This window comes from Carcharhinus amblyrhynchos, chromosome 9 (assembly GCF_965287045.1).
Source record: "Carcharhinus amblyrhynchos chromosome 9, sCarAmb.v2.hapA, whole genome shotgun sequence".
NCBI classification, from domain to species: Eukaryota; Metazoa; Chordata; class Chondrichthyes; order Carcharhiniformes; family Carcharhinidae; genus Carcharhinus; species Carcharhinus amblyrhynchos.
This window is the reverse complement of record NC_137332.1, coordinates 102,332,109-102,403,078: the sequence shown is the minus strand read 5'-3', so window position 1 is coordinate 102,403,078 and position 70,970 is coordinate 102,332,109. Positions and strand designations below refer to the sequence as shown.

Genomic DNA, 70,970 nt, shown 5'->3' with positions numbered 1-70,970 from the left:
TGAGAATTCCCATTGATGTTACCCCACAGTGGCAGAGAACCGGGGTTGCCGGGGGGAGTGTACTGTCAGCAGGACTGGAGATTCCCACTGGCATGAACGGCAGGAGAATCCCAGCCCACATTTCTGAACTGGGGGAGGAAACCCATGCAGACACGAGGAGGATGTGCAAACTCTGCACAGACAGTGATCCAAGGTTGTAATTGGAGCCAGGTCTCAGGCGCTATGAGGCTGCAGTGCTAACCACTGTGCCAATGTACCACCCCACGTTACTGGGGATTCTCTTATATTTATGGTCCTTGGTTTCAGACACCTTTGCAGTGGAAACATTGGGACATTATTTTGCTGGCCCGTCCACCCAAGTTTCGTACAATCCTGCCCGAGGCCAATGGAGAATGTTGTTCTCTGAGCGTCGCCTGCCTCTGGAATCAGGGCGGGTGTGCTGGTAAAATACAAGCCATTGCCTTGACAGCTATCCTATTGCACCCAGGCCTTTTGAAACACAAAATCATCAGCAACAATCTTATCAAATGGGGGGAGCAGGCTCTAAGATCCAAACGCCCTGATTCTTCTCCCACTTCATATGCTTGTATGAATCCCTTCATAACTTTAAAGAACATTACCAGGTCACTATGCAACCTCCTCTTTTCGAGGGAAAGGAATGCCAGACTGTTCAGTTTTTGGCAGGGTGGCACGATGGCACAGTGATTAGCACTGCTGTCTCGCAATGCCAGGGACCCGGGTTCGATTCCTGGCTTAGGTCACTGTCTGTGCGAAGTCTGCACGTTCTCTTCATGTCTGCATGGATTTCCTTCAGGTTCCCCAGTTTCCTCCCACAGTCTGAAAGACATGCTGGTTAGGTGCATTGGGGCGAACAGGTGCAGGAATATGGTGACTTGGGGATTTTAACAGTATTAATTGCAGTGTTAATGTAAGCCTAATTGTGACATTAAAGTTTTGTTTATTAATGTCACAAGTAGGTTTGCATGAACATTGCAATGAAGTTACTGTGAAAATCCCTAATAGCCACACTCAGGCGACTGTTCGGGAAATCTGAGGGAGAACTTAGCATGGCTAACGCACCTAACCAGCACGTCTTTCAGACTGTGGGAGGAAACTGGAGCACCCGGAGGAAACCCATACAGACGTGGGGAAAATGTGCAAACTCTGCACAGACAGTGACCCAAACCGGGACTCGAACCTGGGCGCCCAGCTGCTGTGCCACCGTACCACACTAATAACTAAAATAACCTCCCAATTCTGACATCATTGCAGAAAATCCAGCGAGTTTCCACACCGGTTTTATTGTCTTGATGGATTTTCTCTGATCGGGAAACCAGCAGTGTACAAGGGTATTAATACTCGAAGAGTGGAAGGAAAGCGAGACTGGGGTGCATTATATTAAAACAACATACTAACTGCACCTCCAGACAAAGTTTCAAGAATTTGAGTCTGTGAAAGTTGACAAAGCTCCCAGAGCTTGGATTTCTGGGGAAAAGTGTGTTGCAACTTGTTGGAGAAGAGGGTTTTTTTTACAGGCAGATAGGATCAGTTGATCTTCATTCAGATCAGGATCTGTAACTTGAGAGAGAGAATGGAAAAAAATAACTTGCTGATTAAAGCTGTTTATTATTTAAAAAGTGAAGGGAAAGAAGGAACAGTCTTTTTCAGACTTGCTGCGCTCCTTAAGCACAGTCTCTGCTTGACTCGGAGGGGGGAGGGCCAGTGCTGTCACTTTCTTCGAATTGTGGAAAATGCAATTCATTCCGCCCACCGGAGTGCGGCAGGGACCGGGCATACGGTAGTCAGAGGCGTGGTGGGCAGTCACAGCCGCGGGTGTGCCACATGTATAAATACAGCTGCATTCACGGTGCCTTCTGCAGAGACGAATGCCTTCGACAGCTTCTTTGCTTTGTCAGACAAATAACAAACCCAAAACACCATGTGTCAGGGCTGCTACCACCATCAGATGGTCACCAGCTCCCAAGCCCCCTCACTGAAGCACTACTACGGGGGCAGCGGCCTCACCAAGCAGAGGAGCACCGACCCCGAGATCTTCAGCTTTGACACCGCGCCGATGGTCAAATCCAGCCCGGCTGCCAATCCCCGCCTCCGGAGCAAACGGCGGGCTGTTAAAGTCCTCTACCCAGCGCAGGTGAGAGCCTCCCCGGAGGAAGCAAACGATCCTTGGGTGGGTGATAGGCAGCAGAGGTCAGTAAGAGGCAGAGAAGGGCACTTGGCCCTGAGGCCAGAGGTGAGACTTCCGTCCACAACGAAAACAGAGAAATGCCGGAAAATCTCAGCAGGTCTGATAGTACCTGTGGAGATAGAGTCACAGTCTGTTCATCCAGACTCGAAACGTTATCTCTGTTCTCCCTCCACAGGTACTGTCAGACCTGCTGCGGTTTTCCAGCATTTTTCTGTTCTTGTTTCAGATTCCAGCATCCACAGTATTTTCCGTGAGGCTTCTCTTGGATGCTGCTCTTTCTAAATCGATCCAATAGTACTTTTATATTGCGTAGGAAAAATAATGCAGCGTTGTTGTATTTTAAGATTGAGTTTGCAGCCAGTTTCAGATCAATGTTTTTTTTTTAACTGGGTACCAGAAGCAGGGTCAGGGTGCAGAGATTATGCCAATATATTTTCAAGAAAAGTTAGATTTTGTCTTTTATTGTAGCTTGAAATTTGGGTGAACTTCTTTTCACATTTGTCCTTTTCATCATGCACAGTCAGAGGCAGACAAGAGAGAGTGTATGGATGGAGGAGGGGGAAGGTAATGGGGAGATCACTGCCTTTTGGCAGCTCGCAAGAGTTGCACTTCAGTATTAGTTGTCATTTCCGCTGCGGTGCTGAACGAGTGTTTAATCGAAGTCTGGCTTGGCCCCCTCAAGTGGGCATGAGAAATGCCAATGCAGCTGATATTGGCGGGTGAAGAGCAGGGTTACCTCTTCCTGGAATGCCGGTCTATATGCTATGGCAGGTCAAACATTAACACTTTTCTGCACTCTTGTCGCACTGTGGGATCTTGCTGTGCGCAAATCAGCTGCCCTTTTTCAGGTATCTCCAAAATGTCTGTACATCAGAGAGTATTTCACTGTCTGCAGAGTGGTTAAGATTGTGAAAGGTGCAACTTGCTTCTTTCTTTACCTCTGTGAGTAACCTTTAGTCATTCTTTGTTCATGTGCAGGTCAGGAAGTACCTCCCGGTTGAGAAGAAGGACTGGGCCAAGCGGATGCTTCTCCTTCTCCTGACTGTGCTGGTGGTCCAGGTGTACGCAGCTACGGAGATGAATGAGGAAGCCACCACGGTCGCTGTAACAATTGCACCAGGGGGTCCGCAGACCAACCTCAGCAGACAGTGGGCCCTGGGAGACTCGCCCGCCTCTGAGGCGCCCCTCATTCCCAACAGAGGCCGTGTGTCCCCGGCGCTGCCAAAGCTGCCTGCAAGCGGGGCCGATGGCATCAACGCAGAAGTCGCCCATCCACCGCAGGCGGCCCCGTGCCATAGAATGAAGTCTGGGTCTACAGCCTGCGGAATGTAACGGAGCCTCCGCCCGAATGGGACACTTTTCCAAATGGCCCGGTGCCCACCTCCGCTCTGGATGAGGGGTCTCCAGAACGGAGAGCCACGGTAACCGGAAACAATCAAATGAACACTGGAGCTCTCAGCGTCTGCTCCAGATCATCCTGACTGGGCAAGACGCACAGATCTCAAGGGGTTATCTAAAGAAATCACAGCCAGTCATATGTACATTGTACTAATCTGGTGTGGTGATGGCTGTAAAGCATTCGCCAACAGCAGTGGTTTGTGGAACAGTGAAGCGTGTTGGAGAATTTGGTTCTCAAAGGGTTTGGGGTCTCTACAGAAGGTGAATACTGTAGCGACCAAGTACTAGAGACAATAAACCTAAGGACTGGCCGCTTGGAAGCTCATCAGTGACCGATCTACACCCCTCCCCGAAATCTACCCTGTGTAACCCTTAATACCCCATTGCTGTAAACCTATCATCATTGTACAGTGTTATTTGTAAACTTACTGTGTAAGCAAATTGATTGATTTATCCAGCACTGATGGTGTTGGTTGATTGTTGTTGAACAAGGAGTAGTGAATGTACACTCCGAGGACGTTTCCCTAAATGTAATGACAATGTAATTATATCGACAGCCACCGTGTAAACTGTGGGTGTTATTCTCACTCATGACTCAGTATGTTCTGTGAACAGGCATCAAATAAATCACATTGACACCAACATTGTGTGTTTCCTTGCCTAACAAGCAATTACTAAACTTAGACAACTTATTTTCAGCCTGCTTCAACCATCCTTCTTCCTCCCAATACAAATGCAACATCACAGACTTTCTCTCTCCCCCCCGCCGCTCTTTCCACAGAACATTGAAAACAACAATTCTCGTGCTGATTTCCCGCACAACTCATTCCTTACAGGATCCTAGAACAATCCTCTCTGGCCACAGTCTACTTTTCTGACGAGTTAATTATTTTAAAATCTGATATCTCCTGTGATCACTTTTCCAAAATAAACCTAAATAATGAGTTGAGACTGAATTTAATTCATAACATGCGTATTTTGCGTGTTGGTCAACACTGGTTTCAGATGATTTATCTAAAGGGTAATAGATACGTGGAAGTGAGTTACACACTGGAATCTGATCGAGGGGTTCAGGTGGTTTATGTATAGAATAATAGTTACCTAGGAGTGAATTACAGACTAGACTCTAATCGAGTGATTCAGTGAGTTTACATTTTTAATATAGCACACCTTGAGCTTACAGCAGTGAGTTGTAAAAACCTTATCAAAGTATTTCTAACGAGTCTTATGGTTTGCAATCCCACACGTTTGGGTGGAAGTCTAGTTTTACCCTTACAATAATGAGCCCACCTCCTTCTGAAAAGGTGGGTTGTTAATAACCACCCCAACTTGTCTATTTGACTCTACACTAACCAAAACCTCAGTGGTTCTTTTTATTTGCTACTGTTTGGATCCAGATTTGTACAAAATAACCAGCTTTGTTGGTTTATAAAAGTTTTATTGTGGCAAGCAAAAGGATTGCTTGAGAATATCATTGACAATGCAAAAATATCTTATGTGATCTTGTCCCTAATTAGTCAGGAGGTAAGTTGAAGTGCTTTCGTAGCAGTGTGACTTTTTTCATGGTTCATAGAATCCCTACAGTGCAGAAAGAGGCAATTCGGTCCATCGAGTGCACCGACAACAATCCCACCTAAGTCTTATCACTGTAACCCCACATATTTACCCTGCTAATCCTTATAACCTACACATCCTTGCGCACTAAGGAGCAATTTGGCATGACCAATGCGCCTAACCCACGTATCTTTGGACTGTGGGAGGAAACCAGAGCACCCTGTGACAACCCATACAGACAAGGGGAGAATGTGCAAACTCCACACAGACAGTGACCCAAGCCAGGAATTGAACCCATGCCCTGGAGCTGTGAGGCAACAATGCTAACCACTGTACCACCTTGCCACCCATGATGGTGACAGTAAAGTGATGGTTGAAGTATGATGGTAAGCATGGATGGCTGAAGTATCTTACATTATAAATTTGCCCTTGACAGTAGGTGTGAATGCCATGTATGATTTGTAACACATTACAGTCATGATAAAAGAAAGCCACTTCTCGATGTTTTCAATATCCTGAGGGATACGGGCAGGATAAATAATGAGAAACTATTCCCAACTCAAGAGGGCTTCAAGAATGGGGTGTCATGTTGGCACAGTGGTTAGCACTGCTGCCTCGCAACACCAGGGATCCAGGTTCAATTCCAGCCTCGAGCCACTGTCTGTGTGGAGTTTGCTCATTCCCTCCGTGTCTGCATGGGTTTCGTCCGGATGCTCCGGTTTCAACCAACACTCCAAAAATGTGCAGATTAGGTTGATTGGCCATAGCCATGCTAATTGGCCCCTTGATTTCAATGGAATCAGTGGGGTTAGATACTAAGTAAAGCTTCCTCTACACTATCCACATCAAACAGTCCCTGGAGAGGTATAACACAGGACTAGATAATGAGGAAAGCTCCCTCTACACTGTCCCCATTTAATACTCCCAGGACAGGTACAGCACGAGTTTAGATACAGAGTAAAACTCTTTTACACTGTCCTCATCAAAAGCCCTTCTGGTCAGGTACACACAGCAGATTTTGGGGGGGGGGGGACCAGTGAAGGGAAGACATTTCATTTAAGATTAATTTTGAAAGCGATAAGACATTTAGGCCAGTCTCAAAGGATGGGCTAGAGGCAGTGTTAACTGGTTGCACACACTGGGGCAGGAAGAATGCCTTTTTTAAAATTCCAATTCAACCAAATTAGTCCAATTCAGAGTCTCAACAAGTTGAGACATACCTGATCCAAGTTGACAAGACAGGGCTCTCACCTCCTGTCTTGGCCTTGATCTACATGATCCAAGCTGATTGGAATAGCCATTGCACCTCCTCCAAGGCTTGATCTCATTTGCATCTTGGACAAAAGGCTGAGATGTCGCTTTTAAAAATTGCTTCATGTGAATCTGAAATGCTACGTATTGACTTCAACCAAGCACAGCATGTTGATACTACATTTGATCTTAGCCAAAAGTCCGAGAATTCTTTTTTATTTCAAAAATATACTTTATTCATAAAAAAACTCTCAAATGAACGACTGCAAAATGGTAGATCCAAAAATTATGAAGAGTGCAAAAAAAGTCATTTTTACAGTCCAATACTATGCTTATTTACATGATATTACATTCATTACGTAAAACTATATACATGCCTCAGATTTTACTGTGTGCTGTTATTTCTCAGTTTCGCACAGAGTTATGCAGGCCGAGGGTATTCTGCAGTTCCTGGGCCCTTGGTCTGCCTCTGTTGAAAGGCTTTACAGTGTGGCCTTTCCCAATTGTGCCTTTGCAGCGGCTGCCCCAAGCTTGAACGCGTCCCTCAGCACATAGTCCTGGACCTTGGAATGTGACAGTCTGTAACACTCGGTCGAGGACAATTCTTTCAGCTGGAAGATGAGCAAGTTTCCAGCAGACCAAAGTGCATCCTTCACTGAGTTAATGACCCTCCAGCAGCAGTTGATATTTGTCTCAGTGTGCGTCCCTGGAAACAGCCCATAGAGCACAGGGTTCTGTGTCACTGAGCTGCTCGGGACGAACCTTGACAAGTACCACTGCATCTCACTCCTGACCTTCTTGCAAAGGCACAATCCACAAGGAGGTGTGCGACCATCTTATTATCCCTGCAGCCACTTCGAGAGCAGCATGTGGTGATGTTGAGACCTCGAGCATGCATAAAGGGTCTGACGGGGAGTGGCCTTCTCACCATCAGCCAAGCCAGGTCTTGGTGCTTGTTTGTGAGTTCTGTTGATGAAGCGTTCTGCCAGATGACACTGACAGTCTGCTCAGGGAACCATCCGACAGGATCCGCCATCGCCTTTTCTCTCAGGGCCTCGAGGACGTTATGTGCTGACCACTGCTTGATCGCTATGTGGTCAAAAGTGTGTTTGCGGAAAAAATTTCTCCATGAAGCACAGGTGCCAAAAGCCCGAGAAATGTCTATTCCACATGTTTCCGAGTCATGAAACTGTAAGAATTCAATGCCCTACTGCCCAAGAAGGGGAATAATTCAGTCTGTCACTTTAAGGTGAGACTGAGAAGACATCTCCTCAATTATGTGAATATTACTCATATCATTTTTCTCAGTAAGGGGTTATATGTCATCACTCCATGAAATGTATCATAAAGGGTATTATTGCCACATTTCCCCACTCCTCCAGGATGACAGCTGATGATGCTGTATAATACGTTAAAAGAGCAACAGGAACAAATGACAAGAAGAAGAAAAGTGCTTACCACTATGCACAACAGTGGCACGGTGGTTAGCACTGCTGCCTCACAGTACCAGGGACCCGGGTTCAATTCCAGCTACAGGTGACTGCCTGTGTGAAGTTTGCACGTTCTCCCCGCGTCTGTGTGTATTTCCTCTGGGTGCTCCGGTTTCATAGAATCATAGAAGCACTACAGGCTACAATGCCAGCCAGGTCTTATTCCCGTAACCCCAAATATTTACCCTGCTAAATCCCCCTGACACTAAGGGGCAATTTAGCATGGCCTTTCCACCTAACCCACCCATCTTTGGAGTGCAGGAGGAAACAGGAGCACCTGATGGAAACCTACACATTTCCTTCCACACTCTAAAGATGTATGGGTTAGGTGGATTAGCCATGCTAAATTACTGCTTAGTATCAGGAGTACTAGCGGGGTAAATATGTGGAGTTATGGGAATAGAGTCTATGTAGGATTGTTGTCGGTGCAGACTTGATGGGCCGAATTGTCTCCTTCTGCATTCTAGTGATTCTATGATTCCACACATTCGTAGAGCACTTTTTTCAACCATGGCTTATCCTAAATTGCAGCGCAACCAAGAAAAGTGCTTTTGAAATGTAATCACTGCAGAAAGGTAGGAAAGTATTCTCACTTAGCAAGCTCCAACATGCAATATTATGATAATAACCCAATTGACTGGTTTTTACAGGGGTGTTGACTGAAGATCAAATATCTATGCATGAGAGTTCCAATGAATTGAGAGAAAGGTTATAAGGCCATAAAACATAGGGGCAGAAGTTGGCTATTCAGCCCATCAACCTGTTCTACTATTCAATGAGATCATGACTAATCTGATATGATAATTCTCAACTCCACTTTCCTGCCTTAACCCCATAACCTCTGATTACTTTACTGATTAAAAATTTGTCTATCTCAGCCTTGAACGTATCCTGTCTCTACAGCCCTCCATGGTAAAGAATCCCACACGCTCACTACCCTCTGAGAGAAGAAATTACTCCTTATCTCTGCCTAAAAAGGCGACTCCTTACAATGAGATGATGGTTTCTGGTCCTAAACTCTTCCACAAAAGGGAAATAACCTCTCATTATCGACCCTATCAAACCCTCTGTCTCAGTACGGTCACCTCTCATTCTTCTAAACGCCAATGAGTACAAGGGCAACTTACTCAACCTCTCCTCCTAAGGAAATCCCTCCATACCTGGGATCTACCTAGTTGGAAAAGGCACAATAAATTATACATAATGAGGATATAGGGAAGATCATGACTTGCAGGTTGAGAATGCGGACTTGGATTTAAGAAAATTCACCATAGCAATGACCAGAGGGACAACAAATCAGGAAGTGGCCATTCGGAAATGCATCCTAATCCAATCGCTGGATTTGGTTCAGACTTCAGCCGTTACAATTCCAACTGATGTTACTACTGGACAAGTCCCATCCCAGGGTGGAATCCGACTTGATAGATCAAAGCTTTTTTTTTGCTTAGATACGTGGAGGAGGGTGGCTCCTGAACAGAGTTGGCTGCTAAACTGCTAACAAAAGAATAAAACAAGAAAAGATTAACTGCAATAATCCTTCACACCATCCTTTACAGACATATACAGGTTTGCGAGAATAACACAAGTTACAAAATCTATCTTCTACTCTAGTGTTCTCAGTCAGTACACAATCCATGCAAGCCCATGGGTGAAACACCTCACTCTCTGAAACAATGTGACAGCTGCCACCCAAAGAAATCCAATGGATTTCTCATCAACTTCACCACAGATGCTAGCAACTGGTCTCACTGGAACTCTAAATTTCACACAAGGGTTTCTAATCTCTGCTCTTGAAGAGTCTGCATCAACTCTCTGGCACAGTATCTTACCTAGACCACACCCCCTACCTGATCTCCATAACCCCACACATTTACCTTTCTAATGCCCCCTAACCTACTCATCTTGTGGCACTAAGGGGCAATTTAGCATGACCAATCCACCTAAAGTATACATCTTGGGACACTAAAAGGCAATTTAGCACAGCCAATCCACCTAGCCTACATACCTTGAGACACTAAAAGGCAATTTAGCATGGCCAATCCACCTAACCTCTGCATCTTGGGATAGTAAATGTTAATTTAGCATGGCCAATCCACCTGACCTATACATCTTGGGACAGTAAATGTTAATTTAGCATGGCCAATCCACCTAACTTATACATCTTGAGACACTAAAAGGCAATTTAGCATGGCCAATCCACCTAACCTCTGCATCTTGGGACAGTAAGGGTCAATTTAGCATGGCCAATCCACCTAACCTCTACATCTTGGGACAGTAAGGGTCAATTTAGCATGGCCAATCCACCTAACCTTTACATCTTAGGACAGTAAGGATTAATTTAGCACGATCAATCCACCTAACCTACTCATCTTGAGACTTTAATTCCAGATTGTAATTGAATTCAAATTTTGGCATCAGCCGTGGTGAGATTTGAACCAGGATCCCTAGACCACACTATTCATTTTCGGCTCCCACAGAAACAAAGGAGCCGAGTGGCCTCCTTCTGCGCCAATGATTTGCGATGTGGATAAATAAGGAAACAGGAGAAGGGGTTGCAACTTGAGGTTGGTGTAGAAGGAGCGATGTGTTGACAGTCAGCTACGGTTTCTGGATTTCTTCAGTTACAGGCTGTGTAATTTGAGTAAGTGAAAGAGGGAGGGGGAGAGTTGAATGATTTGCTTAAGCTGTCCATTGTTAGAAAGTAATCAGGAGGGAAGATCTTGCCCCGACTTGTATGCGCTTTGCCAGTGTGTCAGCACTTTCTCTCGGTCAGTGGGGCGGTGGGTGGGGGAGGGTTTTTAATTTCCCCAAAACGTGGAAGAAGCAATTCCCTCTCTGAGCTGCAGGGGCTGGCATGAGCTGGTCAGGCAAATGATGGCCAATCGTTGCCAGAGGTGTCACAAATGCCATTAAGCAGCCTGAGTATTAACAACGCTGTATCCACCCACCGCGCATTTTGGAGAGACGGTCTATTTTCTTTAAACCCTGAAACCCCCGTGGGTTCCTTCTCTGCAAAAAGAAAAGAAAACCCACAACGCCATGAGGAGGGATGGTCAGCAGCCTCACCTGTTGCTGAAGTGCCAAGCGGGCACCAGGCAGAGGAGAACTTCCCCAGGAGCCTTCACCCTCAACACCAACCCGGAGGCCAAACACAGGCTGGCCGCCCCCAGTCCCCGGCTCCAAGGCAAGCGGCGGCCAGTTAAAGTCCTCTATCCTACACAGGTGAGAAGGCATGATGTGGAGATGCCGGCATTGGAATGGGGTAAACACAGTAAGAAGTCTCACAAGACCAGGTTAAAGTCCAACAGGTTTATTTAGTAGCAAACGCTACTATCAAATAAATCGGTTGGACTGAAACCTGGTGTTGTCAGACTTTTTACCTAGTCAGTGATTCAACAGAGATAATTAAGAAGCGGAGTGGGCCGCCTTTAAGAGAGACTCGATGCTTTTCTTGTTAGTTTAGGTTTCGAAATTGGGCCAAAGACATTGAAAACAGTAGCATGAACAGGTTTATCGAGTTGCCTTTTAAGATTGACTTTGCTGCAAGCACTTTAAGGTGCAAGTTTCCAAACAGGGTGTGAAAGTAGAAGAGAACATTGGTGGGTGGGATTTCCCCCCCCAAAAAAACCTAAGTGCCAATGGGCAGGAGTTTGGGACTTATTCCAGTCCGTTTTTTGGGCAGAGTTTAGTGGAATGAATTTATGACACTCTGTGCACGACAGAATCCGTCAGGGAATTTAAGCTGATAAATGGATGGATGGGGTCTAATCATGCCAGAGACACCACCATCAGCGCGCTGAAGGGTTAGTTTGCACGCACCAATCTCTCAATATACTGGGACCTCAACTGACATTACCAGCCTCCCAGTTGCTGCCCCCGACACTCCCACATCCTGATGGCCGGCCTCCCGATCATCAGCCCAACCTCCGATTGCTGACCCCACCCCACCCCTTCCCCCGTCCCCGATCCCCGCCATGGCAGACCCTCCGAGCCCTACCTCCCTCCCCACCCCAGATTATCTGCTAATTTGCTCATTATTGCACTGCGGTGTTGTGGGATCTTGCTGTGCACAAATCACAAGCTCTTTTTCAGGCACGACTAAATTGACTCTGCGTCAAAAAGTATTTCACCTGATGTAAAATTGCTGAGATTTGGGACGGCAGCTGCCACGTTGGTTAGCATTGCTGCCTCACAGCGCCAGGAACATGGGTTCGATTCCCAGCTTGGTTCACTGTTTGTGTGGGGTTTGCATGTTCTCCCCATGTCTGCGTGAGTTTCTTCCAGTTTCCTCCCACAGTCTGAAAGATGTGCGGGTTAGGATGGATTGGCCATGCTAAATTGCCCCTAGGTGTTGGGGGATTAGAAGGGTAAATACGTGGAGGTAAAGGGAGGAATAGGGCCTGGGTGGGATTGTTGTCGCTGCAGACTCGATGGGCTAAATGTCCTCCTTCTGCACTGGAGGGATTCTATGAAATTGTAGACTGTGAAAGGTGCAATATCAACGCAACTTGCTTTCTTTTTACCTTTGTGAGTAACCTTTAGTCATTCTTTGTCCACGTGCAGGTCAGGAAGTACCTTCCGCCTGAGAAGAAGGACTGGGCCAAGCGGATGCTTCTCCTTTTCCTGACCGTGCTCGTGGTCCAGGTGTACGCTGCCACGGAGATTAATGAGGAAGTCACCACGGCAACTGCACCAGGTGGCCCGCAGGCCAAACTCAGCAGAGAGTGGGCCCTGGGGTTCTTGCCCGCATCTGAGGAGCCCAACAATATGCCCCTGCCGCTGCCAAGGCTGCCCACGAGTGGCAGCAGCCCAGCCATCACCAATCCACTGGAGGCAGTCACATATATCCGAATGAGGCCTGGACCTATGGTTTGCAAAATGTAAATGAAACTCTGTGCAATGTGGACACTTCCCAAACAGAACTGTGTCCCATCCAAACCTTCAGGAGAAACAAGATGGGAATGCTCCATTAGAGGCAAATCCAGTGAGGGTCATAGAAACTCTACAGTAGAAAAGGAGGCCACTTGGCCCATCGACTCTATACCAGCCATAATCCCATCCAGGCCCTATCCCCAGAAACCTATACATTTACTCAGCTAGCTCCCCACCTTCCCCCGACACTAAAGGGCAATTTAGCACGGCCAATCCACCTAACCCGCGCATCTTTGGAGTGTGGGAAGAAATCGCAGCACCTGGAGGAAACCCACACAGACATGGGGAGAACATGCAAACTCCACTTAGACAGTGACCCAAGCCGGGAACCCTGGCACTGTAAAGTAGCAATGAGTGCTAACCTTTGTGGCACTGTATCTCCAAAGAAGATTCAAGAGCTATAATAATCAGAAACAATCAAAAGAACACTGGAATTCCCAACTCCTCCTCAACATGGTCTTAACTGGAGATGTCCATCTCCCACTGTGAAAAAAAACAAAATACCCAACAGACTTATGTACTTTGACCCAATGTTACGCTAGTAGATTTATCCACTTTGGAAGTGTTGGTCACCAGTGAGGGGATTCATTTGGGTCCTGGGGACATTCTTTGCGAACAATATTGATTCATTGGTCAAACACCTTTTGGTGAGAATCAAACATAGTTGAAAGAAAATGAGCAGAAAATGTGTACTCTGAGGATGCGTGCACAAATATATTGACAGACAATATAACTAGATTAACAGCTACTGTGTAAATTCTGAGCACCTTTCTCAGTCAGGACTCAGTATGTTCTGTGAACAGCCACCAATAAATAAAATTTGTGACGAACTGTCTGTCCGTTCTTGCCAATAAATATGCTTACTAAATTCACGCTAACAGATTTGCGTGACAGATTTTAATGTGTTTAGATTGCTTCAGACTTCCTTCTTTCTCACGATGTAAACTCAGCATTGTAGACTTTCTCTTCCCCTGCACCTTTTCCAAACAATGTTGAAATCAGTAAATGTGGTTTCCCACGTAACTCATTTTTTCCAGACTCGAGAGTAATGAAATTCCTCACCTGCCACAGTTTCCTCTTCTGAGGAGCTCATGGTTTTTGACTCTTTGATGTTTCCTGATCTCTCTGTTTCAAATTAAACCCAGTTTTTTTTTAAAAGTTCATTTATTAGTCACAAGTAAGACTTACATTAACACTGCAATGAACTGTCAGATTCCTCCAGTAGCCACATTCCAATGCCTGTTTGGGTCAATGCACCCAACCTGCACATGTTTCAGATTGTGAGAGGAAACCGGAGCACCCAGACAAAACCCACACAGACACGAGGAGAATGTGCAAACTCCACACAGACAGGGACCCAAGCTGGGAATCGAATCCAGGTCCGTGGTGCTGTGAGGCAGCAATGCTAACTACTATATATATTGCTCTCTCTCAAGTATTGGCTAACACTGGGGTAAATAACCTGCTGAAACCTCATAAATAGGGCCAGATGGTTTAGATAAGGGTGGTTTATATAAGGAAATTTGGCATGTCCGCTACGACTCTCACCAACAGATTCTTTCTGGTTGTATCACAGTTTGGTATTGCTCCTGCTCTGTCCAAGACTGCCACAGGTCAAAAAGTCATGAATGTAGACCAATCCATCATACAAACCAGCCGCCCATCCATTAGTTCCATCTCGACTTCCTGCTGCCTTGGGAAAATAGCCAGCAGAATCAAGGACTCCATGCACCCTGGACATACTTTCCAAGGATGAAGACGCTGTTGTACAAGGAGCGGTTGGGAGATACCCTGAAAATATTCGGTGGAACATTGCACCACTTGTGTTCACAGAATCACAGAATTGTTCCAGCACTGAAAGAGGCCATTCAGCCCATCACATCTGTGGCAGATTGCTGAATGAGCATTTCCACCTGTTGCCATTCGCCTGCCTTCTTCCCAGAAGCCTGAATATTGCTCCCTTTCAAATAATCAGCTTATTCCTTCTCAAATGCCTCAGTTGAACCTTTGTCCACCACACTTCCAGGCAGTGCATTCCAGACCCCAATCACTCGCTGTGTGGAAAAGATTTTTCTCACACCGCTTCTGCTTCTTTTACCATTTATCTTAAATCACGGTTCTCACTCCTTCCGTCAATGGGAACAGTTTTCCCACATCTACTTTCTCCAGACCCCTCATGATTTTGACTACTTGGACCAAATTTCCTTCCAGCCTCTTTTCCCCACAGAAGAGAATCCCAACTTGTTCAATCGACGTAGCCTTCTGTACGCTAGCAAAGTGGACAGACATAACAAGTGCACTCAAAATGCTAACTCTGTGTTTTTTTTCTCTCCAGACCAAAGTTTACATTTAAATTTAAAATTTACATCTTGGCAAATTACACTCAGCACTTCAGATGTACAAGCAACAAGTATTATTTCAAACGTTCTACAAGTTCAAGTTTATCCAACATCTTCTGTTTCAGATTTGCAGCATCTGCAGTATTTTGCTTTTGTAAGATTATCATGGACTGATTTAATTAGAGCTACTCTTACTTACTTGCACTGGTCTTAGTTTTTTTTATTTCAGAAATATACTTCATTCTTAAATATTCTGAAATAAGCATTACTGAAATGACATTTCCAATCATTACAAACACTGCAAAAACAGTCATATTTACAATTTCCTTAACTTCAATATTTCACAACACTTCGTTCCAAGACAGTACCTATGTTATTGTTCAATTCTTCAAAAAGCTACATACATTCCTCATATTGCACACAGTTATGCAATCTGAGGATGTTCTACAGTTACTGGCCCCTCGGTCTGCATCAGTTGAAAGGCTTTAAACGATGGCCTTTCCCCATTGTGCCTTTGGTTGAGAGTGTCTCTCAGCACTTGGTCCCGGACCTTGGAATGTGCCAGTTTGCAACATTCGGTTGGGGATAAATCTTTGCACTGGAAGGTCAGCAAGTTTCAGACGGACCAAAGAGCGTTCTTTACCGAGTTGATGACCCAGTGCACTGGTCTTAGTTTTTTTTAAATTTCAAAAGTATACTTTATTCATAAATACTCTGAATAAAGTATGCTTAGTTGGTCTCAGTTTGCCTTGTTTGATCGGCCTCTGCCTTTGACAATACAGTAATTTGAGCATCTTGAAGTGTAGCATGCATGCCTGGACAAGTAGCTATTTAAAACCCTATTGTCGATCAAGTTACAGACTTTTAATCAGGGGTTTATGATTATCGATTGACCTAGATTTTTGAGTTGCATAACGAGCCATCATTGCTTGTAATAGGCTACTAAGCTAAACTGATGACCGTGGTGTTAAACTGTTAAACTCTTCCTATCTCAGGTGACATTAGGTTAGGTGGATTGGCCATGCTAAATTGCCCCTTAGCATCCAAAGATATGTAGGTTAAATGGTTTAGCCATGGTGAATGTGCAGGATTACAGGGATGTGGTGGGGGAGAAGACCTGGGGAATATTCTGTCAGAGAATTGTTGTAGTCTCAATGTGACGAATGGCCTACTTCTGCATTGTAGGGATTCTATGATTCTATGAACATGTGCCGAGAGGGCACTGGTGACTACAGACTGCTATAGGATTTCTCAATGCTCAAAATCATGAGGGTGCTCGACAAAATGGATAGAGACAACCTGTCCTCTCCCCTCTCAAGAGGATCGAAAACGAGACACCAGCGGACATAAAGATTCAAGTTTATTTATTAGTGTCACAAGTAGGCTTATATTAACCCTCCAATGAAGTTACTGTGAAAATCTCCTAGTTGCCACATTCTGGCGCCTGTTTGGGTACACCGAGGGAGAATTTAGCACGGCTAAAGCATCTAACCAGCACGTCTTTTGGGGAGGAAACTGGAGCACCCGGAGGAAACCCACGCAGACAATGTGCAAACTCCACTCAGAGAGTGACCCAAGCCGAAAACTGAATCCAGGTCCCTGGCGCTGTAAGGCAGCAATACCAGCCACTGTGCCACCCGGGAAAAGTAAGAGACAATTTGATTGAAACATATAATATCTTGAGAGGTATTGGCAGGCTGGATGTGGAGAGAATGATTCCTCTTGTGGGAGAATCTAGAACTAGATGTCACTGCTTAAAAATAAGGAGCTGTTCATTTAAGATGGAGATGAGGAGAATTATTTTCTCTCAAAGGGCCGTGAGTTTCTGGAACTTTCTTCTTCAAGGGGCAGTGGAAGCCTTTGAATATTTTTAAGGCAGAGTTAGATAGAGTCTTGATTAGCGAGGGGGTGAAAGTTATCGAGGGGGGTAGGCTGAAAGGTGGGGTTTGCTTACAGTCAGATCAGTCACGGTCTTACTGAATGGCAGGGCAGGCTTGAGGGGTCCCCTGGCCTACTCCTACCCACTAAGTATAAGTTCATGTAGACATCACTTGTTTCTGAACTGGTCATGTAAATTGGTGTGGGTTGATGTTTCAAGTACTCAAGAAAGGAATTTTTTTTGTTTTGACTTATTATTGTCACACATATTGGGATACAGTGAAAAGTATTGATTGTTGCGCGCTATACAGATGAAACATACCATTCACAGAGTACATGGGGAGAAGGAAAGGAGAGAGTGCAGAATGGAGTGTTACCAATCATAGCCAAGGTGTAGAGAAAGATCAACTTAATGCAAGGTAGGTCCATTCAAAAGTCTGATGGCAGCAGGGAAGAAGCTGTTCCTGAGTCGGTGAGCCCAGACTTTTGTATCCTTGTATCTTTTTCCCGACAGAAGAAGGTGGAAGAGAATATGTCCAGGGTGCATGGGGTCCTTAATTATGCTGGTTGCTTTTCAGAGGCAGAGGGAAGTGTAAGCAGAGTCAATGAATAGGAGGCTGGTTCTCTTGATGGACTGAGCTTCGTTCGCAGCCCTTTGTTGTTTCTCGTGGTTTTGGTCAGAGCAGGAGCCATATTAAGCTGTGATACATCCGGAAAGGATGGTTTCTCTGGTGCATCTGCAGGCGGACATGCCGAATTTCCTTAGCCTACTGAGAAAGCGGAGGCGTTGATTTACCTCAGCTTTAAGGGGTTTTAGCCCAAGGAAATTAATGGAAGTCTCTAGAATTATGATACTGTGATTCATGCCGGGTCCTGTGAAACAGTGAATGTAAACATTTGGGTTTCTGCCAGGTAAGGATGTGGGCAGATAAACAATGCAGAAACCAATTTCAAACACAAAAGGCAAATTCCAAACAGACCAAGACGTGGAAGCCATTCAATGCTTGCCCCATCATATTCAAAGACAAATCATATATGACACAATACAAGGGAGGGGCATTGCAACTTGAGGAATGTGTGACATTTGATGGGATTTTCTGGAGCAGACACCTTAGGCGGTGTGAATGATGACAGAATTGCGAGGGACCTTTTAACACCTACGCATTACACAACGACAGCAATCCAGCAGCTAAAAATATGCTAAAGAATCAAAATATAAATAGCCACGGTGTTGTTGTTGGGCTTGTTATCATAGAATCCCTACAGTGCGGAAGGAGGACATTCAGCCCATCAAGTCTGCACCAACTCTCTGAAAGGGCCAGCCTGCATCCTATTCCCCTAACCTAAACATCTTAGGACACTATGGGCCAATCCAGCATGGCCAATCCACCTAATCTGCACACCGTTCAGACCGTGGGGGGAAACCAGAGCATTCAGAGGAAATCTACGTCGACAGCAGGAGAACGTACAGACTCCATACAGACAGTCACACGAGGCTGGAATTGAACTGGGGTCCCTGGCACTGTGAGGCAGCAGTGCTAACCAGGGTGCAACCGTGCTGCCCTCATCATCACTGATCGTGTCATACACACAGACACACACACACTGAAAACGAAACATTGTGCATCTTTCTGATAAAGCGTGCCAGCCTGTGACATCAATCAGAAATTCACTGGGGTATCCCACGAATGATCCTAAAGAAAACCTTGGTCTCCCACCAGAAGAAGACTAGGACGACTCTTCTGAAATCCGATTGCTTTTTGCTGACTGCCAGGCACTTTAGCAACTTGCCGTGCGTACGCAGAACAATGCAGAGATAGTAAAGGTCAAAAACAGGTCACGCAGTCAAACAACAGGGCCAGCACCACTCGACAATTCTGTTCTAATTTAAGGGGAAGTTACATAAGTAGGAGGGAGACATTCAAAAGTTATGCTGATGGGGGTAAGATTACAAAGGGTGGGAGGATAGAACAGTACAGCACAGAAACACACCCTTTGGCCCACAATGTTGTGCCAAACATGACACTAAATTAAACTAATCCCTTCTACCTCTTACCTCAGAAGGACCTGTTCAAATTCAGGCAATAAAAATATAACAAAACTTACTCCAACTTACAAATCAAAGAAAGGGTTTCATAAAGAAATTTCATCACTCCAAACTTGAAGCCTCACCCTGGGCCACTTCAAATCTCCCCACAATTCCCAACAGGTTCTTATTTATAGTGAGTCAGCTGATCAACTGACCATCACGTCAGTCTGTAATTGGTTCCGTGGTTTACATTTCAACTTGTTACCATTGGTCACATTACATCCAATACAAAATTGTCACTGGTTACATTCTAATACTGCCATATCCCTCTATTCCTGCATATTCATGTGTTTATCTAAAAGCCCCTTGTACGCCTCTATCTGATCTGCTTGCACCACCACCCCTGACAGCATGTTCCACTCTCTGTGTTAAAAACTTGCCCCTCACATCTCCTTTAAAATTTCTCCCTCTCACCTTAAGATGTCAGTGCATCAGTGACTACACATTTTGGCAACTACTTTGTGAAGCTAATTGCCTTATTATTGACAAGTGATGATTATTGGCTCAACCCCCTAAAGAGTATAAATGGACACAGTAGCAGTGGGGGAACAATAAGGAGTTTGTATCTTTACTAGGCTGGGTGTGAAATAAACCTACTGAGGGTAAAATTTATGCAACTGTAAAATGTCATATGCTAACATTGATATTATCCCAGGGAGGCTGTTATAGCTGATCCAAATCCTGTTTCTGAGCTGAAAATTCTACACAACCCATTCAACTAACTATACAAACTGTTGTCCTGGCTATTTTAATCCCACAACTAACACTAAAAGTATCAATGATCTGTTATTGCAGTTTAGGGGAGCTGGTAGCTCCATGATTTTCCTTTCCCTCCTTTCTTGAATAGCAGCGTCACATTTTCTCACTTCCGATCCACTGGGACCATTCTGGAGTCTCGGGAATTTTGCAAGATCATAACCAGCCCATCTCTTCAGCTAACTCTTTCAGAACCCTAAGGGCAAGAGCAAGGGGGCTATGCTGAACTTATACAAGGCACTAGTTAGATCTCAGCTGGAATATTGTGTGTTGTTTTGGGCATCATACAACAGGGAGGATGAGAATGCATTAGAGAGAGTGTGGAAGAGGTTCACAAGAATGGTTCTGGGGATGAAAAGCAGTTATGAGGATAGATTGGAGAAGATGGAACTATTCTCCTTGAAGGCTAAGAGGAGATTTGATAGAGACGTTCAAAATCATGAGGAGGCTGGACAGAATAGATAGGGAGAAAATGTTCCTGCTCATAAAAGGATTGAGAAAGAGAGGGCACAGATTTTAATAGAAGCAAATCTGATGTGAGAAAATCTTTTCCATGCAGCGAGTGGTTGGGGTTTGAAATGCGCTGCCTAGCAGTGTGGTGGAGGCAGGTTCAACTGAGACATTTGAGAGGGCATTAGATGATTATTTGGACAGAAACAATGTGCAGGGGACATAGGAAAAAGGCAGGGGAATAGCACTAAGTCATGATGTTCATTGGGAGAGCCGGTGCATACACAGTTGGCCAAATGGACTTCTTCTGTGCTGTACCAAGTCTGCCATTCTATGATGTAGGCCATCAGATCCTGGGGACTTATCAGATTTTAGTCCCTTACCTTTCTCCATTACTTTTTCTCTGTTCACATTGATTACTTCAATTCCTCACTCTTTTTAGGCCCTTGGTCATACTCAGTTTCTAGCATGTAACTTATGAAGCCTTAAGATCATAACACCATAACAAATTGGAACAGGAGTAGGCCGTTCAGCCATTTGAGCCTGTTCCGCCACTTAATAAGATCATGGCTGATCAAACACTTACTAAGTCCACTCTCCTGCCTTATGTCTGTAACCTTTAATTATAAGACCATAAGATGTCTTCATATGTCTTCCACTGGGAAGACTTTGCTCAAGGTATCTGCCATTTCCTCATTCCCCATGATAACAGGAATCAACAGGATAACAGAGGCTGGGAATTCTGTGGCGAGTAACTCATCTCTGGACTCTCATAGAATCTTACAGTGCAGAAGATCATTCAGCCCATCGAGTCTGCAGTGACCACAGCCCCACCCAGGCCCTATCCCCAAAACCTCATGCATTTACCCTAGCTAGTCCCCCTGACTAAGGGGTAATTTAGCATGACCAATCCGCCTAACCTGCATCTCTTTGGACTTTGGGAGGAAACCGGAGCACCGGAGAAAACTCACGCAGACGTGGGGAGAACGTGCAAACTTCACAAGATAGTGACTCAAGGCTGGAATTGAACCCGGGTCTATGGTGCTGTGAGGCAGCAGTGCTAACCACTGTACCACCATGCCACCTGAAGAACCCATGACTCCCCAAAGCCTTTCACCTGCAAGGCACCAGTTAGGAGTGTGATGAATCATTCTCCAATTACTTGGATGAGTGCAGCTCAATAACACTCAAGAAGCTCAACACCATTCAGGGCAAAACTTGATCAACACCTCATCCAGCAACTCAAATATTCACTCTCTCCACCACTGACACAATGTAGCACAGGTGTGTGTTCCATCCACTGAATGCTCTGCAACAGCTCACTGAGTCTCCTCCAACAGCAATTTCCATAAATGTGATCACTCGACAGGATAAGGGCAGCAGACACTTGGGAACGTCACCACCTGAAGATCCCCGTCAAGATACTCACCTTCCTGATATGGAAATATATTGTCATTGCATCACTGCCGCTGGGTCAAAATCCTGGAACTTCCTAACAGCACTATGGCTGCAGCAATCTTTATGGCCAACCAAATAAACTAACTCAAGTTAACAAGGGGACAAATTAAAAGGGGCAGCTCCCAAAAAAGAGGGGAACTGCCTGAAACAAAAGACATAGTAGAAAGGAAAATTAAAACATCAAAATATGATTAAAGCAGTCAATAATACACCCCAGTCTCTGTGGTGCCCAGTGGGTATGGAAGATGTTAACAGTAACTGTGGGTGTACCTACCCTACAAATTTTTAAAGTTTATTTATTAGTGTCACAAATAGGCTTATATAAACACTGCAGTAAAGATACTGTGAAAATCCCCTAGTTGTCACACTCTGGTGCCTGTTTGGGTACACTGGGGGAGAATTTGGTATGGCCAATCCACATCTTTCGGACTATGGGAGGAAACCCCTGCTGATACTGAGAGATCGTGCAGGCTCCACACAGACAGTATTCCAAGCTGGGAATCAAATCAAGGTCCCTGGCACTTGAAGCAGCAGCACTGATCACTGTGCCAGCGTGCCATCTGAGGTGGCAAACATGAGAAAATAACAAAAATAAGGTTTGCATGTTGGATATACCTTTAATTGAATATACCTTTAAAAATGATAACATTGTTGGACTGTGGATCAAAAGCGGGGGTGTGGGACTAACAGAGTTCTTCAAAAAGACAGCACATTCACAATGAGCTGTATAATACTCCAAAGCTATGGCTTAAGTTACCTACAAACTGCATAATAGAAGTGGTTTGTTATTTAAAAGATGATTAGTGACAGTGTAGGAGAGACGTAAACAGGACAAAAGAATGCATAAATACAGGAAGAATTAGTAAAACAGAGAAAGCAATTCCAGTCGCAGACAGCAGGTTACTGGGTTTATTCAGCTCGAAGAGGCTAATGACATGTCCTCGATTTTAAATAGAATTCTTTGATTCTTTGATCCCAAATTTTTTAAAAATCTTTTTTAGTCTCAATGGCAACTGCACTCTCTAAAGAGCACATTTGGAGTTTTTATTGTATTAAATAGTGCAAACAAAATGTCAATTCCTTTGAAATGGTATTTGGGCTTTCACTCACTTCTTGCTCCTGCCTTCTCTGTGCTCCTGCTCTTTCTCTCTCTCTTTGTACTCCTGCTCTCTCTGTGTCCCTGCTCTCTGTGCTCCTGTTCTCTCTCTCTCTCTCTGTGCTCCTGTTCTCTCTGTCTGCGCTCCTATGAATATCTGACTCGGAAGAAATTGGATGCAATTTTACGTGGGCCGTCTGTTTTTGCAGTTTGCGGGTGGGTTGATTGGCCAGTCGATCAACCTCGATCCAGGGATTAACCATCAGAAATGAAATAAAATTAACAAATGCTTCTGGGAATTGAGCTTTGTGTTGGAATGTGCCGCATGGGAACATTTTTCCTGCTATTTATTTTGCACGGCTTGGCAGCTCTCTGAGATAGCTCCGCAGTGGCTGTACCCCTGGAGGGAGAACAGCAGAACCATCAGCCCTCACCCTCCCTTTCCTTGCAGGCTTGCCGTCTCCCCATCCTCCTGAGCTGCAGACACTCCTTCCCGGCATGTGGCTGCCCGTGAATTGACCAGTCACCGTGAAATCGCATTGCGGGAATGTTTGCAGCCCACTCAAGGGCATAATCAAAGACCCCACTTACCCCGGACATTCTCTCTTCCACCTTCTTCCTTCGGGAAAAAGACACAAAAGTCTGAGATCACTTACCAACCAAGCCAAGAAACAGCTTCTTCCCTTCTGCTGTCAAACTTTTGAATGGACCTACCTTGCATTAAGTTGATCTTTCTCTACACCCGCACTACGACTGTAACACTACATTCTGCACTCTTTCGTTTCTTTCTTTATGTACGGTATGCTTTGTCTGTGTAGCAGGCAAGAAACAATACTTCTCATTGCATACTAATACATGTGACAGTAATAAATCAAATCAAATCAAAGTTTCTGTGAGACAAGTGCCAGAGCTCCCCCTTCCTGTAATCTGATGAAAGGCACAAGAAGTCTCAGGACATAAGAACATAAGAAATAGGAGCAGGAGTAGGCCATCCAGCCCTTCGAGCCTGCCCCACCATTCAATAAGATCATGGCTGATCTGTTGTGGCTCAGTTCCACATTCCCGCCCTCTCCCCATAACCCTTAATCCCCTCGCTTATCAAAAACCCATCAACCCGCGTCTTAAAAATATTTAGCGAGGCAGCCTCCACCACCTCAACGGGCAGAGAATTCCAGAGATTCACCACCCTTTGAGTGAAGAAGTTCCTCCTCAACTCCGTTCTAAACCGCCCCCCCTTTATCTTGAGGCTGTGCCCCCTAGTCCTACTGTCCTTTCTGAGCGGGAAGAGCCTCTCCACCTCTATCCTATCTATCCCATTCATCATCTTATACGTCTCAATGAGATCTCCCCTCATTCTTCTAAACTCTAACGAGTACAAGCCTAGTTTATTCAGCCTCGCCTCATAGCTCAACCCCCTCAACTCCGGTATCAGCCTAGTAAACCTCCTCTGCACTCCCTCCAAGGCCAAAATATCCTTGCGTAAGTACGGCGACCAAAACTGCACACAGTACTCCAGCAAGTTCCAGGAACAGCGTTTCTGAAAGCTTGTGGGTTTACTATCAAATAAACTTGTTGGACTTTAGCCTGGTGTTGTGAGACTTCTTAGTGTGTTTACCCCAGTCCAACGCCGGTATCTCCACATCAAAAGGCACAAGAACAGACTGATACATCAGTATAGCTGTTGATTTGAAGCACAAACAGAAAACGCAGTGCAATTCTGCTATATTACCCATTGCCTGCTTGTCACATAAGCATGGTGAGGAGATGGCATAGTGTTATAGTCTCCGGACTAGTAATAGAGATGATGTGGAGATGCCAGCATTGGACTAGGGTAAACAGAATAAGAAGTCTCACAACACCAGGTTAAAGTCCAACAGGTTTCTTTGGTAGCACAAGCCACTAGCTTTCGGAGTGCTGTCTCTCACCTGATGAAGGGGCAGTGCTCTGAAAACTAGTGGCATGTGCTACCAAATAAACCTGTTGGACTTTAACCTGATGTTGTGAGACTTCTTATCTAGTAATAGAGACCCAGCATAATACTTTAGGAACACAGGTTCAAATCCCACCACAGCAGATGGTGAAATCTGAATTCATTAAAAATCTGGAATCAAAATTTGAATGGTGACTATTGTCAATTGTTGTAAAATCCCATCTGGTTCACTAATGTCCTTTAGGGAAGGAAATCTACTGTCCTTACCTGGTCTGGCCTACATGTGACTCGAGAGCCACAGCAATGTAGTTGACTCTCTAATTCCCTCTAAAATGGTCTAGCAAGCCACATTAGGAATGGGCAATAAATTCTGGCCCAGCTAGCGATGCCCACATCCCTTAAACGAATAAAAAGGAAGGTATTTTGCAAAGTTATTAAACTTCCATTCTCTCTGCCATAGTCGATTGTGTCTTTTCGTGCACCCCTGTGTTCTGTTCCGTCTTAAATAGCATTCACTGGCTAAAACTTCCAGTACCTGCCTGTTGTCTCCACAGATGTTGGTGGAGGTGCCAGACAACTGGAGGACAACTAATGTGGTTCTGCTATTAGAGAAGGGTTATAGAGATAAACCAGGGAATTACAGGTCAGTCAGTCTCATGTCAGTGGTAGGAAAACTATCGGAGAAACTTCTGAAGGAGAACATCTATCTTCACTTGGAAAGACAAAGCTTGATCGGGGATAGTCAGCATGGCTTTCTCAGAGGGAGGTCATGCCTAACAAATTTAACAGAATTTTTTGAGGAGATGACCAGGTGTGTAGACAATGTAGTTTATATGGATTTCAGCAATATCTTTGACGAAATAAAGTTTATTTATTAGTCACAAGTAGGGTTATTAACACTGAAATGAGGTTACTGTGAAAATCCCCGAAGAACCACACTCTGTTAGGGTACACTGAGGGAGGATATAGCGTGTCCAATTCATCTAACCAGCACGTCTTTCAGATTGTAGGAGGAAACTCGAGCACGCAGAGAAAACCCATGCAGACATGGGGAGAACTCCGCACAGATGGTCACCCAAGCTGGGAATAAATCCTGGGTCTTTGGCACTGTGAGGCAGGAGTGCTAACCACTGTACCACTGTGTCACTCTAAGGTCCACATAGACCACATGGTAGACTGGTAAACAAGATAAATGAAGATGGGATACAAGGTAATTTGATGAAGTAGATTCAAAACTGATTCGGTTTTAGGAGACAGAGGGTGATGGCAAAAGACTGCTTTAGTGACTGGAGGCAAGTGTCCAGTAGTGCATCACAGGGATCTGTGCTGGGTCCCCTTTTATTCATCATTCATATAAATGACATAGATGTGGGATGTAGGATTAGTAAGATGACACAACGATTGGCAAGAAGAATAAATAAAATCACTTAGTGAGAGCTTTGGACAAATTGATGTTTCCTAAATGCATGGACAGTAAAATTTTTAAAGTTTTAAAGTTAATTTAGTAGTGTCACACGTAGGCTTACATTAACACTCCAATGAGGTTACTGTGAAAATCCCCTAATCGCCACATTCCGGTGTCTGTTTGGACACCGAGGGAGAATTTAGCATGGCCAATACACCTAACCAGCCCGTCTTTCGGACTGTAGGAGGAAACCAGAGCACCCAGAGGAAACCCAAGCAGACATGGGGAGAACATTCAGCCTCCGCACACAGTGACCCAAGTTGGGAACTGAACCTGGGTCCCTGGCCTCTGAGGCAGCAGTGCTAACCATTGAGCCACCAAAAGAGGATTACACAAGAGTGGGGCCAAGGTAATGAGGTGGAGGAGCATCAGCATGAATAATAAATTCTGTCGCAGATATTGGAGTTAAGGAGGAGGCAGATGAAGTTCTGGATCAGATAAACAGAGTGTGAGTGGAAAAATTAAAGTGTTCAGCATCCTTGAAAGATTGCCAAGGCTGAGATGAATAAAAAAGCACAGCGTGCAATTTGGGTCTGGAATGCACTGCCTGGAAATGCTTCAATTGAGACATTCGAGAGGGAGTTCCATGATTATTTGAATAGAAACAATGTGCAGGGGTCACAGGGAAAAGGCAGGGAATGGCACTAAGTCATGATGCTTGTTTGGAGAGCCGGTGCAGACACAATGGGCCAAATGGCCTCCTTCCGCACCATAACAATTTTATGAAACGCATTGTTGACTGCAAAGAGAAGCAAGGCCGTGTCTGGAGTGTGACTGCTCTTCCCCACCAGGGGTGGCACTGTGGGTAGGGTGTGACTGCTCTTCACGACACACGACAGTGCAGAGTCGCTGAGCAGAGACTGATAGCCAAGTTCCGCACACATGAGGATGGCCGCAACCGGGATCTTGGGTTCATGTCACACTATTTGTAACCCCCATGGGTTTGTAACTGCCTGGGCTTGCAAAATCACACTAACTGTCCTGTCTGGAGACAATACACATCTCTTTAACCTATGCTTAATGTTATCTCCACTCACATTGTCTGTACTGTTAAGAGTTGATTAGCTGTAAAGACTTGCATTCTAATCAGTATTCTGTAAACCGAGTGTGTGTCTTTATATGCCCTGTCTGTGATCAGAACTGTCCACTCACCTGACGAAGGAGCAGCACTCCGAAAGCTAGTGGCTAATCTGTTGTACTTTAACCTGATGTTGTGAGACTTCTTACTGTATTCTTCCGCACCAGAGGTGGCGCTTTGGATGGAATGCAGTGTGAGTGCACTTCCCAGCCAAGGATGGCGCTGGGTCTGGGGTATGACTGTTCTTCCCCATCACAGGGGATGCTGTGCGGAGGGTGAGTGCCAGGGGTGATGTTGTGTGTGGAGTGTGAGTGCTCTTCGTTGCCAGCAGTGGCGCTGTGATGGGAGTACCGGCTCATCGCTGTTAGAGGTAGCCCTGTGCCTGGAGGACAACTCTCCATTCACCTGACGAAGAGGGAGTCCCCTCGAAAGCTTGTGAGTTTACTATCAAATAAATCGGTTGGACTAAAACCTGGTGTTGTCAGACTTTTTACCTGGAGGACTGGACAATCTGCCCGCCAACGGTGAGTATTGGCAGTGCTCCTCTCCAGAGGTGGCGCTGTATATGTGTGTGTTGGCAGGCCCACCTCCTCCTCCCTGCCAGGGGTGGCGCTGTGATGGGTATCAGTGCTCCTCCCCTCCAGGGATGGCGTTGCGTGTGGAACATTGGAAACTCCGCACCAGCAGTGGCGCTGTGACTGGAGTAGGGCAACATCCCCGTAAGTGTCGGCACGCCTCCCCTCCAGAGATGGCGCTGTGTGGGGAAGGCCACCCCCTCCTCCCTGTCAGCGGTGGCGCTGTGTGTGTGTTTGGGGTGGCCCGCCTCCTCGTCCTCCTACCTGCCAGGAATGGCACTGTGTTTGGAGTGGAGATGCCGGCGTTGGACTGGGGTAAACACAGTAAGAAATCTGACAACACCAGGTTAAGTCCAATCAAGTCCAAGTTTACTATCAAATAAATCGGTTGGACTTAACCTGGTGTTGTCTGATTTCTTACAGTGTTCGGAGGACCAGTTCCTTCCGGCTAGCGGTGGCGCTTGTGTGTGGGTTGTCTGCCTCCTCCTCCTACGTAAGAAGTCTGACAACATCAGGTTTAAGTCCAACCGATTTATTTGATAGTAAACTCACAAGATTTCGAGGTTTGCCTCTTCGTCAGGTGAATGGAGAGTTCTGGCCTCAGACATAGCATATAACAGCACAGACAGTTAGGTCCTCCTCCTACCTGCCAGCGGTGGCCTTGTTTGTGGAGGACCGTCCTCGCGGGGATGGAGCTTGGGTGTGTCAGAACGCCTTCCTTCCAGGGGCGGTGTTGCAGGTGGATGACTGGAAACTCTCCGCCGGGGGGCCGGGGCGCTGTGACTGGAGGACGGACACCTCCCGCCAACCGTGGGTGTCGTCGCTCCTCCCCTCCAAGATGGCGCTGTGTGTGGGGTGGTCCGTCTCCTCCTCCCTGCCAGGAGTGGCGCTGTTTCTGGAGGAACGGCGCGCCTGTGCCAGGGGTGGCGCTGTGTTTGGAGGACTGGTTCACCACTGCTAGTGGTAGCGCCGTGTGTGGATCGTCGGCCTCCTCCTCCTCCCTGCCAGGGGTGGTGCTGTTTCTGGAGGGTCGTCCTGTCGGAGCTGGAGCTTTGGGTGTGTCAGTCAGTGTGTGAGTGAAGGGACGGGGAGCTGGAGAGTAAACTGAGCCGTGCAATCAACAGGAGCTGGAAGCGTGGCAACAGAAGCAGCTGGTGGAGCAAGGTGAGTGTGTGGACAAGGACTGCAGCAACATTAGCAACTGGGGCGCTGGACCTGAACCTGAACTTGGGCCTTTGACACCAGAGCAGCCTTGACACTAGAGCAGGCTTGGAGCTGGGAAAGCAGGGATGGGGGCTGGGCTGGGCTCGGCTCTCACATTGCACAACAGGCGAATGCTACGTTAAAATTACAGCCTGTGTGTGAGAGAGAAGCAACAGAGAGAAAACCAATCCAGTACCCCTCAGGCAATGTCATAACTGTTTCCAGATTGGGTTGTGAGTGATATTTACAATGAATTACAGCAGCCCCTTTGTTGGCCACTTTTTGTTTTGCTGTTAGTTCTAATGACAGGGAGCGATAGCATATCTAATTGCTTCAGTGCACCTCCCAGATAACGATGCAAGAAAGGACAATTTGAGCAGGAGATGACGGAAGTAAGTAGGGAAAATTGATGCCTTGGGCAGTGGAGAGGGACAGACGGGCAAAAGCTGAGGCTTGCAGAGAGAATGATTGAATGCAGACGGGATTAATGAGGGGAAGAGGGAGTAAAAGATTTTCAGGGTTATAGGGAAATGTCAGGGATGTGGTGCTGACTGAGTTGCACTTGTGAAGAGCCCAGTATAGATGTAATGGGTCAGAAGCCATGTTTCTGTGCTGCAAACATTCAGATTGAGAAAACTCGTTCGAGTGATAAGAAATAGGAAATAGGAGCAGGAGTAGGCCATCCAGCCCTTCGAGCCTGCCCCGCCATTCAATAAAATCATGGCTGATCTGTCGCTGCTCAGTTCCACTTTCCCGCCCTCTCCCCATAACCCTTAATCCCCTCTCCTATCAAAAACCCATCAACTCGCGTCTTGCATGGTAGCACAGTGGTTAACACTGCTGCCTCACAGTGCTAGTGATCCGCGTTCGATTCCTGGCTTGGGTCACTGCCTGTCCTCCCCGTGTCTGCTTGGGTTTCCTTCAGGTGTTCCGGTTTCCTCCCATACGTCAAAGATGTTCAGGTAGGTGGATTGGCCATGCTAAATGCATACAAGAAACAATACTTTTCATTGTATACATGTGGCAATAATAAATCAAATCAAAATTGCCTGTTAATGCCCTGAGATGTGTAGGTTAAGTGGATTAGCCATGGTAAATGCACAGGGTTATGGGGATAGGGTGGGTGACAGGCCCTGGGTTGGATACTCTGACAGAGAGTTTTTGCAGACTTGATGGGCTGAATGGCCTTCTCCTACATTGTAATGATTCTCTGATGAGGTCCCTCAGATGAAGGTGAACCACGGAAATAAGGGCTGGGACCGAGTTAGTATTTTCTCATTTTAGGATAGTTGGGCATGTCCGTTAGGAAGAAACCTTTTTTAAGTCTTCATTAGGAAACATGAGAAATTATGGATCAAGACACGGGCTAAAAGAGGGAAAGAAGTTTGATTTACAGAAAGAGTTGGAATTTCAGAGATTCTTGGTGGGGATAAGAGGGGGGTCACCTGGGACATTTCATCATCGACGGTGCAATTATGTTCTTGGGTAGCAACAGCTGTTCTGTTGCACCTTCGATCTGTAAAGTGTAGGTTCTAGTGAAAATCAGAGGAAAGGTGATGCATTTTTGTCAGCAAGTTTTTAAAGGATTGTTAGGAAGACGTGTAGCAGTTTTGCCATAGGTGAGTTGCAACTCCTGTGGCTAGAGTGTAGCTGATGATCATGGGGAGAGCTGCATGAACACGAGGGAGAAAAGAATCCAGGGATGGGTTGGTGGGATGAGATGAGGAGGCTTGTGTGAATTATAGATAATGTGGAGCTTTGGAGCTATTTCTCTGCTGTACATATACCTTGCAATTCTTTTTCCTGGTGTCACAATGTCCGTTTTGACACTGGGCCGTACTTCCCATTGCCCCCCCCCCCTCCCCACTACATTACCAAAACTGCCTGCCTCCACCCCTGTAACACTCCCGGTCCCTGCTCCTGGCATGGCCTCTATTAATCTCCGGACCGCACAATGAAAAACAAAATACTGCGGAGGCTGGAAATGTGGAACGAAGAGCAGAAAATGCTCAACAGGCTGGACAGCCAGCCATGGAGGGAGGAACAGAGTCAACATTTCATTCTAGCTTCTCTGAAAGGTCACGAATGAAACTCCGTTTCTCTCTTCACCTGCTGAGCATTTCCAGCATTTTCTATTCCAATTAGCTACTGGCCAGATTCCTGTCTTTCACCCTCCTGAAACCTGAGCCCATCCAAAACCCTGCTGTCTCTACTTAGGTGGCACAGTGGTTAGTGCTGCTGCCGCACAGAGCAGGGACCTGTGTTTGATTACCAGCCTTGGGTGACTGTGCCAACTCCGCACGTTCTCCCCGTGTCCACCTGGATTTCCTCTGGATGCTCCGGTTTCCTTCTACAGTCCAAAGATGTGTAGGTTAGGTGGATTGGTCATGCTAAATTACCCCTTAATGTCCCAAGATGTATAGGTTAGTGGCACTAGGGGGGTAAATTTGTGGAGTTACAGAATTAGGGCCTGGGAAAGATGCTCTTTTGGAGAGTTGGTGCAATTAGATGGGCCAAGTGGCCTCCTTTGTACTATAGGGATTTTATCTCGACATGTACAGTTCACACAAACTTCTCATTCTTTGGCCTTTACATCTTATCTTGCCTTGGCCTTGCCACCAAACTGTGTGACCTCCTTGATCCGGGATCCCAGTGCTACTTCAGTTCTGCCCTCCAGCAGAACCCTGAAATCTATTTATTGCCTTGTTGGTGATCTCCTTCAGGTGCCTGAGCTGCTTCTGTACCCCTTGGAGTCTCAGCCTCGATTTCCTCCTTTAAGATGCTCCTTAAAACCTCCCTCTTTGACCAAGCTTTCTTCACCTGCCTGAATTTTCACTAATGCTCGGGGTCAGTCTGACATTGATTTCATTTGATTTATTATGTCATATGGACTGGGATACAGTGAAAAGTATTGTTTCTTGCGCGCTACGCAGACAAAGCATACCATTCATAGAGAAAAAAAGGAGAGAGTGCAGAATGTTGTATAACAGTCATAGCTAGGGTGTAGAGAAAGATTAACTTAATATATGGTAGGTCCATTCAAAAATCTGACAGCAGCAGCGAAGAAACTGTTCTCGAGTCGGTTGGTATGTGTTCTCAGGCTTTTGTATCTTTTTCCCGATGGAAGAAGGTGGCGGAGAGTATGTTTGATGTGCATGGGATCCTTGATTATGCTGGCTGCTTTTCCGAGGCAGCGGGAAGTGTAGACGGAGTCAGTGGATGGGAGGCTGGTTTGCGGGATGGACTGCACTGCATTCACAACCCTTTGTAGTTTCTTGTGGTCTTGGTCAGAGCAGGAGCCATACCAAGATGTGATACATCTGGAAAGGATGCTATTAGACATTGGCTATGTGGCATTGGCATTGTTTCCAAGACAGTGCATAAGATAAGCTGTGAGACAGCAAGCTGGATGGGAAGATAGAACACAAAATATAGGAGCAGAATTGGGCCATTCAATCATGGGTGTTAGGTTTCTCAATTCCATTCTCTTGCCTCCTCCCTTTGATCCGTTTACCAATCAAGAACTATCTATCTCCATCTTAAACATACTCCACTGATCTGGCCACCGCAGCCTTCTGTGACAACAAATTCTCAATAGAGTGAAGTTGAGGTGAATGTAAAAGAAAAGGTGCTTGAGGAAAACTTCCATCATGTAAAACAATAAAAATGAAGGGGGGAATAAAAAGAGAAAAGAAGAATTTGGGGCCTTGAGTGGGGGTGGGGGGGGGGAGGCGGGTGTAGTGAGGAAAGGAATGAGAGGAGTGAGGGAGGGCATGAGAGGTTCAACAACGAAACCAAAGAACTGCGGCCATTAAGCAAGGCAAGAACGAGGAGGCCTGACCTGGAAGGATAGGGCTGCCAACTGTCCAGGATTCTCCAGATATCGAAAAACAGTCTTCAGGGTGGCACAGTGGGTAGTACTGCTACCTGGGTTTGATTCCTAACTTGGGTCACTGTCTATGCGGCGTCTGCACTTTCTTCCCGTGTCTGTGTGGGTTTCTTCTGGGTGCTCCGGTTTCCTCCACAGTCAGAAAGATGTGCATTGGCCTTGCTACATTGCCCCTCAGTGTACCTGAAAAGGTATTGGAGTGTGGCGACCGGGGGATTTTCACAGTAACTTCATTGCAGTGTTAATGTAAGCCTACTTGTGACTAATAAACTTTAAAGTGAAAAAAAGGACGTGGCTATGTGCAATCGTAGAGGAAGATCATCTGGAGATTTTTAAAGTATTCTTTTTCCTTTTGAACTTTGTCAGATTTTAGAGTATGGAACATGGGAATGAGAGAAGGCAGTACGGTTGACAGTTAAGTATCATCCAGTTGGGCAATAAAGCTTTCCGCTTGGTGTTAGGAAGGCAGTCAGACTTGACGATGGATGTGTTGGCCAATTAAGACTGGAGCATTTGCGGGTGGGGGGGCAAGGGGGTGTTGCAAGACATAAGAGTCATAGAGTTTTGCAGCACAGAAAGAGGCCCTTCGGCCCATCATATCCATGCCGGCCATCAAAAACCTATCCTAATGCCATTTTCCAGCACTTGCTCCATTGCCTTGTATGCTATGGCGTTTCAAGCGCTCATCTAAATGCTCCTTAAATGTTGTGAGGGTTCCAGCCTGTACCTCCCTTTCAGGCCACGAGGTCCAGACTCCCACCACCTCCCGTGAGTTCCAGATTCCCACCACCTCCTGGGTGAAAAAGTTTTTCCTCACGTCTTCCGGAAACCTACTCCCTCGTAAACCTGTGCCCGTGGTTATCGACCCCTCTACCAAGAAGAAAAGTTCCTTCCTGTCCCCAGTAGGAGATTTTCGCGGTAACTTTGTTGCAGTGTTAATCTAAGCCCACTTGTGACTAATAAACTTTGCTTTATAACTGCATCCCTCGTAATTGTGTGCACCTCAATCCCGTCCCTCCTCAGCCTCCTCTGCTCTGAGGAGAACGACCCCAGTCTAACCAGCCTCTCTCCATAGCTGAAACACTCCAGTCCAGGCAACGTCCTAGTGAATCTCCTCTGCGCCCTTTCTAGACATGTGATAAACCACCAGGAATACATTTTAAATACCAAGAGGCTTAGGGAAGACACAAATAGTTAGAGACTGGCTAGTTGAAAAGAGTGAGAGACCTCGAAGGGGGAAATTTGGAAAGAATATAGAGGGAATTAATGATATACGTGGCTCTTGGTAAATTTTACTCGAGGACTCTAGGATGCACCTTGGGACTATGTTAAAGGAACAATGCCAGTGCAAGCTGTGAGTGGCTCTGCCTCTTTTGCAGTGTGTGGTAACTTGTGTGGAAAGCACTTGGCCAATCCTCCTACCTCCCCAGGAATGCATTTCTTTTCAATATCAGTGGTGAATGAGTTGAGGAAGTGGGACTGGGTTGTGAAAGTACTGCGTGACTTTGTTCTGGACAATTCAACCGTTTTTACTGCTCTCTCGACATTCAGTTGTTTATAATGTGCAATCCCTAAGATTGGGACACACCCCCTTCCCCTGTCCCTGTTAACAGACCTTTTAATACAGTTGAAAGGAAAACGTTACACCCCTGGTAAATTTGTGTTTAACATGTGAGTTAAGAGCAGGAATGGGCCATTTGGCCCCCCTGAGCCTGTTCTGTCATTCAAAAAATCACAGCTGATCTGTTTGTGTTTCTTATTCTGCATTCCCTGTCGCCCCAACCATTAACCTTTGACCCCCTTGCCGAACAAGAATCTATCCATCTCTGTCTTAAAAATATTCAGTGACCCCGCGCCCCACCGCCTTCTGAGGCAGAGTCCCAAAGTCTCTCAACCCTCTGAGAGAAAACACATTCTCCTCATCTCTGTCCTAAAAGGGTGACCCCAATTTTAAAACAATGCCATCCCCTCCCCTCCCCAGTTCTAGTGTCACCCACAAGAGGAAACATCTTTCCCATGTCCACCTTCTCAAAACCATTCAGGATCTTATATGTCAATCAAGGCACCCACTTGCTCTCTGAAACTCCAGTGGAAACAAGCCCAGTGTGTCAAACCTCTCCTCAGAAGACAACTCGCTTATTCCAGGTATTCATCTAGTAAACCTCCTCTGAATCCCCTCCAACACGTTTATACCCTTCCTTCAATAAAGAGCCCAATGCTGCCCACACTGAGATGTGGTCTCACCAATGCCCTGTATAACTGAAGCATAAAATTATTACTTTTATTCCTTTCATAGTAAATGAATGAAATGATGTAGAGTGTTTTGTCCATTTGGCACAAAATAGTAGATGCTGGAAACAGTGCCATCATAATACAGCATGTTTTAAGTATAATGCATTGGTTAGGCCAGCATTTATTGCCCATTCCAAGTTGCTCCCTTGAGAAGATGGTATTGAGCCACCGCCTTAAACTCTGTGGTGTAGATACACCCACAGTGTTGTTTGGGAGGGATTTTGAAGCAGCGATATACTTCCAAGTCAGGATGGTCAGTGACTTGGAGGAGAACCTCCAGGTGATGGTGCTCCCAGTAAGCTGCTGCCCTTTTCCTTCTAGATGGTCTTGAGTTTGGAAGGTGCTGCCTAAGGAGCCTTGGTGCGTTCCAGCAGTGCATCTTGTCGATAGTACGCACGGCTGTCACTGCGTGGGGGGTGGTGGAAGTGAATGCTTCTGGATGTGTTCTCAATCAAACAGGCTGCTTTGTTCTGGATTGTGTCGAGCTTCATGAGTGTTGTTGAAGCTACAAGAAGTGTGATGGAATATTCCCCACAGGCAAGTGGGGTGTATTTCATCGCATTCCTGACTTGTGCCTTGTAGCTGGTGGACAGGCTTTGGGGAGTCAGGAGGTGAGTCACTTTCTGCAGGGGTCCCAGACTTTTTTTTTGACTTGATTTATTATTGTCACATGTATTAACATACAGTGAAAAGTATTGTTCCTTGTGTGCTCTACAGGCAAAACATACTGTTCATAGAGAAGGAAACGAGAGAGTGCAGAATGTACTATTACAGTCATAGCTAGGGTATAGAGTGTCCTCGGAGATTTGGATCTTTTTCCCAATGGAAGAAGACGGAAGAGAGAATGTCCGTGGGGTCCTTAATTATGCTGGCTACTTTGCCGAGACAGCGGGAAGTATAGACAGAGTCAGTAGAGAGGAGGCTACCTGCTCTGGTAGCCACAGTATTTATATGGCTAGTCCAGTTCTGATTCTGTTCAATCGTAACCTCAGGATATTGATAGTGGGGAGTTCAGCGATGGTAATGCCATTGAATGTCAAGGGGCGGGGGTTAGATTCTCAGTTGTGTGGCATGAATGTTATGTTGTCACTTATCTGCCTAAGCCAGAATGTTGTTCTGCACATGGGCAGGGACTATTTCAGTATGTGAGGAGTCGCGAATGATGGTGAACGTTGTGCAAGCATCCATTTGGGAAAAGAGTTGCAAATCCCTTGATCATGCAGAATTGTTTCCAAGTTTTATTCTGCTTCAGGCAACTTTGCCTCGTCCCAGCCCTGCCAAACAGTGGAAATAGCTTCCCTCTATCAATGCCCATTGAAATCTTTGAAACTTTGACCAGATGACTCCTCAATTTCCCAACCTTTGTAAATACAGCCCTAGCCTGTGCAAGGATGCCTCGTGCTTTTCTCTCCAGGGAAATCGGGCAATGAATATTGACCTCCCCAGTGATGCCCACTTTCCATGAATGAACTGTGTTTGGTCAGGGGTGAGTTACGGAACTCTCCTGGCTTTAACTGTCGGAGTCCATTCCGCATTCGACTGTTCAAAATTAGATGCCGTGTTTTCTCCAAGGCCAGTACACCCTCCACAAAGTGCGGAGCCCGGGACTGTTCTGAGTGCTTTAGCTTTTAGATTTAAGTAAGTGGGCGCCTGGATGATTAAAGCTTATTTATTACTGTCACAAGCAGGCTTATATTAACACTACAATGAAGTTACTTTGAGAATTCCCTAGTCGCCACACTCTGGCACCTGTTCGGGTACACTGAGGGAGAATTTAGCACGGCCAATGCACCTAACCAGCATGTCTTTTGGACTGTGGGAGGAAACCCATGCAGACTCTGCGCAGATGGAATTGAACCTGGATCTCTGGCACTGTGAGGCAGCAGTGCTAACCACTGTGCCACCATGTCAACCATGATCATCATTAGTCCTTCTGGTTAATGTAACTGTTGTCCTTGTTATCTGAATCCTGTGCTGAAAGTGCTCGCTGTTTTCTCCTTGACTCTCCGCGCCCCTTGCTTTCTGCTCGAGACGATATGAAGGTTTTTACTCTCCACCAAGAAATTCCCGAGTTCTTTTTTTTGACTGCTGAATGAGTAATGCGACTGCTCTTAGTGTCACTGAACAGGACAATCCCAGTGCTGTGAGGTTAATAAAATATTAGTAAAAATAATAATAATAAATTACCAACGAACAGTCGCTCCGTAGTGCAGGAGTTGAAGATTGCTGAGCTGTGTGGTTGAAGCTTTTCATCATGCACACATCAGGACAAATGGAAGAATGTCAAATGCTCACAACGCTTTTTAGTGCAAACGACTCCCCGCTGATTGGGTGGGTGGGGAACAGCTGACAGCTGGTGATTTAACCTGAGGATCACCACACCTCAAACAAAGGGGTAGGGTTGAGAAGGTGCGGCTTTCGTGAATAACCTCAGCTGGTATGGGAATTGAACCTGTGATGTTGGCACTGCTCCGTATCACAAACAAGCTGTTCGGCCAACTGAGCTAAAGCGACCTCCCGAGGATTGGCAGCTTGGCTCTGATTGGCAGAGGTGGTGAGCCAATGGGCAGTATCAATTGTCGTGAGAGTTTGCAGTTTAGCTCTCCTGCATTTGTACTGGGGCAGCACAGTGGTTAGCACTGCTGCCTCACAGTGCTAGGGACCCGGGTTTGATTGCCGGCTCGGGTCTGTGTGGAATTTGCATGTTCTCCGTGTGTCTGTGTGGGTTTCCTCCGGGTGCTCTGGTTTCCTCCCGCAATCCAAAGATGTGCGGGTTAGGTGGATTGGCCATGCTAAATTGTCCCTTAGTGTTAGGGGATGTCAGGGGGATTAGTAGGGTAAATGTGGAGATGAGGGGACAGGGCCTGGGTGGGATTGTTGTTGGTGCAGACTAGATGGGCTGAATGGCCACCTTCTGTACTGTAGGGATTCTATGATTCCTGATCTGTGCGGGGCGAAAAACTTTGACAAAATGTCTCTCATTTCAGCAATCTTTGTCACTCTTTTTCAGCAACAGTTTGTCTCAACCCTCTCCCTGTGGTTTTGGAGAATCAATCTGGGATTCTTGCTCCAGGAAACTCGCTGAGGAGCCTTGCGCAATGATGAGTGCTTGTGGGTGTTGGGCGTGTGAGAGCTGGATGGAATGTGCCTGATCAAATAGCCGTGATGGTGATGCAGGGCACTGAGGCTTTTTGATGAGCGAGGGCAACTGCTGGTTCGGTTGGGGCGGGAGGATTGAGTGAAGGTTGACTGATATTTGTGGAAGGGCATCAGAATAAGCAGTCGGCTTACGTCTCGCTAGGGGAGATGGAGAGAAGCAAAATGGTCCCTTCTTGTGTTACCCGAGAACCTGTCAGCACTCCGAAAGCTTCAGTCAGTCGATGTTGAGGTGGGTGGAAGAGGCTCGCTTCGCTTTTGGATGCCAGTTGTGGCTCCAGCGGGGCAGAAGCGCCCAGCTCTGAGCCATGGGGCCTCACCCCAGCTCCAGAGCGCAACAACCCACGGAGAGCTGCACTGTCGCTGGAGCCGTATTTCCAATAAGCCCTCTCACGATAGTGACAAGGCTTCCAGGGCTGCTGTTCCGAGGATGCAGCGTCACCGGTGTCCTGGGCAGCACTAACCCCTCTGGCAACGTTTCCAAAAACACAAAAGAGATTGCCGCTTCACTATTTTTGGGATGGTGCTGTGCCCAAAAGTAGCTGAGGAGAGATTAAATAAACTGAGCCTCTACTCGTTGGAGTTTCGAAGGCTGAGGGGGGATCTTACAGAGACTTACAAGATAATGAAGGGGCTAGATTGTTTCCGCTTAGAAAGGAAAACAGAACTAGAGGGCACAGCCTCAAAATAAGCAGGGGGGGGTGGAGGGGGGGATGCAGTTTAGATCAGAGTTGAGGAGGAATTTCTTCACTCAAGAACATAAGAACATAAGAAATAGGAGCAGGAGTAGGCCATCTAGCCCTTCGAGCCTGCCCCGCCATTCAATAAGATCATGGCTGATCTGTTGTGGCTCAGTTCCACTTTCCCGCCCTCTCCCCATAACCCTTAATCCCCTCTCTTATCAAGAACCCATCAACCCGCTTCTTAAAAATATTTAGCGAGGCAGCCTCCACCACTTCAACGGGCAGAGAATTCCAGAGATTCACCACCCTTTGAGTGAAGAAGTTCCTCCTCAACTCCGTTCTAAACCGCCTCCCCTTTATCTTGAGGCTGTGCCCCCTAGTCCTACTGTCTTTTTTGAGCGGGAAGAGTCTCTCCACCTCTATCCTATCCATCCCATTCATCATCTTATACGTCTCAATGAGATCTCCCCTCATTCTTCTAAACTCTAACGAGTACAAGCCTAGTTTATTCAGCCTCTCCTCATAGCTCAATCCCCTCAACTCCGGTATCAGCCTAGTAAACCTCCTCTGCACTCCATCCAGGGCCAAAATATCCTTGCGCAGGTGCGGCGCCCAAAACTGCACACAGTACTCCAGCTGCGGCCTCACCAATGCCCTATACAGCTGCAGCAAGACCTCCCTACTTTTATATTCAATCCCCCTCGCTATGAAGGCCAGCATCCCATTCGCCTTCCTGACCACCTGCTGCACCTGCAAGCTGGGTTTTTGCGACTCATGCACAAGGACCCCGAGGTCCCTCTGCACCGTCGCCTGCTGCAGTTTTTCGCCACGTAAGTAATAGTCCTTCCTTCCATTCTTCCTACCAAAGTGGACCACCTCACACTTGCCAACATTAAATTCCATTTGCCATTTCCTGGCCCATTCGCCCAGCCTATCTAGATCCTTCTGCAGACTCTCCACACCCTCCGCACAATTTGCCTTTCCCCCAATCTTGGTGTCATCAGCAAATTTCGACACCCTGCACTCGGTGAATCTCTGGAATTCTCTGCCCACTGAAGTGGTGGCGGCTACCTCGCTAAATATATTTAAGTCACGGGTGGGTAGATAGATTTCTGATAGAGAAGGGAATTAAGGGTTATGGGAAAGCGGGAAAGTGGAACTGATCCACTTCAGATCAGCCATGACCTTATTGAATGGTGGGGCAGGCTCGAAGGGCTAGATGGCCTACTCCTGCTCCTATTTCTTGTGTTCTAATGCAAGGTTACTGCGTTGACTGTACTTGGGAAGATTACTGAACTAGCTGTAAAGAGTGTCCCAGGGGTTGGAAGTGTGCTATAAAAGTGCACGTTTTTCCTCATGCAGCCTCTTTAATTATAGTGTGGGATCGCTGCAGGTTCCAGTGCTCAGTTAATTGCTCCTCCCTTTTCTGAGCGTAATGGGAGAAAGGCCAGGCTGATAGAGTTACAGGATGATTCAAGTGTTTATCATCTCTGGACACACCCTATTCAAAAGAATGTTCATCTGCGAAGCCCAGGGGAGGCCGATGGTATGTGATGGGCCGCAGTGTGTTGACAGAGAGAGTAAGGATTGAGTGAGGTAAATCAGGACACGGTGAGCAACAACTAACTTCAAATCTGTAATCCTTTAGGTGAAAACAGTGAGGGAGGGACGGGGAGCGAGGAGGGAGAGTGCGAGGGACGGGGAGCGCTATTCAGTGATGTGCTTTGCTGTCAGGGTGAGGCAGGGTGCAGCACAGGAGAAGGACATTCTCCCCAACGTGTCCATGCTGCTTCTCTGAAAGGTGCTTTAAACCCGTTTCTCCTCATATTTTCCCCGGTAACCCAGTGTCTTTGGCTGGGGGACAGTTCTGGGCACCGTCCTGTCTGGCACATGTCCAGTGGCGTGGTGGTGAGTTGATTGTTCCTGTAATGCAGGGCCTGGCATCTCTCCAGCCATCCATTAGCTTATTTCTCTGATGTTACTCTCTCTCGGCTGCTGAGGTGATGCCGAGGCTGGATGTTCAAAGTCTGGAGGTTTCACGGTGACTCGAGAAAGGTGGAGTTTGTTCTGAAAGATGGAACAGAAACACTTGCATTCATATAGTGCCCTTTACTACCCCCCCCCCCCCCCCCCACACACACACACACACACACACACACACACACACACACACATCCCAAGGTGCTTCAGGGCTGGTGAAGAACATTTGGAAGTGTGGCCACTGTTGTAGTGTTGGAAATGTGGTAGCCAGTTAGTGCACAGCAAGCTCCCACAAACAGCAACATACGATGATGACCAGATAACCTGTTATTGGCTGGGCCACTGGGGCTAGCCCCTTTGCTTTTGTTTGAGATCATGCCATGGGACCCTTCGTATTCTTCTGAGAAAGCAAAGAGTGTAAGAGTAGTTGGACTGGAGAGGGAGGATGTGTGGGGAGTGAGGGACATCTCGATCACGGCTGCTCTGACAGCGCGGCGCTGCCTCGGCGCCGACCCTCTGACAGCGCGGCGCTCCCTCGGCGCTGACCCTGTGACGGCGCGGCGCCGCCTCGGCGCTGACCCTGTGACAGCGCGGCGCTGCCTCGGCGCCGACCCTCTGACAGCGCGGCGCTCCCTCGGCGCTGACCCTGTGACGGCGCGGCGCCGCCTCGGTGCTGCACTGGGTATGCCAGCCTTGATTTATTTTGCCCCCAGCTGTCTGGAGTGGGACTGGACTCCGGCAGCAACTGCATCAACCTCAGGGAGGTATCTCAGCCTCGTCCGCTCCCCTGCAATGTCCTGGTGGTAACAGGATCACTGATCTGCCTGATTCCTGCCACACCCCCCCCCCCCCCCCCCCCCCCAAACAACACCCAGCTGACTTAACAAGCAGTGGCTGCTCCTTCCCTAGACCCTCAGCAAGATGGTGCCAATGATCCCCGCTGTCCTTAGGACAATCCGTGACTTCTCAACCTTGTAAGTCGTTGTGAGTGAGCAGGAGATGTAGCCACTGATGGTGTGCGGAGGATGGTGAGTCTTGGCTTCTCTGGGGAGGGCAGTCAGAAGTCTGCGCTCCCTGATTACAGTGGGAGTCTACGTTCAGGCAGCATTTGGAGTCCGACGCTGCAATTGAAATGTCCTTTTTAGTGCTGGGCTAGACTTGCTCCAAAAACACTCTGTTTCACTGCTTCTGCTGCAGCTGCTGCTAAGCTTCCCACTGCCCCTCCCTCCAACTGCCTCCCTACTCCCTTTGTCTCTGATCTCCTGAGACCCCCCCCCACTGTTTCTGCCCTCTGCCATGTCCCCAATTTCGATCACACCACCACTGGCGGCCGTGCCCTCAGCTGCCTGGGTCCCCCAGCTCTCGAATTCTCCACCTTTCTCTCCTGCTTTAAGATGCTCCTTAAAGCTACATCTGCTTGAGCTTTTGGGTGCCTGCCCTGATATCTCCATCTGTGACTTGGTGTCAGAATTCCTCTGAAAGCACCTATGAAGTTCCTTGGACTATCTGATTCTGCTAAGGTTGCTATGTAAATGCAGGTCATTATATTGCCCTGGCATGTCTGGTCTAAAGTTTTGTGACAGCTAATTCATGAATTTATTTACTCTCTTTCTCTTTTAGGGTTCTCTGAGCCTTCAACATGTCGTTTCAAACATGTGGTCCCAATGAGGCGATGGTAGTCTCAGGTACAGTAATGCTGATTACATTCAGTGTGTAATGCACTCGAGCATGGTCCTCTCTCCTGCTAACCCATTCCCCCTCTGCAACAGTTACTGGTCTAACATAGAAACATAGAACAGTACAGCATAATATAGGCCCTTCGGCCCTCAGTGTTGTGCCGAGCTATGTCCAAACCCAAGATCAAGCTATCCCACTCCCTATCATTCTGGTGTGCTCCATGTGCCTATTCAATAACTGCTTGAAGGTTCCTAAAGTGTCTGACTCCACTATCAGGCAGGCAGTCCATTCCACACCCCAAACACTCTGAGTAAAGAAGCTTCCCCGGACATCCCTCCTATATCTCCAACCATGAACCTTATAGTTATGTCCCCTAGTAACAGCTACATCCACCCAAGGAAACAGTCTCTGCATGTCCACTCTATCAATCCCTCTCGTCATCTCATAAATCTCTATTAAGTAGCCTCTCATCCTCCTCTGCTCTAAAGAGAAAAGCCCCAGCTCCCTCACCCTTTCCTCATAAGACCTACCCTCCAAACCAGGCAGCATCCTGGTAAATCTCCTCTGCCCTCTCTCCAATACTTTCACATCCTTCTTATAGTAAGGTGATCAGAACTGTTCACACAGTATTCCAAATGTGGTCTCACCAACATCCGGTATAGTTGCAGCTTAACCCCACGGCGCTTAAACTCAAACCCCCTGTTAATAAACGCTAACACACTATAAGCCTCCTTCATGGTTCTACCCACTTGAGTGGCAACCTTCAGAGATCTGTGGGTATGAACCCCAAGATCTCTCTGTTCCTCTACATTCCTCAGAACCCTGCCGTTGACCCTGTAATTCACATTCAAGTTTGTCCTACCAAAATGAATCATCTTGCACTTATCAGGGTTAAACTCTATCTGCCATTTTTCTGCCCAGCTCTGCAAGCTATTAATGTCTCTTTGCAGCCTACAAGAGTCCTCCACCTCATCCAGCAAATTTACTAACCCAACCTTCAACCCCCTCTTCCAAGTCATTGATAAAAATCATGAATAGCAGAGAACCCAACACTGATCCCTGTGGTACACTGCTGGTAACTGGCCTCTAATCTGAAAATTTGCCTTCCACCACCACTCTCTGGCTTCTGTGAGACAGCCAGTTACTTATCCAATTGGCCAAATTTCCTTCTATCCCACACCTCCTTACTTTCTTCATGAGCCTCCCATGGGGAACCTTATCAAATGCCTTACTAAAATCCATGTATGCAACATCAACAGCTCTACCTTCATCTACACACTTAGTTACCTCCTCAAAGAATTCAGTCAAATGCATGAGGCAGGACTTACCCCTCATGAAACCGTGCTGCCTATCCCTGATTAAACTGCACCTTTCCAAATAGTCATAAATTCTATCTCTCAGGACCCTTTCCATTAACTTACCAACCACTGAAGTAAGACTAACTGGCCTATAATTACCAGGGCCATTCCTATTTTCTTTCTTGAAGAGAGGAACAGCGTTCGCCACTCTCTAGTCCTCTGGCACAGTCCCTGTGGACAGTGAGGACCCAAAGATCAAAGCTAAAAGCTCCGCAATCTCATCCTTTGCCTTCCAAAGTATCCTAGGATGTATCCCATCAGGCCCAGGGGACTTATTGACCCTCTGATTTTTCAAAATTGTTAATACGTATACCTCCTCCACCCTATCAGCCTGTATCTCACACTCATCCTCAAAAACATGGCCCCTCTCCTTAGTGAACACTGAAGAAAAGTATTTATTCAACGCCTCACCTATCTCTTGTGACTCCATGCACAAATTCCCACTACTCTCCTTGATCGGCCCTAACCTCACTCTGGTTATTCTTTTATTTCTCACGTAAGAGTAAAAAGCCTTGGGGTTTTCCTTTATCCAAACAGCCAAGGACTTCTCATGCCCCCTCCTAGCTCTCCTAAGCCCTTTTTTAACTCATTCTTAGCTACCCTGTAACCCTCAAGCAACCCAACTGAACCTTCTTTTTTCATCCATACATACGCTTCCTTTTCCCTCTTGACAAGATATTCACCCTCCTTTGTGAACCAGGATTCCCTCACTCACCCATTTCCTCCCTGCCTACCAGAGACATACCTATCAAGGGGACACAGTATTTGTTTCTTGAAAAAGCTCCACTTTTCATTTGTGTCCTTACCTGTTTCTGTTCCCATCTTATACTCCCTAATTCTTGCCTAATCGCATCATAATTACCCCTGCCCCAATTATAAACCTTGCCCTGTCGTGTGACCGTATCCCTCTCTGCTACAATAATGAAGGACACTGAATTGTGGTCACTATCTCCAAAGTGCTCTCCCACAAACAAACCTAACACTTGGCCAGGTTCATTACCCAATACCAAGTCCAATGTGGCCCCACCTCTTTTCAGTTTATCCACATACTGTGTCAGGAAACACTCCTGCACATGCTGTACAAAAAGTGTCCCGTCCGAACTGTTTGACCTATAATGATTCCAATCAATATTTGAAAAGTTAAAATCACCCATGATAACTATCCTGTGACCTCCACACCTATCTATAACCTGCTTTGCCATTTCCTCCTCCACATCTCTGTTACTATTTGGGGGCTTATAGAAAACTCCTAGCAACACGACCGATCCTTTCCTATTTTTGACTTCAGCCCATATTACCTCAGTAGGCAGATCGCCCTCGAAATGCCTTTCAGCAGCCGTTAAACTATCCTTGATTAACAGTGTTATTCCTCCATCTCTTTTACCGCCTTCCCCACTCTTACTGAATCATCTATACCCTGGAACTGCAAACAACCATTCCTGCCCCTGTTCTAACCATGTCTCCGTAATGGCCACAACATCATAGTCTCAAGTACCAATCCAAGCTCAGCTACCTTATTCCTGCTGCTCCTTGCATTGAAGTAGAACATAGAACATAGAACGCCACAGCGCAGAACAGGCCCTTCGGCCCACGATGTTGCGCCGACCAGTTAAAAAACAATGACCCACTAACCTAAACCAATCCCTTTTCGTCCATAAACCTATCCACGGATCTCTTAAACGCCCCCAAACTAGACGCATTTACAACTGCAGCAGGCAGGGCATTCCAATCCCTCACCACCCTCTGGGTAAAGAACCTACCCCTGACATCCGTCCTATAACTACCCCCCCTTAATTTAAAGCCATGCCCCCTCGTGCTAGCTTTCTCCATCCGAGGAAAAAGGCTATCACTATCCACCCTATCTAAACCTCTAATCATCTTATATGTTTCAATAAGATCCCCTCTTAGCCGCCTTCTTTCTAGCGAAAACAACCCCAAATCCCTCAGTCTCTCCTCATAGGACCTCCCCTCCACACCAGGCAACATCCTGGTAAACCTCCTCTGCACCCTCTCCAAAGCCTCCACATCCTTCCTGTAATGTGGGGACCAGAACTGCACACAGTACTCCAAGTGCGGCCGCACCAGAGTTGTGTACAGTTGCAACATGACGCTGCGACTCCTAAATTCAATCCCCCTACCAATAAACGCCAAGACACCGTATGCCTTCTTAACAACCTTATCTACTTGATTCCCAACTTTCAGGGATCTATGTACACATACACCTAGATCCCTCTGTTCATCCACACTATTCAAAGTCCTCCCGTTAGCCCTATACTCAACACATCTGTTATTCCTACCAAAGTGAATTACCTCACACTTCTCCGCATTAAACTCCATCCGCCACCTCTCGGCCCAGCTCTGCAACCTGTCTAAGTCTCCCTGCAAACTATGAAACCCTTCCTCACAATCTACCACACCTCCGACTTTGGTGTCATTAGCAAATTTACTAATCCACCCAACTATACCCTCATCCAGATCATTAATAAAAATTACAAACAGCAGTGGCCCCAAATCAGATCCCTGAGGCACACCACTCGTAACCGAACTCCATGACGAATATTTACCATCAACCACCACCCTCTGTCTCCTATCTGCTAGCCAATTCCTGATCCAATTTCCTAGATTACCCTCAATCCCATACATCTGCATTTTCTGCAGAAGCCTACCATGGTGAACCTTATCAAACGCCTTACTAAAATCCATATATACCACATCAACTGCCTTACCCCCATCCACCTCTTTGGTCACTTTCTGAAAAAACTCAATAAGGTTAGTAAGGCACGACCTACCCGCTACAAAACCATGCTGACTATAGATACACTTCAACCCACCATCCTGCCTGTTTGTATACTCCTGTGACCTTGATACCCTCCTCAGTACCTCACGATTCACACTGACTTTTGGACCACAGTTCATTTTCCCATTCCACTGACAAATTAGTTTAAACCTCTCTGAAGAGCCATAGCAAATTTCTCTCCCAGGATATTACTGCCCTTCTGGTTCAGGTGCAAACCGTCCTGTTTGTACAGGTTCCACCTTCCCCAGAATGTGCTCCAAATTATCCAAGTAAGTGAAACCCCTCCCTGGTCTGCGATCAGGAGTGGGAGCCCTGGCTACTACTACTACTCCCATTCCCACCACCCCCAGCTCCCCCCCTCAGACTCATTGTAGTCCCCCAAGTTGCAGCTCAGAAAGCAGAGATTGTATCTTTTGTTGGAAGGAGCCAGAGGGTATGAAAGAAGAAGAAATAAAGGACGTGCATTGACACAGTCTCTTTCCCTACATCAAGACAATCCTAGTCTTTGCAACAACTAAATTGAAGTGTAAAGGTCGCACAAACAGCAATAAAGCAATGATTGGAGAATCTCTTTTCAGTGACCTTGGGTGGGGATATATATTAGTTAGCTTATCTGGCTGAACCCTGCTTTTCCAAATTAATACTGTGCAGTCTGTTGTATCCAGAGTGTCTTGTTAGGATATTGGAATAGGTACGCAGAAGCGCAGGGCATTGGTTTTAAGAAGCGTCTTAGAGGAGAGAGGTGGAGAGAGACGGAGTGGTTTGGGGAGAGAATTCACAGAAATTTTAGAATCCTACAGTGCAGAAGGAGGCCATTCAACCCATTGCGTCTGCACCGACCACAATCCCACCCAGGCTCTATCCTCATGCATTTACCCTAGCTAGTCCCCCTGACACTAAGGGGCAATTTTGCATGGCCAGTCCATCTAACCTGCACGTCCTTGGAGTGTGGGAGGAAACCAGAGCACCTGGAGGTAATCCACGCAGACACGGGGAGAATGTGCAAACTCCACACAGACAGTTACCCAAGCCGGGAATCGAACCCGGGTCCCCGGCGCTGTAAGGCAGCGGTGCTAACCACTGTGCCCTCGTGCCCTCCCTTATAATCGGCAGATGAAGACTTCTGACTATTCCTCAGGACTACCAACTGCAGCTCCACCACTACTGACTGTATCCCAAACTCATTCACAAGGATTGAAGTGGTTGAGAATTTACTGGTTGCTGTACAGTCAGGGAAAATCATTGGCTGCATGTTCCACCTTGTTTGAACTCTGCATTTCTGACAGTGCAGCACCCTGTCAGCACTGTAACAAGAGTGTTAGCCTGGGTTTTGTATTTAAGCTCCTGGAAGGGGACCTGAATCTACTCAGCATTTCCTGATTCAGGATAAAAGACAAGGCTGGGAGCCAGGGGCGGGCTGGGGGCGGGGGTGGGGTGAGGTGGGTGGGGGAGAGAGAGAGAGAGAGAGAGAGTATGTATGTGGCAGGTGCTTCTGTGTCTCTCTTGTGGATTCGCCAACAAGGAAAGCAGGTCTGATTGAGTGTGGGATCTGATTGCCTTAGAAAAGGAAGCAGTTTTGTTCAATTGTCTCAGATTTGCCAAGATGCTGTCTCCAGTCATGACATGTCTTCTATGTCTGAGTGATTATTGTGAGCTTGTGGGAGGAGGAGGGGGGAATGTACTGTACCAGTAACCACTCCCACTTCCTGTTTACACTGGCAGACTGTTTGTCATGAGGGTGGAGAGTGCTGAGAGTCACCCTTTGACTCTTCCATTGTGTTGAAACCCATTTTTCCCTGCTCCCCGACTTTGATTTGATTTATTATCATCACAAGTATTAGCATACGGAGAAAAGTATTGCTTCTTGAGCACTATACGGACAAAGCATACCGTCCGTAGAGAAAGTAATGAGAGAGTGCAGAATGTAGTGTTACAGTCATAGCTGTGGTGTAGAGAAAGACCAACTTAGTGCAAGCTCGGCACATTCAAAGATCTGATGGCAGCAGGGAAGAAGCTGTTCTTGAGTCGGTTGGGACGTGACCTCAGACTTTTGTATCATTTTTCCGGTGGAAGAGAGAATGTCCAGGGTGCGTGGGGTCCTTGATTATACTGGCTGCTTTGCTGAGGCAACGGGAAGTATAGACAGAGTCAATGGATGCGAGGCTGGTTTGCGTGAGGATTGGCCTAACGTGCACCAAGCCCTATTCGCACACAATCCACAGTGCTCTCTGGCACATCTCACCCTTGCCACCCACACATTTGTAACTGCCTCCAAGATTTCTGTGATCTTCTAATTCTAATTGCCTGTTTTCATCGCCTGACCATTGGCAGCTGAGCCTTCAGCTGTCTGGGCCTCAAGCTCTGGAACATCCTTCCTAAACTTCTCTCTATTTAAGATGCTACTTAATTCGTCTTAACTGTCCTAGTTTCACTTTGCGTGGTTCGGTGTTAGATTTTGATAACGTTCCTGTGAAATATGTTAGGATGTTTTCACTGCGTCGAAGGCATTAAATACATCAAAATTGGACGTTGTTTTCTTAATAATGTATATGTGGGTATACATAATATACATATCCTATGGATTACCATTGACCACAAACTGAACTGGACTAGCCATAAAATACTTTGCCTACAAGGTCAAAAATTGGGAATTCTGCGGCCAGTAGCTCCCCTCTTGACTCCACAAATCCTGTCCACCATCTGAGTCACAAGTGTGATGGAATACTCCCCACTTGCCTGGATGGGTGCAGCTCCAACAACACTCAAGAAGCTCGACACCATCCAGGACAAAGCAGCCCACTTGATGGGAACTCTGTCCACCACGATGAATAGTGGCAGCTCTGTGCACTATCTGCAAGATGAATTGCAGAAACCAACTTTGACAGCAACTTCCAAACCCACAACCAGTATCATCGAGGAGGACAAGGGCAGCAGGTACCTGAGAAGATGACGACCTAGAGGTTCCCGTGCAAACCACTCACCATCCGAACTTGGAAATATATCAGCTGTTCCTTTACTGTCGCTAGGTTGAAACCCTGGAACTCCCTCTCCAACAGCACTGTGGGTGTACCTACACCACAAGGGCTGCAGCGGCTCAAGAAGGCAGCTCACCACCATTTTCTCCAGGGTAACTAGGGGTGGGCAATAAATGCTGGCCTAGCCAGCGATACCCACATCCCGTCAGTGAATTAAAAATAAATGTGTGAGTGGGTGTGCATGTGAATCCACAACCCTGAGAGGCTTTGCAAAACTAGAAATCTGGGGCACTTAGTCCTGAACTTCCTGCTGTACCAACCTTGTTAACCACATTCCCACCGATGATACAGTTGTTGATGAGTACTGACATATAAAGATTTAAAAGAATTTGATTTGTGGTTTACAATGCCTTTGAAAGAAAGAGCAGCTGAAAGAACTTTCATTTATATGACACCTTTCACTGCTGCTCTCATGGACTGCAGTGGCTCAAAAAGGCAGTTCAAGAGCACCTTTCTCAAGGGGCAGTTAGGGATGAGTTATAAATCCTGGCTTGAGCAGTAACGCAAACATCCCTTGAATGGGCAGCATGATGGCACAGTGGTTCACACTGCTGCCTCTCAGCGCCAGGGACCTGAGTTCAATTCTGGCCTGGGGTGACTGTGCAGAGTTTGCACCTTCTCCCTGTGTCCGTGTGGATTTCCTCCAGGTTTACTCCCTCACTCCAAAAATGTGCAGGTTAGGTAGATTGGCCATGGTAAATTGCCTAAATTAGATAGGTTAGCCACGGTAAATGTGTGGGGTTCCAGGGATAGGGTGGGTAAGATACTCAGTCAGAGAGTTGGTGCAGACTTGATGGGCCGAGTGGTATGATCAGGTACTTTGTGAAGTTTAGTCAGGGCTTGAAATGTAGGCAGCGTGGCTGGCAACCAATCTGCAACCACAAATGTGTCAGTGACCGGGTAGTCTGATCTGCAGTGGTGTTGGTTAAGGTGAGATATAAACATGTGGTTCAGGACTCCAGCGGCAACTCCTGCACTCCTCTTTAAAATGGTGGCTATGATATCTTTTGCCTCCGGTGGAGAGGGCAGTCAAATCTTTGGTTTTGCCATCTTATCCGGAAGATGCCACCTCCCAACAGTGCAGGACAGGTGGAAAAAATGTGGCAGGATGTTGGCAAGTTGGTTAACTTGCCAAGTTAATCAATTCGGCTTCGCAGATTGTTTGACTCCCCAGTTCTGTTCTGACATTACGTCCACCAACACCAGTGGATAACTGTCAAGAGAGGCAGCCTATTTCTCATCCCCCTCTTAGTCTCAGGGTGCTGAGATCAAATTGGACACTTCTGCACCCTTGTGGTCGAATCCCACTGCTTGCTAGATTAGTGGTGCTGAGCAGTGGTGGAGAGGGTTGACGATCTTGGGAGTTTGAACTGAGTTCCTAGTTGAAAAAGGGCAGGAATGACATTTAGTCCACTTCCTGGTCGTACCGCAGAGCGTTAAATGCGCAGCAGGCTCTGTGGCAATGAGGTCTCGAGTCTCCAAGTTTCCTGGTCTCTGTGACTTGGTACTTCACCAGCTCCGACCCAAGTCGATACCAGTTGCAAGTTTTTAAAATGATATAACAGCGATTCAGCAGTGATGTGCCCAAGACTTCAGTTGATGAGGGGGAAAGCTTCAAGTACACGAACAAGGATTTAACCAGAATGTTTTCTTTTGTTCATAGATCCATAAAATCCCTTGCAGTGCAAAAGGATGTCATTCATCCCATCGAGTCTGCACCGGGTATCTTACCCAAGTCCTCTCCCCTGCCCTATCCCCGTAATCCCACACATACCATGGTTAACCCATCTAACTTGCACATCTTGGGACACTAAGCGACAACTTTGTATGACCAATCCACCTAACCTGCACACCTTTGGACTGTGGAAGGAAACCGGAACACCCCGAGGAAACCCACGCAGACACGGGGAGAATGTCTGTGTGGAGTTCGCACAGTGACCCGAAGCCAGAATTGAACCCAGATTCCTGGCGCTGCGAGACAGCAATGCTAATCATTGTGCCACAGTGCCGCACATTCAAGGGATGTTTGTGTTCCTGCTCAGGCCAGCGTTTATAGCTCATCCCTTTCACCTCTTGAAAAGGTGGCAGTGAGCTGCATTTTTGAACCGCTATAGTCCATGAGGTGTAGGTACACCCACCTTGCTGTTAGGGAGGGAGTTCCAGGGTTTTGACCCAGCGACAGTGAAGGAACAGCTGATGTATTTCCGAGTCAGGGTAGTGAGCAACTTGGAGGGGAACCTTCAGAACCTGTGACAACATTTGGTTTCCTATCTGTCGGAGCTCAGGATAACAAATCCTGGGAATTGTTGAAATCTCCATCTGAATCCCATAGAAGTCCTGGATTCGTGCAGCGGGTGGGGAAACCTTTCCACATGTGACAATCCAGCCCAATCGCTTCTGAGCAGCCGTCTACATTGTTATAAGAAATTGTAGAATCTTAAAAGGGTTACAGCCCAGATGGAGACTGTTCGGCCTGTCGTGGCCTTGCTGCCTCTCTCCACCATCTTTGTGACTCGTCTTGTCGCCCAGCCTATGTTCTTTAGTCTTGCAAGCATTTTCTCTTCAGATAATGATCCAATTTCTTTTGGAAAGTCACGATTGAACCTGCTTCAGGCAGCGCACTCCAGGTCTTAGCCTCTTGCTGCATAAAAATGTTTTTACTGCACGGCCCATTCGACGATTCTTCCACTCAGCTTAAATTCGCACTCTCTGCTTCTCAATCCTTCTACCAATAGGAAGAGTTTCTTCCCATCTACTCTTGCCCTGACCCTGCCACCACACCCCCCCCGCCCCCCACCTCACCTCCATTATTTCAATCATCTCTCTCAAATCTCCTTTGAGGACACCACCCCCCCCTCTCCATAATCCTTTACGCCGCCCTCACCAGTGGCTCTGCGTACTTCCTAAAGTGTGATGTTCAGAACTGGACACAATGCTACACTTGAAGCTGAACTGGTATTCACCGTAACCATTTTGTGCTTAAATCTCTTACTTATAAATCCCAGCAACCTCTATGCTTTATTAGCCACCTTGCTGACCTGCGCTGCCACCACCTGCGATCTGTATCACTATACACCCCAAGTACTTCTGCCCCCGAGTCCTTTCTATTGCCTCTCCTCGCTATTCCGACAAAAATCTTATCAATTTGCACTTCTCTGTATGAAATATCATCCGGCATGTGTCTGCCCATTCCACCAGTCAGTCCCGCTTCCCCTGGGGAGTCTGTCACAATCCTCCTCGTAGTTCTCTGTACTTCCCAGTTTTTTTTAACTTTCCCACGGTGGTACAGTAGTTAGCATTGCTGCCTCAGATTCAATTCCCGGCTTGGGTCACTGTCTTACGGAGTCTGCACGTTCTCCCCGTGCCTACATGGATTTCCTCTGGGTTCCTGCAGAAAGACGTGCATTGGCCACGCTAAAGTCTCCCTCAGTGTACCCGAACAGGTGCCGGGGTGTGACGACTAGGGGATTTTCACAGTAACTTCATTGCAGTGTTACTGTGAGCCAACTTGTAACTAATAAATAAACCTTGCTGTATCATCCTGGACAAGTCATGCCCCACTCGTTGTGAGATCTTAGAAGTTGCCTTTGCATCTGATGAGCATCAAAGTGGACACGCACTCCAGTGTCCCACTGCTGGATATCCTAACAGTGTCTTAGCTGGTATACCACCTTGGGAAGTTTGATTTCCCCCTCCCACCCCCTCCATACCCTTTGCTGTTTCTTGTCACATGCCATTAACTAGCACAGTACAGTGAGGCACTGTTAATATTTCAGCCTGCCCTCCCACGCAACTTTCCTCTTTTCAATTTTACTTCCCCCAACTGCAAAACTTGCCAAACTGGAACCCCCATCAGGTTCTTTTTTTTAAAGTTTGTAATTTTTTTTGCTGGGTAGCTTGAGCTTTGGAAGTTTACGGCGGGGATTATCAGGAGCCTCTGTTGTTGGCAGAGGTTTATTATGAACAGTATGCGGAAAAACCAGTTCTTCCCCGCTGCCTTGCCCCTTTTGCCGATTTGAAACTTGGGATACATTGACTCATGCTGCCCAGAAGGAAGCCATTCAGCCCATTGTGCCTATACTGGCACTCTGTCAGACTTTGCCAATTAGGGCAGCATGGTAGCACAGTAGTTAGCATTGCTGCCTCACCGCGCCAAGGACCTGGGTTTGATTCTGGCCTTGGGTCACTGTCTGTGCAGAGTCTGCACGTTCTCCCAGTGTCTGCGTGGGTTTCCTCCAGATGCTCAGTTTCCTCCTATGGTCCAGAGATGTGCAGGTTAGGTGCATTGGCCATGCTGAATTGCCTGTTAGTGTCGGGGGATTAGCTGGGGTAAATGAATGGGGTTATGGGAATAGGGCCTGGGTGGGATTGTGGCCGATGCAGACTTATGGGCTGATAGCCTCCTCCTGCACTGTAGGATTCTATGATCTATGATCAAGTTCCATTCACCTGAAACCACAAGTCCGCAACCTGGTTGTTTGTACCCTTTGCATGCTCCATGGTGGTTTCAATGACAACAGTGGGGAAGGACTCCAGATACTGAGAGAGAATTTCAAAGCTGATGGTGTTTGCATTATGCAAAGAAGATTAACTGGATGTGATTCAACTTGGGTATGAACTTTGATGGATCCCATGAAGAGGCATCATTACGGATGGCAGTCAGGTCACTCCCCAGATTTAAGGTGATTGTCAGAAGGGTCCGAGGAGCGCGGCGGAGAAAAGTCTTGCTGACGCAGCAAGATCTGAATCTGCTTCTTGGAGGCTGGTACAGACAGATTTAGGAATTGGAACGTTCCAAAAGGGAATTGGATAACTACTCCAGGGGCTATGGGGAAGAGAGTTGAGAAATGTAATTGATTAAATTGCTCTTTCTGTGAGCTGGCACAGAGATGAAGGGCTGAATGGCCTCCTCTCATTTAACTTGTCAAAGTCTGCCTCTAAGTTTAGAGGATCAGATCTGTCAAATATTCCCTCAATCTTCTGGGAACACCACCAGCTTTGAAATTCTAAATGAATGAGTCCTGTCTTTCCTGGCGCCTTTCAAAACTCCACCTGGCATTCAAAAGGTCCAGATGACAAGGATACGGAATTACTCAATCTAATCATCCGGATTGAGGGGCTGCATCGAACCAGGTACCAGATATATATTCAGTGCGCACACAGGCACACCATATTGTGCTGCAGCTCCAAGTTCCTATTGTGTCCTGTCTTTTCCCTCTTCCTTCACAGGCTCGGCAGTGTGTCGCACAGTTAAAGCCTTTCCAACAGAATCCGTGGATGCAGAGCTCATTCAGTGATGTGAATTTAGGGAGACATTCACCGTCAGCCCCTGTAACAATGAGCCGTTTCTCTGATCTGTTTCAGGATTCTGCCGATCTCCGCCCGTGATGATTGCTGGAGGCCGAGTATTTGTTTTGCCGTGTGTGCAACAGATTGAGAGGTAACAACCCAGGGGGGACGCTAACTGGGGGGGGGGGGGGGGGGGGGTGGCTGGCTTTGGGTCAAATCAAGATCTTCCCCCTCTGGGTCTGGGTGGAACAGTGGGTCAGACACTGTCCTTTCCCCCTCTGGGACTGGGTGGGACAGTGGGTCAGACACTGTCCATTCCCCCCTCTGGGAGTGGGTGGGACAGTGGGTCAGACACTGTCCGTTTCCCCCCTCTGGGACTGGGTGGGACAGTGGGTCAGACACTGTCCATTTCCCCCCTCTGGGACTGGGTGGGACAGTGGGTCAGACACTGTCCGTTTCTTCCCTCTGGGACTGGGTGGGACAGTGGGTCAGACACTGTCCGTTTCCTCCCTCTGGGACTGGGTGGGACAGTGGGTCAGACACTGTCCGTTTCCCCCCTCTGGGACTGGGTGGGACAGTGGGTCAGACACTGTCCTTTCCCCCTCTGGGACTGGGTGGGACAGTGGGTCAGACACTGTCCGTTTCCCCCCTCTGGGACTGGGTCGGGCAGTGGGTCAGACACTGTCCGTTTTCCCCCCTCTGGGACTGGGTGGGACAGTGGCTCAGACATTAAGCTGACTGTCTGAGTGGGGGAAAGGAAAGTAGGCACATTTCCATGCTCCCATGAAATTATTTGTTCAGCGTCTGATATCTTCCTGTAACTGTTGTGGTTTCTAACCTCCCCTCTCTCTCTCTCTTTCTCTTTCCAGGATTTCCTTGAGTACTCTGACACTGAATGTGAAAAGTGAGAAGGTGTACACACGCCATGGTGTCCCTATCTCTGTCACAGGAATTGCACAGGTACAGTGTTGGCAGGTCTGCCTCTCCACCAAGGATTAAAGGGCAGATTAGGGTAATTGTCTCAGTCTGCTCCCCTCTCTCTCACCCCACCCCAGCACAACCCAAATTAAAATGGCCTAAATTCAATGACAGGCCAACGAGGAATGTCTTTGATTGGCAAGCTGTTGTTTTACATATTGTTTGTGTGTGCATACTGTAGACATTAAATGTAATGATTCAGGAAGCCCGACTAGAAATGAACTTAGTTTATTAATATTTAGGCAGCACAGTGGTTAGCCAGGAACCCAGCTTCAATTCTGGCCTCGGGTCACTGTCTATGTGGAGTTTGCACATTCTCCTCGTGTCTGCGTGGGTTTCCTCCAGGTGCTCCAGTTTCGTCCCACACTCCCAAGATGTGTGGGTTAGATGGATTGGCCGTGATAAACTGACCCTTAGTGTCAGGAGGATTAACAGGGAAAATACGTAGAGTTATGGGCTGGGGTGAGATTGTGGTCAGTGCAGACTCGATTGGCCAAATGGCCTCCTTCTGCTCTGCATGGTTTCTGTGTTTCTATTACAGAATGCAAAGTAAAACCACTACCGCATCATGCACACGTCAGTCTCTACCTGGGACTACAGTTCAGCAGGCCCAGTCTTGGGCCTGCTTTGTAATAGGCTCAGGTAATGAGTTCCAGCTAGGCAGGCCACAGCCAATTACCGGAGAACTCAGATTTAACAAGCGCCACAGGGAGATCCACCAGTGATTCCCCATGGACCTCGCGGGAGTTGTTACATTAAATCAAATAGTTTTGGCTGCTGAAGGTGCTAATTCTCAGTAGTACTTCGCACGTGCAAACACCAATTACGTTCTGACACTGTTATCAGCTGACAAATCTTTGCTGCCAGCTCAAGCTACGTACGTTAGCAATCTATTATTTTCAGGCTCTGAAAATATCGGGTATGGGGTTTACTGTCCTGTTTGGCGTTGCTGCACTCGCTGGGAACGTCAGCCATGTGAACTTATGCACAAATCCAAGTTAGCAGCAGGAGTAGGCTGCTCAGCCCCTCAAGCCTGCTCCGTCACCATTCTGTAAGATCGTGGCTGATCTGATTGTAACTGTGACCCCAAATTCCCACCTCTCCCTGAGAACCTTTCACCTCCACGAGTCCGAGCCCTTGAACATTTTCAAGGCTGAGACCAATAGGTTTTTAATCAGTCGCAGAATTAGGGGTATGAAGATGAGGCAGGAAGGTGGACTTAAGAGCACGGTTTATCTAACACTATTAAACGGCAGAGTAGGCTCGAAGGGCTGAGTGGCCTACTCCAGTGCCTATTTCTTGTAGTCTTGAACCCAGAGGCTTCTGACTGGCTGCCAACTGCACACTACTACCAGAGCCTGTGATGGCAGCGAGCAGATTTGATTTTGTCAAAGCCCTGCCTCCTGAGGATTCTGTCTGCCTTAATGGCCTTCACCCTCTGTTAATGGATTTTCTGTCTGCTTTGAAGATGCAATTAAGATCTGCACAGGAAGTCTGGATAGTGCATCAGTGACTATGCGGTACCAGTTAGATTATTTAAAAAAAAGCCCTGGCTGTATTTCCTGCACCGCCTGTTGACTGTTCACATTTTAAACCTCACCTGTACGAGTCAGTGTGAACTTGATGCCCACACATCCTGTTCTGAATTGGGCCTTTTGAGGTGGCAGGAGGAAATGTCAGATGTTTCTCATAGTCGAGATAGCTCAAAGACTTCCAGAGAATTCCTAAGGAGAGAATCCCCTTTCTGATCATTACTTCCTTTTCAATACAATTTCTGACAGATCAAAGCCCACTTCATTATCCCAGCGTTCCAGCTTGCTTCCTCCCCTCTCCCCACCCCTTCCCCCATACAGCCAGAATTCCTTCGCTCAACAGTGATTGAATTTGTGATGCAAGCAGTCCTGATTTTAATTTGCGACCAACATTGAGATCAGTGCAGAGCCATTCATTGACGCAATCCAAACAAGAATTGAATCCGTCGGAGGCACAGTGGTTAGTGGTTAGCACTGCTGCCTCAATTTCTGGCTTCATCTGTCTCTTGGGTTCTCTCCATGTCTGCCTGTGTTTTCTCCGGGTGCTCCGGTTTCTTCCCACAGTCTGAAAGATGTGCTGGTTAGGGTGCAGTGGCAATGTTAAATTCTCCAGTGTACCCGAACAGGTGCCGGAGTGTGGTGACTAGGGAATTTTCACAGTAACTTCATTGCAGTGTTAATGTGAGCCTGCTTATGACACCAATAAATATTATTGATTCATAGCACAACTTACAACAGCCAGTAGGGTATTTGGACAGTATGGCCAAGTGGATTTTAGAGGCATTTGAAGTTGGAACATTGGCAGAGAGAAAGGGTTTGGATCCGGAATTCCGCACAGTGCAAGTGCATGGAAAGGGAATTAACCATTGGAACCTATACGGGATGAGATAATGGGAGTTGGTTTAATCTGCAGGAGTCAGTACAGCAGGACTGACTGAGAAGCCATTTAGTTCATTGAGATCTGTACAGTGGGAGTGAACGGGAAAAGGATTTTAATCCAGTGGGATCAATACAGGCGAATGAATGGGAAGGAATTTGATCCATGATCCACTTGAATCTACAAAGGAGGCGAGATTGGATGTTAATATCATCTATTGGAGTCTAGGCAGTGGGAATGAATGGGGTAAGGGTTTTGAACCTGTGGGCTCCTGTATTTATGGAAGCTATTGGAAAAAATTGGATTATGTGAAGTGGGGCGATTGTGCAGACTGGACTCAACCCCAGTGAGAATGAATAGGTGGCAGGGATTTGATCCCTTGTAATCACCCTGTGTGGAGAGGGGCTGGGAAGGAAGAGGGATCACCTCATGAACCTGGGCCTGGCCAAACTTGCCATCAACAGGTCCAGGCAGCAGGCAACTGAGGGGGTTGACTGACCCGACTGTCTGCCCCTATACTGTGACTACGTTTGTGATCTGGTGTCACTGGAACAGAAGCATGTGGTGTGCACCGGCATCATTGGGGCCTTCTGTGCACATTGGACACTGCAGGGACTGGAGTGCATTATTGACCCCATTAATTACATTTTAATCTAATGTTTTAAGTTTCATTTGTGTTTGTATTTGTTGAGGGCAATACTCCTTAAAGAGGCTTCTCCTTTTACTTTGTCCCTTAGTTTGTTTGGTTTGGTTTAATTGGTTTATACAAAAGCTTTGGAATCTGTTCCCTCGGGGTGAGAGGTCTGCTTCATGCTTTAAGGGTAAGAGTTCCTGAGCTCTGTGGTATGGTGAGAGACAATGTGAAGATGCATGATCCACTGGGATATTGTGGAATGGCCTGGATCCATCAGGATTAACCCTCTGTCCGTCTCCTTCTAGTTCACAGCTAACTGCTCCACTCTGGGGAGTTGGGTCTGTCTCTTGAGTTTTTTCCTTCAAAGGAGCTGATGCCCATTCAATTCCCCCTAACCCCTCCTCGCTCCCACCCCACCCCAGAGACGAGTGACGTCTTCCTCTTACAGGTGAAGATTCAGGGGCAGAATAAAGAGATGCTGGCCGCTGCCTGCCAGATGTTCCTGGGAAAATCGGAGACGGAAATCGGGCAGATCGCACTGGAGACGCTGGAGGGTCACCAGAGAGCCATCATGGCTCACATGACTGTGGAGGTAGGCTTGAATCCTAAATTCTCTCGGTGGAGGGGGGGAGAGGGTCGGGGGCGGGGGGCCCTTGACATTTTATCTGGGACTTGCTACTCGTGAAAAAGTTTCCGCCAAAACGTCAAGCGCCAATGAAGTTGGCAACCCGGCCTGGGACCAGACCTCAACACAGCCTCACTTGCAGGACACAGGGTGGGGAGGTGCCAACTGTTATTGTTAATGAGACTGAATGGGTGGCTTAGGGTGGGGTGGGGTGTGGTGGGAGGGTGCCATCTTGATTTTCTCACTTGCTGTTCTGTTCTCGTCCCAGGAGATCTACAAAGACCGCAAGAAGTTTTCGGAGCAGGTGTTTAAAGTGGCTTCCTCCGACCTGGTCAACATGGGCATTGGCGTGGTCAGTTATACCCTGAAGGACATCCATGATGATCAGGTAGGGCAAGACCCTCTGCCCATTATTACCCTTTAAATCAGTGCAGCATACCCTCACTGTGATGTACCACTCACTTAATATGCTCGCTCCAGTGCATATTCACTGCGACATACCTCTCACCTTGAATACCCTTTCTAGTATATATTCATAGAAACATGGAAAATGGAAGCAGGTGTAGGCCATTTGGCCCTTCAAACCAGCTCTGCCATTCATTATGATCATGGCTGCTCACCCAACTCAATAACCTGATTCCACTTTCTCCCATATCCTTTGATCCCCTTTGTCCCAAGTACTATATCTAACTCCTTGAAAACATTAAATGTTTTGGCCTCAACTGCTTGCTGTGGTAGTGAATTCTACAGCTGAAGACTCTCTGGGTGAGAAATTTCTCCTCATCTCAGCCCTAAAAAGCCATATCCTCAAACTGTGAATCCTCGTTCCTGATTCCCTCATCATTGGGAACATTCTTTCTGTACCTACCCTGTCTAGTCCTCTTAGAATTTTGTAGGTTTCTATGAGATCTCTCCCTGCCCACCACCATTCTTGTAAACTCCTGCTCCTGCACACGAATCCTCTTGCTACGAAGGCCAACATACCATTTGCCATCTTTACCACCTGCTGTACCTGCGTGCTTACCTTCAGTGACTGGTCTCATTTCACATTCCCCTCTCTCGATGTATAGCCTGTAATACTCTGTAATGTGCCCTCACTTTTAATATTGCCTTCAGTGTATATTGACTGTGACACCCTCACCATTAATACCATCTGTAGTATATATTCACTCTGATATACCTCTCATCAATATTCTGTCCAGTGTATATTCACTGATGTACATCACAGTATAGCTGCTGCTGCCTCTCAGCGCCAGGGACCCAGGTTCGATTCCCGGCTTGGGTCAATATCTGTGGAGTTTACATGTTCTCCCCATGTCTGTGTGGGTTTTCTCCAGGTGATCCGGTTTCCTCCCACACATCAAAGATGTGCAAATTAGGTTAGTTAGCCCTTAGGGTCCCAAGGTGTGTAGGCTAGAGGGAGTAGCGGGCTAAATACGTGGGGTTATGGGGATAGGGTTTGTGTGGGATGCTCTGTCAGAGCATCGGTGCAGACTTGATGGGCTGAATGGCCTGCTTCTGCATGGAAAGGTTTCTATGATTCTATGGCAGCCTCACCTTTAATTCTATCTCCAGTCTATACTCACCTTTAGTATCCTCTCCAATAAGTTGACACTATGATGTTCTCTTTGTTCTGAATGCTGTCCAGTGCAGCCAATAAATAAGATGATTGACAGCACTGTGGTAACTTGCCTGTGGAGTGTGCGTCCTCTCTGTAACCTGACATTGTGTTTGACATCTCCAAGTACTCTCTGACACCTGAAGTCTCTGTTGCCACGGTATTGCTGATGTTGTACTAATCACATTCCCTGTGTCCACAGGGTTACTTGCACTCGCTGGGGAAATCCCGTACGGCACAGGTGCAGCGTGATGCCCGGATTGGAGAGGCTGAGGCCAAGCGAGACTCTGGCATTAAGGTACCCGGTTTGAGCAGATGTGGGGTGGGGGTATGAGGGAGGGAGCGAAACGCAACAACTGATGGGTCGTCTAACAGCGGTCAGTGTTGATTGGGTCCGACAGAACAATGCCCGTTATCAGCGGGATTTCTTAATAAGCTTTGTGCTCATTTCAGGCTTAGAAGTTAAATGTTTTGATACAAAATAAAGCTCTCATTGCACTGTCCCCATCAAACACTCCCAGGACAAGCACAGCTTGGGGTTAGATATAGAGTAAAGCTCCCTCTACACCATCCCCATCAGACACTCCCAGGACAGGGACAGCAGGGGGTTAATCTTTGGATTACTAATCTAGTGATGATACCCCTGTGCCACCACCTCCCCGCTTCACACTTTCATCCGAGTCATGTTCCTTCCTGTGGTCAGAGAATAGTTTGAGTGAGCAAGATGGAGGAGGAGATGCTCCCTAAAGTTCTGACGTGCAAGTCGTTAATACTTCGGGTAGTGTCTTTCAACAAGCACTATGCAGCCACAGAAGGACGTGGTTAAATCTTTTCACTGTTGGAGTGCTGGGCATTGTGGTGGCCACTTTCCCCAGAGCAAGAGACCACAACTGTAGCTCTTATGAAGCAGCTAAGTGGGGAGGGGGGAGGGTGATAGCAAGAGAATTGTTTGCAATCAAACAGAAGCTACCCTGACAGGTAAATATGCTGCAAGCCTGACCATTTGAGGCACGTGGCTGATATCTAGCCCTGTGCCAGTTCTAGCTAAGGTCTTTTGTTAATTCTTTAACAGTACGTGGGCATCGTTGGTTAGTTCAACATTTATTGCCCATCTCTAATTGCCCTTAGGAAGCTGGTAGTAGTTAGTTGTCACCTTGAACCGCTGCAGTCCGTGCGGTGTACGTAATGCCCACAGAAACACTTGGGAGCCTCGGTAATATAATTCGACATCTCACCTTTGAATCCTCCCGTCTCCGGACAGGAAGCCAAGGCCCAGCAACAGAAGGTTTCAGCGCAGTACGTGAACGAGATCGAGGTGGCCAAAGCGCAACGTGACTTTGAGCTGAAGAAAGCCGTCTACGACACAGAAGTGAACACGAAGAAGGCCACCTCCGACTTGGCCTACCAGCTGCAGGTCAGTGGGATTGGGCTGGCAGGGCTCAAGCAGATGGCCTACCAACTGCGGGTCAATGAGGCCGTGGGTTGGGCAGGCCTGGCCTACCAACCACACTTCATTTGAGGTTGGGAGGGTTGTGGGGATGTGTAGGCAGACCTGGCTTGCCAGTTGCAGGTCAGGAGGCAGGCAGGCTTGCATGATGGACTGCGTGTGAGGGGATTGTAGGGTAGAGCAGGCCTGGTCTCCTGGTCTACCAACCAGAAGGCAGTGAAGTCAGGGGCCAGGTAAGAATGGCGTACAAACTTCAGGTCAGTGAGTTCAGGGTCAGACAAGTCTAACCTACCAACTGCAGATCAGTGACGTCAGGATGATGGGTCAATCAGGCTTGGTCTATGCACTGCAGGTCACCGACATCTTGGGGAGGGGGGAGGGGAGGGGGGGTGTCAGAGGTCAGGCATTGCAATAGTCAAGGCCGAAGGTAATGAGAGCAAGCACGAGGGTTTCAGTACTGACAAGCTAAGAGAATGGTTGAGACAGGAGGGCATTGGGTTTGTGGAGAGCGAGGAATGGGGGGGATCGTAATGGAGGATAGGGTGGGAGGGAGCGTCATTGCAGTAGTGGGGTTGGGGTGGGGGGGGGGCGGGCGGTGTTGGTCAAAGCTTTGATGGAAAAGGTAGGCATTAATCCTGTCATTCCCCCTGCCACCCTCCCCCGCACAGGTTGCCAAGACCAAGCAGCAGATTGAGGAGGAGAAGATGCAGGTCCAGGTGGTGGAACGGAGCCAGCAGATCCAGGTACAGGAGCAGGAAATCCTCCGACGGGAGAAAGAGCTGGAGGCCAAGGTCAAGAAGCCAGCCGAGGCGGAGCGTTACCGTCTGGAAAAGCTGGCTGAAGCCGAGAGGTAAAAGTGACCATCTGGAGGGTGGGAGTGACAGAGCGAAGAGGGAGGTGTTAATCTAAAACGCGGCTGCTATCTTTGTAGTCAACACTGCTCTAACATCCTATGTCCCAGCTATCCCCATTTATATTATTGGGTTGAAGCAGTCAAACAAACTGAAGCACAAATTAAAGGAGCGGTCCCTTAAAGGGATCTTGCATCAAACAAAAATAAATGGCAAAAAAAACTTTAAACATTGAATTCAAGTGTGATTAAAGGGGGGAGGTCGATGAAACAATCCGGTCTGGTGGTACCCACTGGGCACAGAAGGCCTGGGTGAAGTTGGCAGACACTGCGTTTTCCCATTTATAAATGTACAAACACCCATCATAATTGCCATTAAATACTAGTGTAATTTTTAAAAATTCATTCAAGAGATGTGGGTGTTGCTGCTCACTCCAGTATTTATTGCCCATCCCTCATTGCACTTGAGAAGGTGGTGGTGGTGAGCTGTCTCTGTGAGCCACTGCAGTCCCTGAGATGTAGGTGCACCCACAATGCTGTTAGGGAGGGGGTTCCAGGATTTTGACCCAGCGACAGTGAAGGAACAGCTGATATATTTCCAAGTCAGGAACGTGACTGACTTGGAGGGCAACCTCCAAGTTGTGGTATTCCCAGGTATCTGCTGTTCTCTTCTGCCTTGATGGGAAGTGGTCATGGGTTTGGAAGGTCCTGCCTAAGGAACCTTGGTGAGTTCCTGCAGTGCACCTTGTAGATGGTGCACATGGCTGCCACTGTGTCCATGGTGAAGGGAGTGAATGTTAGTGAAGGGGGTGCTAATCAAGTGGAGCTGTTTTGTTAAGCTTCTTGACTGTTCCTGGAGCTGCTCCCATCCAGACAAGTGGAGAGCATTCCATCACACTCCTGGCTTGTGCCTTGTAGATGGTGGACAGGCTTTGGGGAATCAGGAGGTGAGTTACTCACTGCAGGATTTCAGGCCTCTGCCCTACTCTGACTATAGTATTTTTTATGGCTAGTGCAGTTTGCTTTCTGTCAGTGGTAACCTCCAGGTTGTTGATGGTGGGGGATTCAGCGACGGTAATGTCATTGAATGTCAAGGGGTGATGAAGGACGAAATGGGTAATTTAGCTTCAGATGATTTGCCATTGAGAGGCGTGGGTGCACTCAGTAATGGGGTTGGGGGTTGGAGCTCCTCCTTTTTTGTTAAGCGGTCTCTCCTGATCGAGGGTGATTTGCTTCCAGTTCGATGGGTTCCGAAGTGGCTGACAAGTGGTATGATCCACAGATTTTGCCACTTGTGGGGCAGGTGGTGCTTGAGGGGTTATGTAGGTGGGCTGTTTGGAGGTTTGTGGAATGAGAAAGTCAGGAAGCCCCCTCCCAGTGGTCCAAAAGCATCAGAGGTGTTGGTGGAGGTTAAAGAGCAGTTGGGGGGTAACTCACCTGCTCTCTAAATAGCATTGATGGATCATACTTAGATTCATCTGAGTGTGGCACTGCTGTTTCACAGCACCAGGGACCTGGGTTCAGTTCCTGGCTTGGGTCACAGTCTGCGCAGAGTCTGCATGTCCTCCCCATGTCGGGTGTTCTGGTTTCCTTCCAGTCTGAAAGACGTGCTGGTTAGGTACATTTAAGCCCCACTTCAGCGCTGCACCTCAATATTTCTGCTCGCCCATCTGGAGTGGGGACTTGAGCCGAGGCTGTAATGGGGAGAAAGTTTGTGCTGAAAACAGGGGCTCTCGGTCTTGCTTTCCCTGCTGCCGCATCTGTCTCTGCTCTCACAGGAATCCCCGTTCCATGGTCTCTCCATTTTGTCCCTTTTCTTCCTAGGTTGAAGCTGATCATGGAGGCTGAGGCAGAGGCTGAATCCATACGAGTGAGTACTGTCCTTCACGTTAGACAGAGCCTTGTTCAGGCACCATGTAGATACTGCGTTCCGCTGTGACACTGCGCCACAGGAAGGAGAGACCGGCCTTAGAGGAGAGTCAGTGTAGATTCTAACATAGGGTTAAAAACTGTGGACAGGTTGCATGGGCCCAGCTTAAAGGGGATGGGAGAGGGGGTGGGGGTGAAGAGCAGGGAGGAGTGAGATTAACTGGATACGTCTTTCAAAGAACTAGCACAGACAGAATAGCCTCATTTGGTGCCATTTGATGATACAACTCCAGTCGCAGTATTGGGGCAATTGGGTGGCATTGTGGTGCAGTGGTTAGCACTGCTGTCACATGGCGTCAGGGACCCGGGATCAGTTCCCAGCTTGATTCCCTGTCTGCAGAGTTTTCTCCATGCCTTCATAGGTTTCCTCCCACAGTCCGAAAGACGTGCTAGTTAGATGCATTGGCCGTGCTAAATTCTCCCTCTGTGTACCCGAACAGACACTGGAGTGTGGCAGCTTGGAAATTTTCACGGTAACTTCATTGCAGTGTTAATGTAAGCCTACTTGTGACATTAATCAATAAATAAATGAGATTTGTTTTCACACAAGGGCAGTGGAAGACTGGCGTTTTGTTGTCCCCCATCTCCCGCCATCGAACATCAAAGGAATGGGTAGATTCTGAATGTTGTCTTAAGGGCATAAAGTAAAATCAAAATACTGTGGGTGCTGGAGATCTGGTGTAAAAATGGAAAGTTCTGGAAACAAACCTGTGGCGAGAGAAACAAGTGAACATTTTGAGTCCAATTATGAATTCTTAGGAACCATTCTGAAGAAAGGACAAATTGGACTCCTTGAAATGCTAACTCCATTTCTGTCACCACCGGTGTCGCCAGGCCTGCTGAGTTTCTTTTCCAGAACTTTCCATTTTCATTTGCGTCTCGAGGGGCCGAGCCAGCAATGCCCTCGCCTCATGAAAGAAATTTAAACCAGGGGCCACCAGACTTCTAATCCAGAGAGGCCCCCAGGCTTAAGGCTCTGGCGGGGTGGGGCGGGGGGTGGTGTTGGGGAGATGCGGGTTCAAATCCCACCCCAGCAGTCTCTGGAATTTAAATTCAATTAACAAGATCAGAATTAAAAACTAGTCTTGGGAATCTGGGTTAAGAGGTGGGGAAATGGAGTTAAGACACATACCAAGTGATTTAAGGGTTGCGTGTGGGGGCGGTTGGGCACGAGGATTGGGGTGGGGGGAGGATGTGGGGTGGTGGAGGGGGCGTGAGAGGAGTGGTGGGGAGGGGGGTAGGCGTGAGGGTCGGGCTAGGGGGAAGCGTGAGGGTCGGGCTGGGAGCATCATGGGGATCGGTGACAGCAGTGGGTAGTTTGGGTTGTCTCTGAATCCCTGCCCTCTGCTCTGTGCCTTCTCTAGGTGAAGGGAGAGGCGGAGGCCTTCGCTATTCATGCCAAGGCCAAGGCCGAGGCTGAGCAAATGACCAAGAAGGCCGAGGCTTTTAACGAGTACAAGGAGGCCGCCATGGTGGACATGGTGCTGAGTAAGCTGCCTGAGGTGAGTCCTCTTGAGTTGGCAAGGCCACGGTGTGGGACCCGGGGCTGCGGGACCTGCCCGAAAGCCTGAAGCTGATGTCTCTGTGAAATAGTCCATCCATCGTCATCTCTTTATCCTTTCCTGCACTCTCTGACCTGAGGAAAGATGTAAAGGCATTAGTGAGGGTGCAAAAAAAAGATTGACGAGAATGGTTCCAAGGCTGATGGACTTCAGTCGTGTGGACTGACTGCAGGCACTGGGGTTGGGGTTGTCCTCCTTGGAGGAGAGGGGGTTGTGGGGACATTTTTCGGTGGCATACTGTACCGGGGGTGTTCATAATCAAATAACGGCTCAGGCAGAGTAGATGGGAGAGAGACTGTTGCCAGTGGCAGACCAGGTTGAGAACCAGGGAACACAACCTCTGGGACTGGATGTGGCAGACATTTTCCCCCATCTGGGACCGGGTGTAATAATAAGAACATAAGAAATAGGAGCAGGAGTAGGCCATCTAGCCCTTCGAGCCTGCCCTGCCATTCAATAAGATCATGGCTGATCTGTCGTGGCTCAGTTCCACCTTCCCGCTCTCTCCCCATAACCCTTAATCCCCTCTCTTATCAAAAACCCATCAACCCGCGTCTTAAAAATATTTAGCGAGGCAGCCTCCACCACTTCAACGGGCAGAGAATTCCAGAGATTCACCACCCTTTGAGTGAAGAAGTTCCTCCTCAACTCCGTTCTAAACCTACCCCCCCCTCCTTTATCTTGAGGCTGTGCCCCCTAGTCCTACTGTCTTTTTTGAGCGGGAAGAGTCTCTCCACCTCTATCCTATCCATCCCATTCATCATCTTATACGTCTCAATGAGATCTCCCCTCATTCTTCTAAACTCCAACGAGTACAAGCCTAGTTTATTCAGCCTCTCCTCATAGCTCAACTCCGGTATCAGCCTAGTAAACCTCCTCTGCACTCCCTCCAAGGCCAAAATATCTTTGCGCAGGTGCGGCGCCCAAAACTGCACACAGTACTCCAGCTGCGGCCTCACCAATGCCCTATACAGCTGCAGCAAGACCTCCCTACTTTTATATTCAATCCCCCTCGCTATGAAGGCCAGCATCCCATTCGCCTTCCTGACCACCTGCTGCGCCTGCAAGCTGGGTTTTTGCGACTCATGCACAAGGACCCCGAGGTCCCTCTGCACCGTCGCCTGCTGCAGTTTTTCGCCACGTAAGTAATAGTCCTTCCTACCATTATTCCTACCAAAGTGGACCACCTCACACTTGCCAACATTAAATTCCATTTGCCATTTCCTGGCCCATTCGCCCAGCCTATCTAGATCCTTCTGCAGACTCTCCACACCCTCCGCACAATTTGCCTTTCCCCCAATCTTGGTGTCATCAGCAAATTTCGACACCCTGCACTCGGTTCCCTCCTCCAGATCATCTATATAAATGGTAAATAGCTGAGGCCCCAGCACCGACCCCTGGGGCACTCCACTAGACACCATCCGCCAATCCGAATAGCACCCGTAATAGACACTCTCCTTGGCACTCTGTGTGGGGCAGACACTTTCCTCCCTCTGGGACTGGGTGGGGCACACACGTTTCCCCCCCGGGACTCGGTGTGACTGTTTGGCAGGAGAAGCATGGACGTGGAGTGTTGTTTTAACATGACAGATGGTTAGGATCTGCTGTCTGGGGGCGTGCTGGAGGCAGATTCAATCATGGCTTTTCCCAAAGGGAACTGGGTAAGCATCCCAGGGGGGGTGGGGGGAGGGATGGAAAAAAAAACCTGTGGTGTACTGGGAAAGGTCGAGGCCGGCTGAGTTGTCCCATGTAGACTGGAATCAATGAGTCAAATGGCCTCCCTTTCTGCTGTATCTACTATATTCTCCGGGGTGACACTTGCTGCAGGGTCCAGGGAATTAATCTTTCAATTCCCCAGGTTAGCTCAGGGGCCCCCGCTTGCAACCCATTGCAAAATTTGTGTCTGCTTCTCTCTCTCGCCCCGCCATGATCTTTCCCTCGCTCCATCACCTCCCACATTCACACCTTCCCCCTTCGTCATCACGACCCCGAATCCTTGAGGAGTGAATGGCACGAGTACATGATCCAGGTAATAGGTGCAGTGAAGCTTCCGATAGTGGAATGGGATTGCACGTTCTCTTGTCCTGTTTGTTTTTCAGGTGGCAGCTGAGATTAGCCAGCCCTTCTCCAAGGTTAAGAAGATCACCATGGTCAGCAGTGGGAATGGAGAGGTGGGAGCGTCCAAGCTGAGTGGCGAGGTACTGGACATCATGACCAGGCTGCCGGAAACCATCGAGAAGCTCACTGGAGTCAGCATTAACCAGGTGAGCAGCGTGGGGAGTTCAGGGACATGACCGGAACAGGCCAGGAAAATACATGTCCTTTCTCCCCCTCTGGGACTGGGTGGGACAGTGGGTCAGACACTGTCCTTGCCCCCCTCTGGGACTGGGTGGGACAGTGGGTCAGACACTGTCCTTTCCCCCCTCTGGGACTGGGTGGGACAGTGGGTCAGACACTGTCCTTTTCCCCCCTCTGGGACTGGGTGGGACAGTGGGTCAGACACTGTCCTTTCCCCCTCTGGGACTGGGTGGGACAGTGGGTCAGACACTGTCCTTTCCCCCCTCTGGGACTGGGTGGGACAGTGGGTCAGAAACTGTCCTTTTCCCCCCTCTGGGACTGGGTGGGACAGTGGGTCAGACACTGTCCTTTCCCCCTCTGGGACTGGGTGGGTCAGTGATTTCTGACTTGTGGATTTGGCTGTCTGACAGCAGTTTGTGATAGTGAGTATTGTGGAAGTTATGAGTTTAACATCCAAATTCTCCTCCTGTGTCTCCCATTCTGCGTGCAGGGAACCTCGAGACCCAGCCGGATGTCATAAGCTAACCGAGCAAGTGAGCCAGTGTGTATGGAATGGACGCTGTGGGCCATCTGGAGCAACTGTGGCCTGGCTTGGACGCCGGGGGGAGGGAGGGGTTCCACTTCTGCATGTATGTTCGTCTCTGTGTCAATGCTTTAGTCCATGTCTTTCGCATCTAATCTTATAGTCCTGCTCATTGTTGTCCTGTTAGTAAATCTCAATGGAAGGAAAAATGCCAGATCTGGATAGTCATCCCTAAAGGTCACTGTATTCCAGCTTTACTTCCCTGAATCCTACACCTGCTTTGAGAAGCCCAAGCTGCCCTAACCTGTGCGTTTTATCATTTGTTCATCCATCTTTTCGACCAACAATGTGGCTACACACCCCCGCACTTTGTAACGAGAATCTATCCATCCGGATTGCGGTAGTCAGGGAAGAGGGTTGGGGGTCTGGTGGGGGGATGTGGGGGGTGGCGGTGGAGGATGTTGTGTTCGTAGTTCGAGACCCTGCAAACTGCCAATGTGTTTTCACCCTGGTGTGGACTGAAGCGGGGGAGGGTGTAGCAAAGACAGTGATGTGTCAACAGGACTCTTTTCTTTTTCAAGAGGGGCCGTGCCTTACTGAAAACCTTCTTGCCTCTAAACCAGCCCCAAATTTTAACCAATTGTGCCAGTCAATTTGGGATTTTAATTCCTTTGACAAGACTTAGTGTGGCCCTGTAACACTCACCTCCACTATTTTAAGCTTTAATTTCCCTTTTTATTAAATAATATATATAATATATATATATTTCAGCCCAATTAAAGACTGTAGTTAA

The 70,970-nt window shown here is 47.5% G+C and overlaps 3 protein-coding genes across 5 annotated transcripts; all 3 read left to right on the top strand.

The window, feature by feature from the left end:
- The first annotated feature begins 1,846 nt into the window (after positions 1–1,846).
- Positions 1,847–4,236, top strand: LOC145348507 (radiation-inducible immediate-early gene IEX-1-like). Its single transcript, XM_080196696.1, has 2 exons — positions 1,847–2,152; positions 3,185–4,236. The coding sequence occupies exons 1-2, from the start codon at positions 1,940–1,942 to the stop codon at positions 3,536–3,538; spliced, it is 567 nt and encodes a 188-aa protein (XP_080052822.1). The 5' UTR covers positions 1,847–1,939; the 3' UTR covers positions 3,539–4,236.
- A 6,415-nt stretch (positions 4,237–10,651) lies between these two features.
- Positions 10,652–13,677, top strand: LOC145348506 (uncharacterized). Its single transcript, XM_080196695.1, has 2 exons — positions 10,652–11,121; positions 12,463–13,677. Exons 1-2 carry the CDS (start codon positions 10,939–10,941, stop codon positions 12,781–12,783), a joined length of 504 nt encoding a protein of 167 aa, XP_080052821.1. The 5' UTR covers positions 10,652–10,938; the 3' UTR covers positions 12,784–13,677.
- Positions 13,678–28,245: 14,568 nt separating this feature from the next.
- LOC145348150 (flotillin-1-like) lies at positions 28,246–70,607 on the top strand. Of its 3 annotated transcripts, none has more exons than XM_080196322.1 (13): positions 28,246–28,269; positions 42,769–42,833; positions 55,380–55,455; positions 56,174–56,264; positions 59,774–59,917; positions 60,219–60,338; positions 61,771–61,866; positions 62,830–62,982; positions 63,684–63,865; positions 65,690–65,735; positions 67,159–67,296; positions 69,456–69,620; positions 70,145–70,607. In XM_080196322.1, the coding sequence occupies exons 2-13, from the start codon at positions 42,788–42,790 to the stop codon at positions 70,172–70,174; spliced, it is 1,287 nt and encodes a 428-aa protein (XP_080052448.1). In that variant the 5' UTR covers positions 28,246–28,269; positions 42,769–42,787; the 3' UTR covers positions 70,175–70,607. The 3 variants fall into 3 exon arrangements, with proteins under 3 accessions (XP_080052448.1, XP_080052447.1, XP_080052450.1); XM_080196321.1 differs by lacking the exon at positions 28,246–28,269 and adding an exon at positions 28,969–29,109; XM_080196324.1 differs by lacking the exon at positions 28,246–28,269 and adding an exon at positions 40,757–40,779.
- The last annotated feature ends 363 nt before the right edge of the window (positions 70,608–70,970 follow it).

Bases quoted from the DNA above. Each gene is read 5' to 3' on its own strand.
- LOC145348507 (XM_080196696.1), top strand. From the start codon at position 1,940: ATGTGTCAGGGCTGCTACCACCATCAGATGGTCACCAGCTCCCAAGCC. The intron at 2,153-3,184 runs GTGAGAGCCTCC...GTTCATGTGCAG, and splicing joins AAGTCCTCTACCCAGCGCAG to GTCAGGAAGTACCTCCCGGT.
- LOC145348506 (XM_080196695.1), top strand. From the start codon at position 10,939: ATGAGGAGGGATGGTCAGCAGCCTCACCTGTTGCTGAAGTGCCAAGCG. The intron at 11,122-12,462 runs GTGAGAAGGCAT...GTCCACGTGCAG, and splicing joins AAGTCCTCTATCCTACACAG to GTCAGGAAGTACCTTCCGCC.
- LOC145348150 (XM_080196322.1), top strand. From the start codon at position 42,788: ATGTCGTTTCAAACATGTGGTCCCAATGAGGCGATGGTAGTCTCAG. The intron at 65,736-67,158 runs GTGAGTACTGTC...TGCCTTCTCTAG, and splicing joins CAGAGGCTGAATCCATACGA to GTGAAGGGAGAGGCGGAGGC. The intron at 67,297-69,455 runs GTGAGTCCTCTT...TTTGTTTTTCAG, and splicing joins TGCTGAGTAAGCTGCCTGAG to GTGGCAGCTGAGATTAGCCA.